This window comes from Catharus ustulatus, chromosome 2 (genome assembly GCF_009819885.2).
Source record: "Catharus ustulatus isolate bCatUst1 chromosome 2, bCatUst1.pri.v2, whole genome shotgun sequence".
NCBI lineage: Eukaryota > Metazoa > Chordata > Aves > Passeriformes > Turdidae > Catharus > Catharus ustulatus.
Genome location: NC_046222.1, coordinates 18,385,168 through 18,457,256, shown reverse-complemented (window position 1 = coordinate 18,457,256; position 72,089 = coordinate 18,385,168).

Below are 72,089 nucleotides of genomic sequence, written 5' to 3'. Positions count from 1 at the left end.
AGTTTTACTGGATTATTTGTGAAGTTCTGTCAGGAGTTTTGTCCTGTTTAAAAAAAAAAAATCAATCAATCAAAACTAACCCTACCTTTACTCCTCTGATTGTTTATCTTTTAATTGTAGCTATTTTCAGCAATCAGAAATTGGGAAAAAAAATTTGCTTTCAGGCTAGATCTAGTACCAAGCAGAAGATTTATGTAACTTGTTTTGGAACTTGTTTTATACCTTGTGGTAAATGACTGGTCTAAAGAGCCTTTGAGTGACTTATGCATTCAGTTAAAATCCCAATGACCTACCTTGAGAAGACTGGTAGAGGAGAAGTTTGCCAAATCATTGTTCACTGTGGCAATTTGTATTGGGTATTTTGGCTATTGACGCTGCAAAAAATAATTAAGATTTAAAAGACATAAAAACTCCAAATAGGCAATTATCTCTAGTCCATTATAAAACCACAAAACCAAGCATGTCCTTGGTGAAAATCTAAAGGGAAAGGATGTTCTTGTTAGCTGATATCCAGTCAGAGTGGCTGAGGTAAGGCTCATTTTGCAGTCAGACAAAATCCTTACACCTTTTTGTACCTGTCTCTTTCACTATATTCTATGCCAGTTATGTTTGCAAAATCTTATCCAAAAGGTATGGCTTGCCTTTCAGGGAACAGCATATGTGATATTAGTGGGAATTGATTGATGCTCCCTGCTAATCTAATAGTTCCTGTTAACACAGGGTAAGGTAATAGGTTACTGAAAGAGAAATTGTGGCCAGCAACCTGTCTTGGTTTCATTATGGTGATGACAAACCCCAGACAACTTGAGGGATGCTTTTCCAGAGCTTCCCTGATTCATATTTGTTATTTCTGTTGCTACAGGTTCAGACATGATAAAGAAAAGCAGGATTTATGCTGGAAATATTCTTAAGGAGAAAACTTAAATAACACAGGATAAAATAAAGCACTTGAGAAGCTCCAGTTCAGGTCATACTGTTATTGAGGGCCTGGGAGCTATTAAAGTTGGGTTAAATTGCAACCAGAGACAAGTTAGTTTGTATAGTTGTGGGTGTCATTGGAGCTCATGAATCTCTCCATCAGCTTGGAGAATTACAGGCAACAGCAGCCAGCATCCTTTTTGAGATGCAGATTTATTCTTTCCAGTTCCAGTCTTGCTTTGAGGGATTTCTCACAGGTGGGATTCACAGCGTTGTATCCTGTATGTGCCCTGCTTTCCCACACTTCCTTAGTTTCTGGGTGTTCCATAGGTCCCTTCTGAAAAGGGAAATAGGAACTGGACTAAGATTATTGTGAGCCACAGAAGCACAGGGTTGGAATCACCCTTTATCCTTCTGTATTTGTGTAGCATTATCATTCTTACCGTGGTTGTCTGCATGCCACTCTGCATTTCTCTAAAGACCATAAGTGAGCTCATGTATCTGTGGCTCAGGTATAGCTGTCTGTAGGTGAAGTATTTTGTTCTGAAGAGAGGTTTTATCTGCTGTCAGATCAAATTATGTTGATTTCTGTGATCAGAAAACGCTCTGGGAGACAAATGGAATTTTTCTTCCATGCGAAGACTGTATTGTAGTTAAGAGTGTCAGGTGCTTCTACACAGTGCTATGCAAGTTAGCCCGGGTTTTTCTTAAACTGTAAAGAGAATAGCTTTGTAGAAAGCCTTGAAAGGTGTCAACTTTCTAATAGTCATTGTGCATTGGAACTGGAGATGTGGAAATCCACCAGTTCTAGGCTTCCTTGCTTCTGCTCCCAGCAGCACATCCTTGTTTTGAGGTGATCGGCTTTTATTAATCCTTGGACAAAAAATAGGTGTCATACTCACACAGATTCACTTGGGTTTACTTTTGGAAATTTTGAAATTTTGGAAATGAACATTTTGGAAAATTCCACTTGCAGAGCCCAGTCCTCCCTTCTGATAAGACAGTGACTATTTAGGAAAAGGATGGTTATGGTGTATGCTCTGATGTCTCAACCGAATATACATGACTTATGTATGAAATTTGGTGAGGACAAAACAGGGAATAGAATTAGGATTCAAACGTTTCCATGTAGTTTAATGTTATGCAAATTCATTCAATATTCATCATTATCCACAGAATATCTCCAAAGAATTTTAAAGCAATGTCATGGCAAATCTATTCAGCTTTTAGGAAAAGACCATGCTCACAGCTGAGCTAATTTATATTAATACCTGGAAAAACAGAAGTTATTTCACAAGATCTTTAGGCATTATGTATACAATTAGTTAAAGAGTACATACTTTATTACCTTATCTCATTTGCTAAAGGTTTGTTCTCATCTATTTGCAAATATTACAGGCTTACAAAGCTTCAAGTTCTATTTCCAAAATAGCACATTGCTAAACTGTGCCCCTACAAAAGATTAATTATTTGAAGGGGATTTTATCATAGAAAACAAGAAAACTTCAATACTGATAGGTTGGGGATTTTTGCTCCTTAAATTTGCATATGTAAATTTCCCTAGGTAACAAAAATTTATTCCAGATTTAAATTCTCAGTGCTAATGCTAACAATAGATACATTCACTACAGTGTGATTGCACTAGATAGGCTTAACAACTAAAAAAACCACTTGGGTCTATTACGCAATTTCATAAATACAAATTACTTGTGATAGAATTTGTCAATGAATTATAGAGTAGATATAACTCCAGTACGGGGACTGTATTGCTTTTCTTGCCTTTGTACATTCCAAATGTCACCATGCTGCGAATCAGAACCTCTGGGTATTTATTTGCTTAAATAAGCTGCATTTATAGAACTGCTCAAATGTTTTGAGTGTTTTGAGTTTACCTGGACAGGTTTTGGTAGTGGTGGGGCTACAGGGGTGGTTCCTGTCAGAAGGTGCCAGAAGATTCCTCCACGTCCAGCAGAGCCAATCCCTGATGGCTCTGAGACAGACGTGCCACTGCCCAGGGCTGGGCCAGATAGAGATGGTGGTAATGCCTCTGTGATAACACGGAGGAAGAAAGAAAAGTTATTGCCCACAAGTGATTGTGACCTGGGAGGAGAGGACAGAGTGAGAACATGTGAGAGGAACAACAGATGCCAAGGCCAGAGCAGAAGGAGGGGCAGGGGATGCTCCAGGCACTGGAGCTGGGATTCCCCTGCAGCCTCTGGTGCAGCCCATGGTGAGGCAGCTGTGCCCCTGCAGCCCATGGGGATCCATGGGGGATGCAGAGATCCACCCACAGCCCATGGGATCCATGGGGGATGCAGAGATCCACCCACAGCCCGTGGGGATCCATGGGGATGCAGAGATCCACCCCAGCCTGTGGAGCAGACCCAGGCCAGAGCAGGTGGATGCCTGGAGGAGGCTCTGACCCTGTGGGAGACCCAGGCTGGAACAGAGTCCTGGCAGGGACCTGCAGGACCTACGGAGAGGAACCCACACTGGAGCAGGTTTCCTGGTAGGACCTGTCACCCAAGCTGGAGCAGGCTGTGCCTGAAGGATTGCACCCCATGGAAGAGTGACCCCTGCAGCAGCAGCCTGGGGAGAGCTGCTGCCCATGGGATGGAATCACGTTGGAGAAGTTCATGGAGAACTGTCTCCCAATGAATGGGAGCAGGGGAAGGACTCCTCTCCCTGAGCAGCAGCAGAAACCTGTGATGGACTGACCATAACTCCCATTCCAGTCTCCCTGTGCTGCTGGGGGTAGGAGGTAGAGCTGGGAAGGAGGGAGGGTGGACGGAAGGTGTTTTTAAGGTCTGTTTTTGCTTCTCACTATCTTGCTCTATTTTGTTAGTAATAAATTCAATTATCTCTAATTTAGGTCTGTTTTCCCCATGACTTTATTTGGTGAGTGATCTCTCTCTGTCTTTATCTCAGCCCATTAACCCTTTGTTACATTTTCTCTGTCCTGTCCAGTTGCAGAGGGGAGTGACAGAGAGGCTTTGTGGGTGCCTGGCATTCAGCTGGGATCAACCCACTACAACAATTTCCCAATATCCTTAAATGCCAAATGTTGGACATTATTTTCATTCAAACGTCCATGAGATGAGATGCTGGACTTAATTTCATCCTCTAGGAAATGGTATAGCAGAGTAATCCTTAGGAAGTGGCTACAAACTAATGAAGTACTGATCAAGGAGAAACTGCATACAGAAAATGAACTCTGCAATAATAAATACTAGGGAATGGGGTTTTTTTTTAAAGGTAGCTTAATCTTTATTTTTCTTGATAAAATAAGTTGTTGACCTCTGGCTAGACGGTTTACAAATTATAGTAGCAACAAATAGTTTGCTATTTGATGTAGGTGACTATCGATTTTATTTAGTTGTTGTAGAAAGAACATCTGGTGAAGATACATTTACTGACAATAAATGATGCTCGTATCAAACCTTATCGGAAGTGATTGCATTCGAGCAATTAAATTAGATTTCCCTGAAGCAGGATAATTGAACTACTATGCAGTGTTTTGCCAAGATTTATGCTCTTCTGTAAATCTGCTTGTGTCAGCTCTTGTGTAGGCATTCAGATGATTCTGAAAGATTTGGGAATCTCCAAAGATATAAGTTCATGTATATTTGTAGCTTAACCCAGAGAGATAGGCAGGTGATACCTGGAAATTTCTTATAATAATTGTTTAATTTGAGAGTGGGGTTTAGTCTGTTGGGTTTTTTTTGGTTTTTTTAACCTTAGATTGTTGCAGGCACTGAAGCACACATATTTTACACTTCTCTGAATTGAAACATTTTTATATAGAGATCCTGGATATTTAGTTCAGCATTATGGTTTCTGGGTACTAAGGTCCTCTTGTGGATGTAGAACCATTTTTTTTCCAGCTGCCTCCTCTAAAGATTTTGTATCTGTCAATAAGAACAGTATTGCTTCCCTATCCTAGACATCCTCACCAAGAGAAGGGGTGAACTGTTAAATGTATTTGACAGGTTTTTAAATGTCTCAGTGAGGACTACAAAAGCAAGAATCTTTGTAGAAAGCAGGGCTGCTTTTCTGTCTGTTTGTGGGGCAGGAAAATGGGGTACTTGAGCTTCATGTTTTAACACAGAATCTTCAGCTTGTCTGAGACGGTAATTTGTGCTTCAGATTTCTGTTTTATACTCCAAAATATTAAATGAAATGTGTCATATCTAAGAGCCAGTTTTTGTATTTGAGATGCCTAAAGAAGAATCTTTATATTTGGTCAAAATACAAGGTACTTTGCAGCATTGCCCTGTGCAGGGACACTGTTCCTTCTGGTTAATTGTGGCAAACATCTCATGGCTGGGACAGCCTGTGTGACGTGATACATGCAGTCATCAAGCCAGCATCACCAAGGAGCTCCTTTGCAGGTTCTGGGTTTGACCCCAGCCACACACAGAGTATCTGAGTGCAACAGAAAAGTATATTAAATTTGCTTCACTAAGTTAACCTTAAGAAGAATATTAGAAGAGTTAAGAATGAAATAGTGCATACAAAGGTGAAAAGTTCAGAGAACAATCCCTTCTTGAGAAACAGCTTCTAAATAGCAGGCAGAGAAGGAAGCACATAAATTACCTATGCACCAAACTACCTGAAAATCATTTGGATACTCACTGAAGCAAAGTATTGTATCCAATGGTTCACTGCTAGGGCAGATCCATCTGCTTTCATTTCTCTTTATTTCTATCCACTGTAAGAAAATCAACATAATTCTGCTACAGTCCATAAAATCAGAACTATCAAAATTCTTTCTGGCTTGAACAGAGGTCTGAACACCTTTTTATTAGAAAATGCTTTATTTTTCATAGAATCATTGATAGTTTATGTTGGAAAGGACCTTAAAGACCATCTAGTTTCCAATTCACCTGCCATGGGCAGGGACACCTTCCACAAGCCCAATCCAACCTGGACTTGGGCACTTGCAGGGATGGGGCATCCACAGCTTCCCTGGACAGGTTGTTACAATGTCTCACCACTCTCACAGTAAAGAATTTCTTTCTAATATCTAATCTAAACTGATTCTCTTTTACTTTAAAGCCATTCTGTCTTGCCCTGTCATTCCATGCCCTTGTAAGAAGTCCCACTCCAACTCTCTTTTAGGTTTGCTTCAGGCACTGGAAGTTGCTTGTAGGTCTCCTCAGAGTCTTCTTTTCTCCAGCCTGAACAACACCAGCTCCCTCAGCCTTCAGAGGAGAGCTGCTCCAGCCCTCTGATCATCTCTGTGGTCTCCTCTACGCCTGGTCCGACAGGTCCGTGTCTTTCTTATGTTGGGACCCCAGAGCTGGATGCAGTGCTCCAGGTAGGGACTCAAGAGCAGAGCAGAGGCTGAGAATCCCCTCCCTTGCCCTGCTGTCCCCTGCTTTGGGTGCAGCCCAGGGTAAATCTGGATTTCTGGGCTGTGAGTGGACATTGCTGGGTCATGCTGAGCTTCTCATCCACCAGAGCACCCCCAAGTCCTTCTCCTAAGGGCTGCTCTCAATGACATTTTTCTGTGAATACTTCACAGGTAAGGAAGGTAGAAATGAGTAGCTCACACTTCGGTTACAAGATCAATCATTGATTTATCTGTCTCAAACCAAAGGGTCATCAGATGCCAGGTTGCAAAGATGGTGAATTCAATTAACTTAACTGTGAGTTTATGGGATATCTGCTATCAGAGCTGGAACTGTAAGGTTTTTAATTCTACCAGAGGCTTTAGCCTAAATGCAGATTTGAAAACTGCTGTCCTTGTACAGCAAATACATATCTGAGTTTTCCAGTGGTGACATGCAGACACAAAACAGAAACGGGAAATGTTTAACAGAAATGGGAAATGTTTTGGGTTTAGAGAGAAGGGTATCAGCAGGTGAGAAAAGCAAAAAAAGACAGATCAATGTATAGAAACAGGCTACAATATATAGAGAAAATCACTGGCTCATTAGACTTTTTCTCACACTATTGAATCAGTGTGTAATGCATGATAAAACTAGTATCCTGTTTACTTTTGTTAATTGCTGATCATATTAGCCTTTTTGCAAGAACAAAGTGATATATAATGGATTTATGGGAATTATCCTGGGAATAGAGCTAAAATAGATTAAGAAGGAGCATCCTTAAAATTTTAAAAGAAAAACAAATGATAAAAAATCACACCAAAATAGCTAAATTGCTGAGCTCCCACTGCAAGGTGAGAACAGGAATTTATGTTTGGATCTGTTGTATCTTGCTAAGAGTTTCAAGTTCCAGGTTGGTGTGTTCTCTTTTCATTACCATGTATTCCATGTGTTATTGCAACCTTTGTCATCAGCTGTCTTTGGCATAGTCTTTGAGCCATAAAGATATTTTAAAGTAACCTAAATAATTGAAAATTATTTTTAAAAAATTGTATTCTCTATTAATCAAAAAAGGAAGTTTTACACAGAAGTGCCCCTTTGGCTTAATTCTGTTCCTTTGAATGGCAAATAGGAGCTGTACCTCTGCTCTCAGCAGGACCAGGGAGAAAATGTCTCACAGTAAGTTTTTTAGACGTGTAGATAGGTGCTGTGCTTTGGCAGATTGCTAAATCCAGCCTTCATGATTTATCCATGGCAATTTTATTCATGGGATTTAAGCTTCAAGCTGCAATAGACACAGCACATGAATCTGAAAATCCCTATCTGCATTGTTTGATGCCTAGATGCCTTTGAAAATATATTCTCTTAAGGCAAAGTGGAAAAAAATCCTGACTACAAGCAGAACAAAGCCTGTTTTGATATGACCTACACAACCTTTTTAATGTGATAGTGTCATGGTGCTACATTTGAATGTTCCCGTATTTTTTTGGTTAGAATTGAGACACAAACACCTTAAATTCAGGATAGTTCCAGGAACCTACTTTTTTAGAATTCATGAAACTTCTGGTTTTGATAAACAATGAATTTTAAGTTCCTGCACTTAAAAGTATTTTGGGGTTTTTTTCTGGAGTAAATATTGTCAAGGTAAGGTAGTTGTTTGGAGGTTAGAGATTTGGAAGAAAGGGGACAATACTTATTGGGCAGGGAGCATTTTGTACAGTTGACAGCTGTCTGAACCACTGAGCCACTGATAATGTTACAGGTGATCTCTGCTGGGAGGGATTACTGAGCATCACATAGCTAAGACGACTGGATTCTCATCACAAATGTAATTTGTCTCACAGCTATTGCCACGTTGCATGTGGCACTGGAGTAGAGAACATTAGGCTTGTCTCTAATTCACTGAGAGTCACAATAGATAAATTGGAGGTCAAAAAGGCCTTTTGGGAGAGCTCTTGCTGAAAAGGGTTATATAAATGTAAAGTAGTATTATTATTATTTATGAGCAGTTTGAGTCAAATGTCATGTTGGATGCATTTCATCAATCTGAGATTAGACTTGGGCCTGTAGCTCAGCAACAGCACGGTGATACAAACAGATAAGGGGATGTTTTACCAGGCTAAACAGAATCTCAAACAAAATAGCAAGTACTTCTCTACAACAGCCCTCCCATTTAGTGATATTTCTGAAGTCTGGCATTTGGAACAGCAGATGGGATGGCACAAAGCTTTTCCACCAGGGCAAGAAATGACATGCAGTCTCCAACCCATTGCAGAAGTGTTTAATTTAGATCCCATTAAGATTTTTGCTGCACAATAGAACTGTGGAAATAGATATCAATATTTTATTAAATGCATGGATTACAGCTGTATAGAAATGTTAGTAACACTGACAAACTCATTGCCAACATATGTAGAATATTCTGTCCTTTCAAAAACCTTTATTATGCAGTGAGCTTTTCTCTCACAGGAAAAGGGAAAAGTCCACTCACCTTCTTCTATCTGCTCACTAGGATTTTGTGTGTGAGTGTAAATATCCTAGGGGAAAAAAAAGAAATTGAACTTTCTCCCACTAAGACTAGGGAGACATACCTCTAGCCCACAGACAGATAGATAGATATGTAAATACACTTGATTTCTGAAATAAAAATTTAATACCATTATCTTTTTGCATTTTCTCTCCACTGGCTTTAATTAAGTTTACTCCAAAAAGCTTATGAGGTAACCTTGTTACATGAAAGAGAAAGATTACACACTATGGGGTGGTTCCTGCTAGCTTGACCATCATTTATAAAGCCAGGATTTAATATCCCTTTAAGCTTTTCTGTTTGCAGACTCATTTTATTTAAACTGCATTTATATAAACGGCTCAGCAGATTAGAGAAGCTGCGCTATAGCCTTAATTTCAGTGTCACTTTCCAGCTGTTTTGGTCAAGCTTCATGCCTGGATTTAATGTATTTGTGCACTAAAATGAAAATACATCTCAATGATAAATCCTCTCCAAAGCAGAATGAAATAGCAGTAAATAACATCTGCTGAAACCAAATGAAAATAAAAACCAAAAGCCCACAGGAAGACCAGATACAGTAGGGAACTTGAAAGCAAACCAAATGTGAATCTCAGGCTTAAAAAGAGTGATTAAAAACCTTAAAATTATCCTTAGATAGGGAATGGGGAATTTGACCTAGCACTTGTGCAGGTTTGTCAGTTCCATGTGCACAGGGGATCAGTTATTAAAAGATGACTATTGCATTGTTGGGACTGATCCAGGCCTCCTTAAATTCATCTCAAGGCTATGTCAGTTCATTACAGATATTCATGACAGTCACTGATTATCCCAGAAATAAATTCGTGCAATGATATATTCTTGAAATTGAGTCAATGGGAAGAGTAAAGAGATCTCCTTTTCAGCCAACTCTTAAAAGAACAAGTCCAGGTATCCCAGCTGTTCCAGCCTCGTCATATTTACAGGTCCAGAGCTAAGCACTTGGATATCTGCTCTCTCTCATGTTTATTTGTTTTATTTCCCAGAGGGTCTGATACCCTTCCATCCAAGATTAAAGACAAGCACAGTCTGAAATCAGCTATAAAATCAGATGTAAATCTTTTTATGCAGCCAGTCATTGTCATCTGTGTTTGAAAAATCTTGAGTTAGCTCGGTGTGTTTCAGACACGAGTTCTGTATAGGCTTGGATCTATGCTCTTCTTCGTCTAATACTTCCTTTTTTTCACAGATAAATGCCAGACATTGCAGCTGTGCCAGTCCCAGTGGACTGTAGTGTATTTGCAATGGGGAAAAAAATGACAGGGAAGGACTTGGCCCTCCCAAGACTCACTTTGATTTTTCTCTCTTATGTAAGAATGTAGATGGGAGGTAGAGGAATGCAATAACTTCCAAAAATATCCACTTGCATTTAAATAGAATTTTACTCTGGCTTTACCTTCAAATTATGAATATATGATTTATCACATTTTCCCTGGGCAAATGAAAGAGACTCTTAAAGCCTGACTTTTCCTGATGTACAATGAACTCTAACATTACTTCCACATTTAAAGTACCGTAAAAGTCACTTCCTTCACTTTTACAGGACTATTTGAGTTTATAGGTATATTCCATAATTCTTGTTTCATTGTGATTTATATGAAGAGGTAGAAGGGCAGAGTAGGTTTGATGGACAGATTCTATGGCATGTTCCATGGGCTTGCATTAACTTGCAGTAGGGGTTTTGCCAGTGCAAACTCAAATCTGATGTAGTTTGTGGATGGGCAAACAGAGACAAGTAATACCTAAGTCAGGCAAGGAGCTAATGCTTACAGCTCAGAAAAAGAATGTGTGCTTTAATGCAGTTTTGGGAAATTACAGAAATGTGAAACAAGTTATGTTACATAAAGTCTGGAGAATATCCACTTCAAAGATGATGCTTCCTTAAAGCAAATAAGGCTTAATCCATAATGAAGGTAGTACATGGTGACTTTGAACATGTTGCAGAAATTTAGTGAACAGTAGTTTCGATTAAACCATGGAAAAATGTATTCCCTAAAATAAATGATTTTCTGTGGAGTTTTGTTGTTTGATTTTTGATTAACCTTTTTATTTTTTTAATAAATAAAATTGTTCCTTCCTTGTTTACACATAGTTACAGGTGGGAGAGAAGAAAAAAAAGAATCAAAAATGCCTGCACTGACCTACCATGTCTGCTAAATCCCAATTTAGTACATGGAAAAAAACCTCAATTGTACTTTACTTTATAATTTCGAGTGTTTTGTTTCAGCAGTTCTATAAGTTGCAAGCAAAGTCATTTCTACCACATCCCCAGGAGACTATTCCACAGTTTAACATACCTCTCTCTAGGATGCTAGATTTTTTTTTCACAATGGTATTTTAATTGATCTTTTATAATAGCAGGTACTATCTCAACTAAACTGAAAAGAATGGCAGAAGTCCCTAAGCAAAAACAAAGCAAGTCCTTGACTGGAGATGTGTCATGCAGACTATAGAGTATGCAGAGGAGAGACAGGAGGAAAGTAATAATCCCTTCATAAATGTCATTCCTAGAGAGGAAAGAAATAGCATGAGATGAATTTGATGCTATTTCCTTTGATATGCTGTTCCTGGTTTCCCTGGGTGCAGTATAAGCTGTCTCCAGGAGTCTTGTGTGGCTCCCACTGGCACAGGAAAGGTATTTGTGGCAAACACCTGCAGCCCTCCTGTGCCTGTTCCGGGAGCTTCAAGGTGCAGCCAGCACAGCAAGCTTGCAGCTTGCTCTGACACGAGGAGCTGGGCCAGCATGGAGCCCATCAGACAGAAATGTTTGTGGCTCATATGTCAAACCCCTTAGAAATGAGTGTGATTGACCTGGGATTAATTCTTCTCTATCTTTCCCCTTGCTTTGCTTTCTCCCCAAAGAACAATTCACATATGAACCACATAAAGGTGACAAACTGCTGTTCTGGGGTGCAGTCACTGCTGGAGAGGAAAAGGTAAAATGAAGTGCACAGTTAACAGGAAAAAATTTCTTCTGAGATCAGTAACTCTTCTTCTTTAATAGTCTGTCAGCCCCAACGAGTATAAGCATCATGAGCAAGGAGCCTTTTAAAGGGATTATAAAATTGTTACTCCACAAAGAAATTACTCAAACACATAATTTCAGCAGTCACTCACAGAAACTATAGAAAATGTCCAAAGCCTCAGGACAAACACAATCCCCAAATCCCAATTGCAATGAAAATGCCTGTATGCCAGTGGTGAAAACTCTTTCCGGATGACCAAGAACAGAAATTATTTTAGTGAGGGCTAAACAGATAGAGCAGCTGAAGAATACTAAAAGTGAATTCCCATTAATATTTATGGATGACATAAATTAACTTATGGGAATCATATTTTCTAATTTTACTGAGAAAACAGTCATGAACCTTGCATTTCTGAAGTTTTGACTTTGCCTAGAATTGCCAGAGAAGGAAAGTTGCAATTAAAATTACATTCTTGATACCACTTTCTGTTCAATAGCAAGTAGAAGACAAACCCAAAGGCTGTCAGTCTTCCAAACTTCTCTAAATGCATTGAATAATAATGACATTACACAATGGTATCATTGCATCATATAAATTGTATTATATAATCCCCTGGAGTCTTCTTGATCTGGTGCACTCCCGACTGAGCCTTTCTGTAATCTGAATGGTGAATCTGAAGACTGATCAAACCAAGCTGGGATCAGAAAGTAGAATTCCAAAGAAGTGCAGATTCTAAGCAGCACTCCTCCCATGCATTTAACTTGACCTGGTTTTAATTGAAAGTGTAAAATATTTTTCATGCCTTTTCTTTAAAGAAAATATTTTTGTTGTGACTGCAACCTTTCCAAGTCTGACAGGTTCCATTTGCAGATCTCACACCTTGCTGTGGCAGGAAGGGCAGCTCTGATTGTCCCTGCCCTCCTCTGGCCCTTGCTTCACCTTGCACAGTGCATGTGTTCATGCCTTGCACAGGGACAGGCAGAAACAGGAATGTGTAAAGGACAAAGAGGGAGAAAGTGTAAATAAAGATCTTAAAGGAATGTATGCATACTAACCTTACCTGGATCCTAGGGATTATACCAGCATGGAAACAAACCAATGTATTGCACATTTCTTAAGGGAGGAAATTGCTCTTCATATGTTTGAGTGCTCTGATATGTCTGTGGATTGAAGGGAAAACCTGGGAGGTGACCAGCTGCCAGTGGAGTCTGTGCCTCTTACTGTCTAACTTCTGCCTCTGTGGAAAGCAGAGCAGATCAGCCCTGAGTGACACATGAGCTTGCATATATCCATCTGTATTCATCTGACTTCCCTGTAACCCCTGGAGGGGTTCCAGACAGACATGGAGCCATATATGTCTCTCTTACTGAAGAGACACAGCGCAAATCTTGTGTGCTGCTCCCTGGTCCTTCTAAGATTTAATCAGGAGATACCTGTTCAGTAAAAATCCATCCATACTGGTCTATAACCTGCCAAGGTTGTTGAAACTCCCAGTGGACTGGTTATCAGGACTCTAAATGCCTGGAAATGATGCAAAATTTGGCTTTCTTCTCAGCTTCTGACAAAGCCAGTGGCACAGCACAACTTCTTATTATATAGGAGAGATGGGAGGCATCTTTCCAGCTGTGTAATGGAGCATGATGGAGGGATCTTGAGCTCAGCCTGAGCAAGCTGAGTATCTGTATGCAAAATGAAGCAGGGCAGAGATTGCTGCTTGGATGCAGGAGCATCACAGCTGGGTTAGCACGGCAAAGTGCCAAGAAGATTAGCCCAACTCCTCAACAGAGATTGCTGTATTTTCCAGTTACAGGAGTTAATTTTCTCAGTATGAATTTTGGGACAGCTTGCCTTATCCACTGGACTCATTAGAAACTCTCCTTGATCAATGATCAGAGGACAGTATGTTTTTATTTCTTCTAAAATTCATTAAATGGTTCTATTTTATTTGAACATTCTCTCAGCTAAGCAGGAAAGTCCATATAGGCAATTCTTCAGGAATCCTAACCTCTACCATGGCTTATGTAATGTGAACCGGCTCCATGTATAATTGTTCTACCTATCAGGAACTAATAATTCTTTTTACATCTTGATCAAAAAAAGTAAATACAACTAACAGCTGTTGGACTTCATGACAGTGATGCTAAGCATAATATCTAACTGTCCTGACAAGCTCTTTTATATAAGTCCAGGCTTCTGGAATTTCTCACAGAAAGCTAACATTAAACATGATAGCACTAAGTCCTTCCAACGTAATTAAAAGTTTTGCATTTCTGACTTGTATCCAAATATTATTAATTTTTTCAATTATTTTTTTAATTGAAATCTTCCTGAATTGCTTTATTGACATATTCAAAGCAGGAAGTTGGGAAGTTCTACTGGCTTCAGCTCCCACTGGCAAGTAAGATGTGCAGATGGCCATAACAGCTAAAGAAGAACGATAAGGAACAGGGAACCTCCTTTTTGCACATTATAGGTACATCTGGCTTGGGCCAAAGGAGAGATTGGTATCTTAGTGATTTGTATTTATAGCATATGTCTGCATTAAGGAAATAAGCATTTGTGCCTTTTAAACACCAGTTTGTACTGATTTTTTCCCCACAGTATCCACAATCCAGTTTTTTTTCCTGATTTTCCCAGGAACACATGTTCTCTAATTCCTTATCTTGAGAACGGAAGGATTTTGAATCGCCTATTCTGATTTTGCCTTACTGAAAAAATTAGTTTGCTGAAGAAAAAAAAAAAAAAGAGAAAGAATCACAAGATAAAAACAAGAATTACACAGAAAAGCAGTCTTGCTAAAAAGTAACATAGGGTGGGTTGGGAAATGTGTAATAGCTTCATGGATTGTTGCTCTTACTGCAGAACAACTTTTTCTATAGCAGAGCTTAAAAAGCCATCTGCCTTGCCAGGGTCTCATCAAGGATTAATTGCTAAATTATGAAGACAATCTTCCTCAAACCAAACTGTTACCACGTGTAACAGGTTAAAGGGCTCCAGAGCCCCAAGTTTCCAGCAAAAGTTGGCTGCCAAACAATTCATTGATCTTTTCCCTCTGTAATCCTATCACACATGCAGTACCCTTTCTGATTGCCTTCTCCAATGCTTGCATTTTATGAATGTCTGCCTTCTTTTTGTCTTCTCCATGGCTACTTTGAAGAAATACAAGACCTTGAAATAGGTTTGTTAATTTTACTTGGGCAAAGTATCCTTCTTAACCTCCTGTCCTTATCTACTGATTAGGGTTGTTGGGAATGATGAAACACTGGCAGCAGTCTGCCTCTGAGCTGGCTGTGCTTCAGGTCTGAGAGAAGTTGCACTCTAATACCTCTCTGAAAGTGAAAATCTCTGGGTAAAGAGGAAAAAAAAAGGGAAGCTATTCCTGTTTAGCCTCCCTTCCTGCCACCTCTTTTGCCATGTGAGAGGATGTGTTTTTGGATGATGGGATGCACACAGGGGAGAACGGGAACAAGGAGAGGTGGATCTGACATGTACTCATAACTCCAGACAATAATCAAAATAAGAAATCGTTGTGAGTGCATATAGTGATAAATCCTTAATACAAAAACTGATACAAACAGCCGAGGAAAGAATAAGACAAGAAAAAGAGATGTAAATATAAAGGGTGTTGGTTGTTTTCCTAATTGCATTTATCTGTTGTTAGAAGAACAGTTTAATACCACAGGAGATGCCCCACTCAGCCAGACCTGTGTCTCATCCTTCCCCTGACTCTGCCTCCAGCAGTGGCAATACAGAGGTAATTTTGGGGAAGGTCAGGGGAACAGGCACTCTATGCAGCCACTCCCCAACCTCGGTATTGCTCCAGACTTTAGGAGTGTTCTGTGAGTTAGAGGGTGCATCCTTGCCCAGACCCTTTTCTCCATCTGTTTCTGGATTTCTGGTCTATTGTTTGTCTAAGCTTTCTCTGAAGCTGCTCCCTATTTCACAGTAAGCATCATCTGCCACACAAAGTAGTATTTTCACTTGTTTTAAGCCAGCCTCTGTATTGCCTTAGTATTCCCTATTCCTAGTATTGCAGGATCCACTACCTGAATTATTTAATAAACTTTAATCTTATTCCCCCTGTTGTCATTTTTAATTTTTAATTCAGATTGAAGAGTTTCTGTCATTTCAGTCTTCCCTTATAAAGCAGATTCTCTGACTCCTCCATTGTTTCAGCTGCCTTTCTTTGTACCTGAAAGAGCATACTATCATCCAGAATCCAAAATATTTTGTGGTTAGTTTTGGTTTTTGAACAAGCAAAAGAATATATTCAGACTTTTGATGTCTCTTCAGATATATTCTGACACATTATCAGACTACTTCTTTTGCTGAATCTTGGCTCTGTTTAAAAGCTAAAGAAAAACTACTGGGTATCATCACGTGTTTTCCAAGTCTGTTTTCCAGTATTAAACCATTGAACAGCACCTGACTATAGTAGTTCACATATATTAGAAACATGTGTCTACTTATTCCTTTTTACAAATGTCACTAAAACTTTGTGATCTGTGTTATTTGTACTTCTCTTATACATCAAAGCATTTAAGAATTGTCATACCTACAGATACACATGGAAACTCTTATTTCTACTCATTCTTATCACTTATAGATAAGGTCCTGAATGCATTTGACTTGCCTGCCATGACTAATATACTTTAAAGTAAAAGTAAGGCCTGATAGCTCACTTAAAAGCGCTTCTTTGGTGTTCTCTCTGGCTCTTTTGAGCATGCCTGTATCCACTATTTGGTGTTTTTCTACTCCTTCACATGGTTGTTAATTTTTTTCTGCAATAGAAATTTCAGCAGCCAGTATGGATATAGACTCTTCCATCCATCCTATTTACAATTCCCATACATCTTTGTATACTTGTTTCCTGTGCAGATGGAGATATACTGACCTGTAAGTCATGGGGATCTATTTGCATTCTTTCTTCAATCACTTAGAGCAAAGCTGGGTTATTTTTTTAAATTTTTTTTTTCTTTCCACAGACTTTTATACTGCACATCAGATTTTTGACATCTATCTGTGTTTGTCTGTTGTTTGTTCCAATCTTAAAATATAATCTGTATTAATTCTAGCATCATTTTTGCCATCAAAAATTTATTCTATCTTGTTTTGAAATATTTCAGACACAAGGTGTGAACCAAAATGTGCTTTGAGTAAACAGTGTCTTAGTGATGGCTGCTCAAAGTCTGCAGACATCAATTATTTTTTGTGGAAAAATAACCTGCTATTTCCCCTCACCTGAGTGCAATGTATCCAGAAGGGGTTCCTTTTCAACTATCCAGTTTCATTACTTGGGACTTGAGCAGTCCCTATGCAGTGTGTCTGTAACACTTATGTGAGTCTTGATGTGACAGAGACAATATTTTTTAAGTGTTTTTCAGGAGAACCCTTCCCTGCCCCCCCCCCCAGCTTTTTTGCTGGCAGAGACCTTCTGCAACATGGTGCAAGGAAAAGATGTACAAACAAAATACAGACTCATTAAAATGCCTTGTGGATAATCCGGCCTGTCTGATGCAGTGTGACATACTGACCCACATAACAACAGACAATCCACCTCCTCCCTGCACAGGCACACCCCTAAAACTGCCTGGATATGGAGAAGGGTATGTAGGAGGGCTGAGGTTAAAAAGAAAAAAAAATCCTGAATAAAATGTAGAAAGCTTCCATTTCTTTCCCTTTCCCAAATATTCCTCAGGCAAAAGTAATACTTTCGGTTTTTTTCTTTTGGTAATTCTCTACCTGGCTGCTTTGTATCTCATAAACCTGGTCCCTGACTGCTTTTATAGAAGCACTCAGAAAAATGTGGCCATTCTTGGTGTTGTAGATAATTGTTAAGCATTTTCTCCTTTGCAGAGATAGTGTTATCAGCACAGGTAGTATTCTCAGGTGTTCTTCCAGCCTTTGGAAAACAGTTTTACTATAATCTGCAGGCAATTTTCCCTCTAATGCCGTAGGCATGTGCTGCTCCTTTTGTGGCTGTTTACCAATTCTCTAACAGATTAATAGGAGAATAGTTCACTCGGTGACAATCTGAAACTTTAAAACACTCTCAAATGCCTCATTATGGACCAAATAAAATAGTTTGTTGTCGGTGAATGATTAGTCCCTCTCATATCTTCCTTGCTCTATTGCTTTCAAAACGCTTATCTCAGGGTGCATTTATTTGCTTGTGCTGGCCTGTTTACAGCTCCTGTATCCCTTTGGTGGGAGTTTACTATATTTTCCTCATTTGCAGTAATCAGTGAATTTCCATGATCTATAATCATAATAAGTCAGTTGAGGCATGTTCCTCAGGAAACTAATTTCAATTTCTATGTCATCTCCACTTCTGTCATTTTATGTAAGATGAAGCAAAAGAAATCATAATGCTGGACAAAGAAGTGCTTGGAAGAACAGGGCTAAAGGGAGAAGGATCTTTTGCATCACTTTTCTGAAGAAAAAGGCTTCTCAGCAGTGCATCTTCATAGTGGTTTACTTGGTTTTCAACATCCAGAGAAAAAAGGGACGGGAGAAGGTGATGTGGGAATGGGTGACAGCTGAGGTGCAGCTAGGAGTTCACACTCCTTCAGATCCCCTGCCTCTGTCAGGGGACTTGCATAGAATTGCCACCTGAATCATGGAGAGGAATTTCCTGATTGGTGGATTGGTGGTTTGGTTTGGTTTGGTTTGGTTTGGGTTGGGTTGGGTTGGGTTGGATTGGTTTGGTTTGGTTTGGTTTGGGTTGGTTTGGTTTGGTTTGGTTTGGTTTGGTTTGGTTTGGTTTGGTTTGGGTTGGGTTGGGTTGGGTTGGTTTGGTTTGGTTTGGTTTGGTTTGGTTTGGTTTGGGTTGGGTTGGGTTGGGTTGGGTTGTTTTGGGTTGGGTTGGTTTGGTTTGGGTTGGGTTGGTTTGGGTTGGTTTGGTTTGGTTTGGTTTGGTTTGGTTTGGTTTGGTTTGGTTTGGTTTGGGTTGGGTTTTTACGCCCTCAGACACAAGGTCTAAAGAGAAAATCCAACATCTTTCCACTGTGGGGAAGAAGGCTCTGGCTAGCTGAAACCCAACAGAAAGAAAAGGTAGGATGGGAAGTACCTGCAATAACAACTGTGTTTTATTTTGGCCAGGGTACCAATATTAAGTCATTTGCACTCCAGAAGCTTTGAGGTGCTCTCTGGTAAGAGGACAGACACAGGCACTATTCTTGGTGCTCCTCCTCCAGTATCAAGAGCTGATCTCTGGCACTGCAGGCTGCTGCTGAAGGAAAAGCAAAGTGCTGCATCTAACCCTGAGGCAGTTTCCCAGCAGTTTTCAGTTCAAGTATTGATCAGTTCTGGTCCTATAACGGAGCATTCCCTTAGGTAGCATGGATATAATTTTTTTAGCTATTTCTGAAAGAAGTAGGAAGAGAATAGATCAAGTCAGCCAATTTTTTACTGATCTCCTAACTAATCCTTAGTTAAGTACAACAGGATGTGGCAGAAAAATGTGTCTATGTGATACAAAAAAAGCACAAATTTAAAATATCTCCACAGCATATGATATAGTTTATATTAGCAACTATTACACAAATTTAGAATCATGAAAAATTTTTGATTCTTAAAGACCTCTGGAGGTCATTTAGTCCAGCCTCCAGCTCAAACTGGGCTCAGTTAGAACAGGATTTTGTTCAATACCTTGACCAATTGAGTTTTGAGTATCTCCAAATTTCAAGCTTCCCAAACTTCTGTAGGAACCTGTCCTGGTGTTTGAACTCCCTTATGGTGAAAAACTGGAGCTTCACACGTCCCAGCATGCTCTTTTCACTACAGGCCTCCAACAAAAGTCTGGCTCTGTTTTCTGTACACTCCCCTGCTAAGCAGAAGACAGAAACTTAAAGACAGGCAAGGGAAAAGACTCGAAAAGAGGTGATAGTGAACCTAGAAATTATAAAATTTTCAAAACTGGCTAGCTTTGTTTTCAAAGTTACTGTGTGTTGACTGACAGAGAGCTTGGAGATACATGATATTAAGATGATCTTTCATATGAAAAATCTTGGTTTGTAGATGTGCTGGGGAAATAAGTATAAATCTATGTTTTGTGTCCATTTCTGTTTATATTGACTCAGTATAGATTTTGGAAGATTAGAGTCTCTGACTCAAGTATTTTTTATATTTTCTCTAAATGAAGAAGAGCGTGTCTGAATTTACTAAGTACTGGATGGTTTGGGTTTTGTAGAAATGTGCAAAAGAAGAAAAGACAGTGTAAAGGTTGGATAAGTAGTTCAGCTGCACACCTGCATTTTTAGAGTGCCAGTATCTCAGGGAACCTTCCAGCCTGATCACATCAGGAGAAGGCAGAGGTGAGCCTTTAAGTGTGTCACTAAACTGTCCCTTTCATTCAGCTTTCAGAGGAAATTAAATATTTCAGTAGAGATTTACAAAAGGTGCTTCAAGTTGTTTTCCTGCCCTGCACCCCTTTCTACCTGCACATCCCTCAAGAATGAGGTCAGGAATTGCTAGCACCAGGCTCTCAGCAGCAGGAGCAGGCACAGTGCTGGGGCTCTGTGCTTTCCACAAGGTAGAAGCAAAACACCACAGGGATAGGTAGTTGTAAGTCATGCAGAGATAAACCCTGTGCTCAAATTGCCATTGCAAAAGGAGGTTTCACAGGATGAAACCAGTACTGCTGTGCCAAGTGCTTTGACTGGAAAGAGCAACCTTTACTATATTTGTGAGGAAAAAGGCTCCATTACTTTACGTTCTTTAGATAAGTAAACTCTCTTCTTTCTTCAATTACCCTTGTTGGTGCTTTGTGTTTTTTCCCCCAGAACTCAGAGCAAGAAGTTAATATAAAACCAAGGTGGTTGAGTTCTGACCTCCATTAAAAAGCTTGCTAACTTGATGGCAGTTCCTTGCTGGTGTTTTGATTTCCCTGGTCACACCCAAAGGTTTCTCTTGTGCAGTTTTTAATCTGTGCCTCAATTTGCTTTAATGCATGATTTCCAAGAAAATCCATTTCCTTTTTCCTTTATTGCTACTTTGTTCTGTGTTTGTTTCCTTCAATTTGCAAGCCAGTAAACATACTGACAAGCAACCTCTGGGGAATTCCTAAGGTCAGTTTAGAGAAGGGTAATTTGTGATGCTGCTAACCCCAACGTAGTGTTAGCACTTTCAAATAAGTCTAACTATACTTTAAGATAAGGGTATTGATGCCATCAATCAGCGCTGATAGCTTCCCATCACAGAACCAAGCCCTTTTCACTTCTCACATGTAATACAGCAGTGTAATCAATTATTATAAATGCACCATTATGTGCAATACAATATTTCTATCAGTTAGTTTGTAATCTTTAAATACCATGTAAGTGAGGTTAACAAACTAAGACGCAGTGCTGAGAAAGAGTAAGCATCATTCAGTCCTTCTTCAGCCTCAATTAATATGAAAAACGGGTTATTCAAAAAAATCTTTGGCTCACAAACCACTGAGAGAAATACTTGAGTTGTTTTCCACTGCATTCTTGCTTGCTGAGAGTCTAAAAGTACCAATGGATTCCTTTTGGAAATCGAAAGGCGGATGAAAATGTATGTGAATACCACCAGTGCCACCTAGTGCTGCTCAGCCAGGAGAGGTGCAGTGGTTCCACGGAAACTCTGCTGCCTTTCACAGCAACACAGCCTCATTTTTCCATCCCTAACAGGGCAGGATAGTGTTACTCCTGTGTCATCCTGTTGGCCAAAGTCTTAAAAAATGAAGGTAAATGCGCCTGAAAATCTGTAAAGTACCATATTACACACTTCTGGGCTTATTTTGCCAGTAGGCTAGATTGGTAAAGGTTTAAGCATCTCTCTGTATTTTCAAGGAACCATTTAGGAATTGGATTGCCAGTGATTGCATATGTGAACAGCATCTGAGCAGGACTGGGACAGTGGCTAGCTGGGTTTTAGCAGGAAAACTGACTGAATGTAAAAATAGCAACTAAAAACCTTTCATCTCTGCTGTGTTTTATATGCCCTCACTCTAAAGCATTCTTTTTATCTATTATATTCTTGTGCATGTTCTCTGAATAAATTTGACTGTCTTATACTGACTTTTCAACCTTGGGCTTGGTCCTTCCTTTTATTCAAGAAAATAAACAGAATACTTACTGTCAAGTTTAGAGAGAAGGTCATGCATGCACAATAAATCAGAAAGAACAGAAGCTGAGAGTTTACATATGAAGTAGTGTCACGGAATGATCATCCCTGCCTGTAAAAATTACTTCAATTCAGTAAAATACATGAGTACTGGTTTTATGAGATGTCAGGGTATTGCTTTACTTTACTATTTCCTCTGTAGAAACATGCTCCTTTTGCACTGCCCTGTTCAGGCTTTAGTTGCTGCTAGGATCTGAGTACTGCAAGGGGGGAATGAGGATACTGAAAGGACCTTACCTTGCTGTGACTTCTCTTGTGATCATGCCATGCTTCAATGCTCATCTCTAAATTCTCCCTACATGGCTCCAAGATGTGTGAAGGTTTGTGTTTGAAGCCTGTCCATCTCCCTGCACATGCTGGACAGTAGCGCAGCAGAGAGAGTGGCAAAGCTTAGAACTAAGGAAGCTTAATGTTCTTTTCTGACGCTGTGTAATTTATCCAGCCCATGGTGGTGTATTTATACCACAAATAGTGTGTGCATGCTGCTGAACACAAGGAGGAATTACTGTCAGTGCCCTCGGACCAAATGGACCACAGCATTACTCTGCAGTGAAGCAGGGCTTGGTGTCCTAAATGCAGGACTCTCTCAATGAGTCTCTCTAGCTTTGGACGCTTGAGGTAGCATTTCTAAACAGCATCACACTGATCTCATAGGCAGGGCTATGCAGCTGATGCTAGGGCTATAACCTCTTCAGAAAACTGTGGAGCTGTCTTTTAGGAAGAAAGCTTTTTGTTCATGGCAACACGAGGCTCAACACAGGCTAATTCACCTGAAGCTAATTTGCTTAACTGAAGTTCATATGAGACATCTTCAGAATTCAGCTCTACTTGATTTAGTACACACTTTTAGCTGTTCAGTCCAAGAGTTCCAACATCACTGTGTTGCTGCCTTTTACTTCTCTTCAAGTCTTCAAGTAAATACTTGGAAATATTAGGTTCAATCTGACTTCTTGGACTTCTGATCTTTAAAGGTCCTTGCAACACAAATCATTCTATGATTCTTAGTTCAGTGATCACAGAACCACATAATGGATATGGTTGGAAGAGACAACATTCAAGTTTGAAGCTGAAGTGTAAAAGACTTCACTATTAACCCCTTCAGCTTCCGTTTCATGCATCTCTGAAGTTCCAGTCTGCAAAAAAGGAGCACACCTATCTTTAGAAATCTCTGAGATGGAGAAAAGCCTCACCTGGAAATCTTCCTTGATATCTTACAGGTTCTGATCTAGAGCTCCAAACCAGCTCATGATTAGCTATGCTGTGCCTTCAGTATCTTGTCAGTTTTCTATGTGTCAGCTGGAGGGAAGATTTGAGACTGTGTCATCTAACCTGAAGCTCTAGTTGCCTGAAGAAAGTTTTTAGACTGACTGTGGCATCTAAATTACAGGTCTAGGACTTCAAAAAAGACCAGCCTGAAGAGCTAGGCAGTTTCTGAAGTACCTTGGAACATACAACTTCTACCCATCTCTGTCTCAGGTGCTATATCCCAGGAGTGCTGTGATGATAAATGTTGGATATCACTGCTCAGGTCCTATGGTAAAGAAGGATACTTCTTTATCTGCCTTAATATACTCAATTTATTAGGGTTTTGGTAAGTCCCTTGTAGCCAAAAACAACCCTGTATGATGTGTGCAGGCCAGTGAAGCTCTCAGGGTTTGTAAAATGAGCACAATAAGAGTCACTTTATCACACATGACTCAGCACCCCTGAATGCAGGAGATGAATTGCTGGATAATCCAGCACTTTTCCAGTTGTTTTGCCCAAGAACAGCCTGTTTTTATTGAAAGTTCTTTACCCTGGATCTCCAGTGGTGCTTATGTGGAGCTAAGAGTTCATAAGAATTGTTTGCCAAACTATACTCAACCCCCTATGGAAATTCTCAGGTGGTTTCTTGGGCCACACCACTTTCTCTGTCCAAACCACTGTTGGTTTCTGCAGTGCTCTGCACAAGGAGACATCCCTAGATGATGTTGCTGATCATGTGTCATATACCTCTTCCCATCAGCTTCTGTATGATCCTATGTGTCATCCCATCCTGTTTTCCAGTTCCACCTTTTGAGTATGAAACTGTGTACATCTCTTTTGCTTTTGACTTTATCCAGTTCACACACTGCTGGCCTTCTTCTTAAGCTGCGTGTCTCTGATTGTTAATGCCAGGTGTTTGCATGAATGGATGGCTCAGCAGTACAATTTTTGATCCAGATTCAGTGTTGAATTTCTGTCACATTGCTGCCAAATTAGCAAGAGCTTATGTGGGCTTTAAGCTTTATGCCAGCTTTATGCTGGCTGTGGAAGGACAGACGATGCCTAATTTGAATAAAGTTAAGCAGGTGAGGACAACCAACAGGTGTCACTTGACTTGTCATAGAGCTTGTTGGTGCAAAATTAACCCACCAAAGAAATTTCTTCAAGAAATGTGAGTAGGCAACTTAATTTCTTGACAGATCAGAATTATAGCTAAAAAGCATTTCTGATGTGGTACATGATGCCCTAAAGCTGCATGTACTGCCTAGATTATGGTCTTATATAAGCATAAGATCTTTCACAAAAAGCCTTGTTTCCACTGTCATTCTATAAACTTGTTGAAATTATTTGCTTTTCCAAGTGTTTAAAATAAAAAACAAACAAACCCCACCGAAGTCTACCAACCGATATCAATATTCTTCTCTGGTGTTGCTCTCTGTGATGCAAAGTTTTGTAACATTATTCATTATATGAGGGTTTAAGACTTTCTGATGCTTGATATTTAGAAAGAACCAAGTGATACTTTGAAGCAACAGACAAAAATCAGATTTCATTGTTCTTTTAAATCAATATTTTTAAAGAGTATTAGAATAATTTTTATGGCACTATTAGTCGTACATGGCATTGAAGTTCTAATTTATATTATAATAACAACAATGGAAAACATCCTTCAGCAAGATGAAATACTAATGATAATGTATCTTCCCATCAGACTTTGGCATTTCTACCAAGAGCTGAAACCACAGAGGCCTGAAAATTAAAGATGCTAAAGACCATCACCTCAGAACAGACCCAGTTTCAAACTGAGGAAAGGATGATCAGAATCAATTTTATTGGCTAGATTAATAAAGATATGTGGCAGAAAACTAAGCCAGTGAAAGGAAAGGTGCCAGTGGAAAGAAACATTGCATTTTTCAGCAAGCACCTTCCTGTGACTTGTTGAGTGTTGCCATGTCCTTTTCTCAAAGACATCTATGTTGCTCAGCTCCTGCTCACCCGGACCATTCCCTGCAACACAACAGATATTGTTACTTTTCCAGAAGCAGCCAAACCCAGAATTTTGTGGGTCCATTCCTTCTTTCATTCTCCCCACAGCTCTGGGTTACTGACTCCTGAGTTCAAACCAACTAAAGCAGCAAAGATGCTTTTGGATAAAATCCTGACCTGCTAAAAGCTCAAACTCCCAAACTATTGCTTAGATGACTCTTTAGCCAAAGCCTCATAAAGTACTTTTAAAATTCGCTTTTTTCAAAGGAACCAAAATTTGGACATCTTGTCTTTCAAAGAAATTCTGGTGAGGGCCCTGTTCTCACATGAGTCTAGAATCACAGGTGTAGAAGACTTGAAAGGCCCCTTGAGAAATATTGTTCTACATACTTCCACAAAGTCAGGACCTTGTTGTGCCATTACCTTCCCTCAGAAGATGTTTGTCCTGTTGATTTATAAGTAAAGATTTATCATTTTATTCAGTAAAAACTGTTTGTCATCTTCCTCTGACAACCAGTTCCTGTCGTCACTCACCTTCCAAATGTTCTCCTTAAGTCTCCCTTAGCTCTTCTCTGGTGGAAACCAAACCACATTGTTCCAATCTTTTAATATAGAGAGCCAGAGCCATTTGTTCACTGAAATGCATATCAGCATTACAAATAGCTGTCTGTGTTTTTTATATATCTCAAATATGTCAATATGAAATGTATAAATTGATTGATTATTTGCAACAGCATCACATATTTGCTTTGTGATCCATAACACTGAAGCTCCTTATTAGCAGCATGGTCAGTTATTCCCAGCTTTCATTCAAGCATTTGGTTACCCTTTCCTAAACACCATGCTCTATTCTTGTCTCTAAGGTGTCTTGCAGATTTCAGATATTTATCCACTATACAAAGACCATTTCACATTCCAGTTCTGTCACCCCTCTAGTCTGATGCCTTCCACAAATAATGTTCTTCATTCTATGAGAATAATGCATAGGGCCAAATTTAGAATTGTATTTGCAAGAATACCCTGAATAGGTCACTCCTAGTCTGCCCCACTTTGACAAAGTTAAGAGAACAATTTTGCTGAGGGTTGGGTTTCAATGTGATTTTTGGTTGTTTTTTCTCAGTATCCACCATCCACACTAGGATCATGCATTCCTCACGTGTTCACAGTAGTGGCACACAGGACTGTGTCAGAAATCCTACTGACAATAGGGTTCATACGTCACAGTTTTTCCCTAAGCTGTTTGGGCAGACATTCTGCTAAGGTAAAATAAAACAAACTAAAAAACAGGAAAAGAAGTAAAGGTCTCACAAAATTTGCTTTAGACCACTCCATTTACAAAAATCATGCTTTGAGTCAAGTATTTAGCCATTTGTTTTGAAATTCTTAAAAAAAAAAAAAAAAAAAAAAAAGTTCTGATTATTTTGTAGTTTTCTTAGGTTTTCCTAAGTATTCATTCTCCTCATTCAGTCCCTCAGGATCTCTCCATCCTTCATGACTTTGACACTGACTGCTTTAAGACTGTTCTTTAAATATCGATGGATCTCATCATACATATCTCATGTAAGTCAAGTGAAAAATATCAAATTCATCTAAATGTTCTTCACCTTTCACCTGAAGATGGAACAAAAGGTAATATCAACCCAGTCTTATTCACAGCAGCTGTTGGTTGCTTTCTTTCCCATTTGGCATAGGGTTTGTACTCTCCTTTGCCTCCCTGTGCTTCTCGCACTCTTTGCCTGTTTAATTCTGTCTTTTGCTAGCTTTCTCTTGTGCAGTACTCTTATGTTTTTATTATTAATTATATCTTTTCATGCTTGGCTGTTTCTTTATATTCAAATACAGCTATATATCTTTTTTCTGCTTTTTTTGTAGCACCTTTTGGATATTCAGATCTGTGGTGATACAGCTGTAATATTCTCTACAGTGCTTCTTATCTTTCACCTGTATTGGGATACTTCATCACTGTGTCTTTACTAAAGTGTCTCTCAGTACTGCCAGCTCTCAACCATACACCTGTATCTTTTGGATTATATTTCTAACAAAAATCTTCCCAACAGTTTTTGAACTAATTTTTGTTTAAGTCCATTGATCCTCACTTTCCTCATTTCATACCATCCTTTACTTAGCAGTTGCATTTGTGATACTTTACACATGTTCAGACTTTTCAGCAAGTCCTCCCAGTGTGAGTGGAGGGAGAAATGAATAGCTATTTCTCCTAGTACTCTATTTCCCCACAGTGTTTTGTTTCCATTTAACTTTGAGCTTCAGTGGAACCCAAAAGCCATTTTAGCCTTATGGTTAAACTAATTTGGCATACACGTTCTTTTTGGCAATTCTGCATATGTTCAGTTTTGCAGCAGGTTGATGTGTTCAGAAAAGCTTCTACTCTTCACTTGGTGTGGGACAGAAGCACCAGGGCTGCTGCTGCCCCACTGTGTGAAGCACTGCTCTGCACTCCAGTTATGTGATTTGGGAACTAGGGCATCCTCAAGTGCAGAATCTGTGTGATGAGCTGCAGATGGCTTCTGCAGAGGTGGGTGACACTAAGTGCCCCTGTACTTGGCAAAGAAGAAAATTGACTACTTGGGGATACAGGTATGTGTATAGAAAGAACCATGCATCCCAGCAAAGGTATGGATTGCTCTTGCTTTACAGTACTATCCTAGAAAATATTATGTGCTAACTTCTGGTTACATGTTCTTATCAATGCATGGCTTTGTATGTTTTATTCTGTTCCAAAAATGGCTGAATCAATTCTCTGCTTCCAGCTAAAAATCTGCAGTATGCTGTTGCTAGCCTCCTCCTTTTCTTTCTTTCCACCTTCAAAAACTTCAGAACTTCTCACAACTCTGACTCCTATGTCCCATGTAACCTTAGAGTGACCATTTGCACATATCTTTTGAAGCCCTTTCTCCCTGTTTTCCTTGCCTGTAATTCTTAGTCATGCCCAGTACTAACCTGCCAGTCCTATAGCTTGGGCTGTCGTGTTCCTGCAGTAGTGACAGTTTCATCCATGTACTATGACTTCAAATTCTTCTCATTTTATTAACCACAGTCCTAATACCTGGGAATAGATGGCTCAACAGGCCACCTTATTGCTCTCTCTGGTTTGCCCTTCACAAGGATGATGGTTTTCTGTTTCATGCTAAGTTTTCCCATCACTACCCTCTTGCAGGATGCTGGTCCATTCCAGTTGGGCCAGTACTCAATACACCCAAGAGTCCTTGAATCTTACATCCTCAGGATCCATGCTTTGGAAATCTACTCCACAAACTCAGTGTCATGCACCAATATGTAATGATAGATGAGATTAAAGCAGTTGTGATCCCAGGGGAAATGGTCTGTCTCAAGCACCATCCATGCTTGTTTGCCATTTATACTGATAATTAAAAACTAATGATAGTTGCATGTCTGCCAAGAAACAAACTCCCTTGGTTGAACGGGTGAGAAGAATTTTGCAAGGCAAGATTAAATCATGCTCCCTTCTCTGCTGAGATCTGAGTGTCAACCTTTTGTTTGTGAACTGAGAAATTAATTGCTCCACAATGGAATAAGATTTTAAATTAGGGAATGATTGTGTTGTCACTTCACTTTCAGTAGCTCAGCTGGCAGAACTATGTCCTTGATTACCTTGACAACAAGTACCCTTCATTGCTTGCTCTTTCCTCACCAATTAAATTTTTCATTCTTACAGAGCATTCTATTCCTATTAAAAACTTGAATGATTTACATATGTCATCAGAGAGAACTGGAGTCTTCAACTCCAAATAGGCCTTGGGTGCCCTCATGTGACGTCCAATTTTCCTGGGGACTGTGATTTTCTGGGCATGGGCAACTCTTCACTTAAAACTTTTCTGAGACAACTGAGTTTACATCAAAATGAACCATCTCAATTTTGGCTACTCTTCCCTTGAACACAATTTCTCTCAGATTTTGAGAGGAGATATCATCTAAGCTGTCAGCTTTATAGCTTCTAAAGCTGCAGAAATAGTACAATATAAAATGTCCACTATATCCATTTATAAAATTATTTCTATTCTGTTTGTTGGTATCCTGTGTGTTGCTCTAATGCTACCCATGATTGGCACCCTCCTGAAAAAAAAAATCTGATTAACTTCTACATTTTTGAGTGAGTGGATTCAGAATAAGTAATACATTTTACCAAGTATTTTATTAAATGTTCTGCAATTGTTTGGACTTGCCAACAACCTTTACTTATCCTGGAATTACCTGAGTGTGACAATCGTTGGTTTTCTTTTCTTGTTCTCATGACCCTTTGCCTACATAGATGGCTCCTCTCTCACCTCTTCTCCTCACTGCAACTCCCTTCAAAGCTGAACTGATGTAAGAGTGGCTGCAGAAAGGGGAGAAGAAAAAAGTAAAGCAGTTTCTATCCTCCTTCCCTTCTTCAAAGCTATTCCCAGTTGCATGACCTCCATGGGTCTTCCCTCTCTAGAAATAAACACAGCAGAATGGAAATGCTCAAGCTTGCTCAGGGCAGCATTCTGAGCTCATGGAAGAGTGGTCCATCTCCAGTGACACAGAGCATATGGATTTTGCATGGATAGAAGAGATGTTCCCATGGGTAACACATTACTTACAATTCTATTCAGAAAAGCCACCATGAGCAAACACCAAGCTCACAGAGACATCTCTGTGCTATGGCATCCCTTGAAACATCAGTGCTGTAACACAGTGCACTGTCTGGCTCTCTTCAATAATCTCCTTTATAACCTGGAAGATTTAGTTACAACTATACAATTATCAGAGATCAAACATTTATACATATAAGAATTTGGAAACCAAAAGAACTTTCAACAATTTGCTTTAATTTTAAAAGATTTAAACTTGGCCCCTATTCCTCGTATGTTCCTTAGCTTGTCACAGGTTTCAGGAGCTCAGAAGCACAAATCCTGAGGGTGCTAGGCAGCCACAGCTGCAATCAGGTCTTTGAAGAGTAAAACTTCTTGCACAAGGCTGAAAAGCAAGGAGAAGAATCTTGCCAATCTGTCTAATGCTTTTAACCTTTAGCAGGTAATTTCGTGGTTTATGGCACAATTACAGGAAAGTTAGTATTTATATAGTTGAATAAGATTGATGATGTTCCTTTTTGCATAGAAGTAGCATATAAACCTGTTCCTCTATTCAGACAGTTAATATACTACAACTGTTGAGTAAAACCAGGCCTACTACTCCCTCTTAGTAGAGATCTCATCTCCCCATTAAAAATGAGATTTACCACTATTTACAAATGCATTTCAGTTCAGCAGTTATCTTTACGTACAGATTATTATTCTGACTTTTAGCCCAGAAACTAGGCCTGCTCTGCTTAACATTGCATAAAGAATGCTTTCAAAAGACTTTCTGGATTACAGAGTATATAACTTCAGACTGGCTTCTGTCCTGATGTTCTCATCAATTCACTCTCATATTCTTATGACAGTACTCATATTCTTCTGACTGTAGTGAACCCATACTGATAATTCCCTTTTTTAATGAGCCAACTTCTCCATCCCTTTACAAGCAGATTCCCAAATATCTCTTTGGGAGAAGAAATAGGGTAACAAATTTGTCAAATGAGATACCTTTCTATTAAATTGTTTCTAAGTCATCCCAGTGCCTCTGTTTTCATGGTAGACTGTGCAAGGAGAAACAGGAGTATGTTCACTAAATATTTAAGGAGAGGGGATTACTTCCTCCTGTCGCACCATAACCCTCATGTCTGTGTGTGACTTTTATGTGGGGACTTTGGGCAAGGCTTGGAGATCTGGAAGCAGGATGATATGCTTGAGAGTCCACCATGATAACAAAGCAAATACCTAACTTTTGCTAATGCTCCCAGTATTGATCTAAGAGGAGCATGCTGTTATGAAGATCATTAATATATTTATCACTCAAGCAATCATGTACAGAGTCTTGGCAGGCCAGGCACTTGTCACATGGGGAAATGTCAGTCTGCAGAGCTCCCTGTAGTGGGATGACCCTTGATCTTGCAGAGCTGACATTTCCTCCTTTGCTTCTCCTATTGGCTTTTTAATCTTGGCATGTCTTTAGGGTTTGTATTTTTTTTTCCTAAATCCCTAGTGCTTGTTCTCCTTTGATTTAAATTCTTTAAATTTGTTTAAAATGAATCTCTTATTGTCTCTACTTTTATTTTTTTCTACTTTTCCCCCTTGCACGGCTATTAAGAACGTAAGTGGCATGATTGCTTTGGCTCACAGTTAAAACTCTTTTGACTGAAATAGGTTGAGATCACAACACCCTAGCATATGTCTATGTATTGGCTCATATGGAAAGGCAAGTGATAGAAAAGCAGTCCTGTGTCTTCTGCAGCCAGAGACTGTAAAGACAGGGCTTCTGAGAGAGAAAAAAAAAAAAAAAGTAAAAGAAAAAAATAAAAGGCAAATAAAAAAAGTTCAGTTCATCAAATTTTTTAACCTGACCAGAGAGATAGTCAGTACAAATAGCTCAAATCAAGGACGTAAAAGGGGAAAGGAGAAAATTTTTGGATCAAAGTTGATTTTAAAATGCACATCCTTTTGACTATCTAAGACCAGGGTGCCCATTTTTCACTTCTATTGTGTTTTGCAACTATAGTTGCAAACCATATTGTAAGAAAATCTCTCTGTAGAGATCCCAGGAAACTTTACTATGAGAGTTTCCTGCCTATTCTCTTCTCTGTTATTTTGGCCAGCTAAGACACTCTTGCAGTCTCCTAAGGGGCACTGCAATGGTTCCAAAGTGTCTGTGGTGTTTTATACTTCCTGTTTTCTGGCCCTGCATATGTTATTGTGCACTTAAGTCAGAGAAACACTATCAGCAAAGCTGCATACATTAAATAGCCTTCTACACGTACAGTGTATTTAGAAAACAATTACTTTGGACTGTATGTTACAAATAAAATTCAGCAACAGATGAACAGAATTGAGGCTCTTAAATCACCACTTTCTATTAAATAATCACATATTTCATTGCTCTATTTGGCTTTCTAAATTGTACATTTCATTTTGGATTTGATGAAACTGGTATATTATCTATTAGTTATGAATCCAAAAACAATCAGCATGTTTTAAGTGAATATGGTTATTAAATAGGAAAGAATTACTGGCTCCTCCTACACAGACCAGAAAACATAAATATATTTTTGCAGTGGAGGCCCATTCAGCTTCCCACAAACCATCTATATGAATCCCCTGCAAAGATTAACATTAAGGTTCTGAGCTCAAAAGGGGACATGTGGGATGACTATAGAAATTTCAAGGTTTTAGAGTTGAAAACTTAACTTCCATTGTCTTATTTTGGTCTGACTTTTCCACAGTTTTAATTCTATACATATACACCTTTAAAAAAACCAGAAAAACCCCATCAACACTGAAACATCTTCTAATTTTCTTGCTTCACTTATCTTTTTCTGGAGACATGTCAGGAGATTGGCAGCTTTCCATGAAAAGCTATTCCCGCTTCTGCTCTTGCAAAATTCCTGATTGTGATGCATAACAATGTTGGGATAAAAAAACTCCCAATATAATTAAAATGTACTTTTCAAGTATTTCCAACAATTTGTAGAATCTCAGTATAGTTCCCAGTGGTCTGACAACCAACAAATCCTTTCGTACTTGTTTCTCCCAAGGAAAGAAAGACATGGGCTTATTTTAAAAATGGATGGAAGATGGATGCTTCAGCTCCATCACAGATCAGAAGGATCAAAGTGCCCATTTCCCTTCAGCACCCTCGGCCTCCATGAAAACTCAGTGTGCACAGAAATTGACTCTCAGACACTATTCAGGGATAACACTGAGGAGGAAGTGTTGAAGGAGGCAGTCCTATCTAAGATCTGTCTCCATATAAAGTAATGAGAGGCTTGAAATCTGTCCCCCAGCTCTGCTAATCTTGCTAGGATCAATTTGTTGGGATGTAAATGGCTGCTGTTCATTGGCTGTTTAATACTGAAGCCCCACAGTCCCTCTCATTAATAAGGACTCTCAAAAGAAAACATGCTGTGCTTTTATTTGTACATCTTCATCTTCTTACTCATTATAAGTAACAGTTTTACTGAGTGTTTCAATGCCTAATCATGTCGTTGTGGCTTTTTTTTTCCCTTCCAATCCATAGTTGTGGTTTAATATACCATTACAATTTAAAGCCCCTGTAAAGAAAAAGTGGTTCTTATCTTCTGCAGAAATGACTTTCATTAAGCATGTTCCGACAGCGGATGGGAGTGTGGAGGTACTCAAAGAAAAGCTGTAAATTGTGGTGCTGTTAACTGCAAGCGCACTAGAAGGCATAGAAGCCTCAACAGCTTTGGGAATAATGAGTCAAAATGATGTTTTCTTGCATTAAAGCTGATTGCAAATAAAGGCAGCAGTGTTTTCAAACTGGCACTTGGCTCCTGCTAAGCTTTGATCAGAGCGTGCAGTCTCAGGGACAAACAAGGAGAGCGTGTCCCAAAGCCAGAAAGACCCATGCAGCATGACACCACACACCTAGCAGACTGCAGCCTGATTTCCTGGGAATATTGTGTAGTTTGTCACCTTCTGTTCCAAGCCAGTTGCTATGGTGTGGAGATCTTGGCCGACTTAGGCTCTTAGAGAAAAAAATCAACAGATTCATGTTTGCTCTCAGTTGTGACGTTCCATTATCACGCTTAGCTGCAATCTAGTGGCTACAGAAGCAGTATAGATTAGGAAGCTACTAGATGCTACAGTGAACAGATAGCATGGTTCCCATTCAGCAAAAGCAAGCTCTCATCCTTTTACTTTTTCACTCTTTTACTCTTTTTTTTCTCTTTTACTTTCCTGTTTTTCTTTCTGCAGAATTGTCCTAAATAGGAGAGAAACACCTCTTCCTGTTAGAAAATTGAAGTGGTATTCAGCCTAAATGTCATGAATTCTCTTCATTGTTTTCCCTTCTGTTTCTAGTTTTGTGAAAAATACAGAGAGAGGGTCATCATTTAGTTATCTTGATAATACACAGTATGATACTCTTAGTCACAAATTACACAGACACAGGAATATAAACCAAGGTAGAATCCAGCTTATTAGCCTTTTTTTCTGCTTTAAACTTTTCTTTGTGGATTCAGCTGTAATAATTTAATTCTGGGGCCTTCTTACTTCATGTGAAACAGTGACTTCCTAAGCAGTTCAAGCAGCACCAAGTCTATAAGGTGACCAGGAAAATTCAAAAATAATTGGTGAGTTGGTCACTTATGACAGGCGAAACCCCTGAATAGCTAAATATCAAACAGAAGATTAAAATAAAGACATGCATACAGACAGATGGGTAGATCAACTCACATAGTGTCTGCAAGGCTCCATGACTAAACATCCTGAGCAGTACTGTACAAGATTATTACCTCTGAGAATTTATTTTCTCTAAATTGAGTGTAAAAGCAGTTTCCTGCTTCCAAAAAGTGCTGGAGACTACAAAATTACCAGCTAGTACTTCAATTCATCTATTCAAGTTGAAGGTGGCATAGGAGTGTGAAGCACTCTTGCTATTTAAGATGTAATCATCAGCAGCTAAAGGAATGCACTCCATGGCCTACAGAGAGAGTGGAATCCCAATGAGGAGCCCATCAAAGAGTTTCTGGTGCTAAGAGGTAGTGGCTGAGGAAGTGGCACACATTCCTGGTGATCTTTGGCTTCAATACCACCGAGGATGTGGGCCATTACTTTCCAAATATTAAGATGCATCAGTTAAAGGAGGACACTGCAGTGACACACATCCAGTCTCAATGATTATTTACAAATCAAATAGGCATGGCAGAGATAAGTAATCACATCTTTTTTTCATAAATATATATGAATAGCTGCATATATATTTGATTAAAGAAAAAGCACCAAGTGCATCAAATTACTGAACAATCTGAGTGACTTTCAGCAGCCAGTGCAAGACATAATTTAGTCGATGACCGTTTGTGACTAAGTCCTCTGCTGTGGGGTTTTACCAGTTGTAAGCACCACCTTCTACATAACAGCACTGGGGGAATTCAGCATAGCTATGTTGCCATGATTCTACCAAAAAAACACAGTAGTCATTAGAGTTATTTTCAAGAAAAGCTCCAGAGGTTAATAAGCATGCAATTATTTTATACCCGTGGGCCTATTAACCTATCGTTTCTTGCAGGATTTATGCACAAAACTCCATGGGAGCTCTCTGAGAAGATTTGCATGTCTAGTTCCCATTAGAGTTAATGGGAGGCGTGCATATCAATGCTTTTTACACAATAGGGAATAACCTTTCTTTGAACACTTTAATGAAAATTTCTTGTTCACTCTTACTCTACCGTATTAAACCCAAAAGACAGTCCAGATATTTGTCCTATCCTTTACCTTTCTGACTAAAATGTTAAGCTCAGAAAACGCTGTTCCCATCTCTTATTTTCTTCTTCCTATTAGCACTGATTCTTCCCTTCATATTCTTCCCCTCCCACGTTTCTCTTTCATCACTAGATGGACACCTTAAAAATCTCCACCAATGTGAGAAACAGCATTGTTCTTTTCACCTCAACAGTGTTATACCCTTTCAAGCCATAGGAAAAGCAAGGAAATGTTCTGTTCAGCTTGGTTCTTAATGCAACAAGTAATAGAGTGGTGCAATTTCTTCCTAAAGAAAGCTTCTTTTACAAGATGGGTGATACAGGGCTTCAAGAGAAGAGCAGATAAGAACTTGAGAGAGAAATCCTTTGAGGGTCATTAGCTAGACAAATCTTACGAGGATCAGGAAATCTCTGAGTATAGCTGATGGCTGGAAAAATACCCAGGAGAAGTATTACACATCATTGACCTTTCTCTCCTTTGGCTGTTTATGGGCCACTGCTGGAGACACGATACTGATCTGAAGCAATCTGCTTGTTTCAGTTGATGTTGGACATTCTGGAATTAATCCATGTCTTTATATCACTGTATGCTGGCCCTCCACATCAGAAGTTTAGTAGATCAAAATCAGGGATGATAAGGAAGGGAAGAAATTGCTTCCTATTGCTTCACCCAGTGCCCAGGTGAGGTGCTGGGCTCTGTACAACAGACCATACACAGCTCTCAGTAACTTTCCCTGCTTATTCTGAAGTTTAAAGGGAAAAAGAGCACGAGGCTGACCCTGGGAAAGGAGGGGAGAGATAAACATATTCTCTGATAGGCTCTCTAGGTGAGGAGGGGCAGGAGAATAGGAGCTGACACAGTAAAAACAACTTTAAAACATTAAGCTGTTAATGTATGTGCTTTTGTTATTTGTCAGAGACTCAGCCCTGAAAACTGCTTCTGACAAAGGAATGCCCAAAGAAAAACAAATATTAGGAGATTGATGGAAAATAGAGGTCTTCCTGTGATGGAGACCTTTGCCCAGATCTCAAATAACATGTCCAGTATGTTGTTGACAATTCCCTAAGCAGCTGGCACAGCTGGAATATACCAGTTCAGTGGCCTTCATTAAGCAAAGATAACTTTTTCCTCAAGGTTTTGGTGAAGTAATCGGTGCTAGGGTTTTCATGATATCTCTTTGACAAAGGCAGGAGAAGACTTCCCAGTAGTTTCAACTGTGGAGGTGAGATTTTTCCTGACTTGGTTGTTTCTGGGAATGGAGCTTCTGTTTTATCTCCTATTGTGGAACTGTTGTGTGAGGTTTCTTTGTGAAGCTGAACAGATGTTGTGTAGCATCCTAAATATACCATATGTTGCAAAGCAGAGGATGTTTATTCTTAAATGTGTAATTTGCAGAGCAATTTTGAAACCTCTTGTGACAAATTATTCAGCTCTTCAGAGCTCTTGATTGGTGTATATCATCTAGGAGGTAGTACTCTAGCTCATATTTGCACTTTTTCTATGCAGTGTTTGTTGTTCTCACTTGACTTGATTTAGTTAGCTTCTTTATCACCTCACAGCACAGTGCATGAATCCTGGAGAAAGGGTTATATAATTTAGAAATACAATGTAGCATAGGTTTTGAGGACATTTCTCTATGCTGGCTTTGTAATAGTGGTCAATAAAAATACCCCATGTTGACTGTAGATCTTAGAGCATAAACCTGCATCTTCCTCTTTCTCCATGAGAACTGTCTCCTTTCTTTTTCTTCAGAATAATATAAAAGAAGCAGATGCTTTGATTTTATTGTTCCCTGATGCAGAGTGTGTCTCTTAAGGCAATCCTTAAGGTTGTATCAGCGATCACAACCTACAAAGGATTGCTACCTAAGAAAGGAAACAGTCTTAAATAAAAACAAAAAAATAACCAAACAAAACCCCACAAAATGCCCCAAACCAAAAAAAAAAAAAACCAAAACCAGAAAAAAAACCCATATCCATCCAAACAACAAAAATGCCCAACAAAACAAGCCCAACTTCTTTCTGTCTTTGGATACCAAAATGGATGTATAATTCATTGCACCTGTAGTCAATTACCCATTCAAAACAATTTCTATCTCACAGTGATTAGCTGATTTGCCAATATGAGAGGCAGCTGTTTTTTCCATGGTCGAGTAGTAAAGCACAATGAAATCTTCTGAGCCCAGATTCTTCTCTTTTTAGAACCACACAAAGAAATAATCCTTCTCCTTCAAAATAAGACTTCATTTTAAAATAAAAACTAGTATTATTGCAGGTTTCATATGGAAAGACAGTAGTATTCAATTTGAAGGTTTTGTATGTGGACAGATGTTCTCAGCAGAGAGTGGTTTTTTGACTCTTTCTAATGGACATTATTAAAACATTTGGGATACTGTGTCCATTGATTCCTGGCTTCTATAACTTTGTCAGTGTTGTCAAGAAAACCCTTATCTGCTCTTGCTGTGCTTTTTAAGCCCTTGGGATTTTTTCTCCCTGCTACCAAGGCTGACTCTTTAGTTGTTGAAATATGAGGAACTGTTGGCCATCTCTTGTGAATAATGTCATAGAATAGTTTGAGATGGAAGGGACCTTTTAAAGGTCATCTAGTTCAAAATCCCTGCAAAGAGCAGGGACATCTTCCACTAGACCAGGTTGCTCAGAGCCCCTTTCAACCTGACCTTGAATGTTACCAAGAGAAGGGCATCTACCACCTTTCTGGACAACTTGTTTAAGTGTTTCACCACCCTCATTTAAAAAAAACCCAAACCTTCCTTCTTGCAGTCTAAATTAACCCTCCTTTATCTTAAAACCATCACCCCTTGTTTCATCACAACAGGACCTGCTCAAAAGTTTATCCCCATTTAAAGTACTGAATGGCTGTGATAAGGTCTCCCAGTAACTTTCTCTTCTCCAGGCTGAACGATCCTAATTCTTTCAGTCTTTGCTCATAGTAGATGTGATCCCTCCCTCTAATGATCTTCATAGCCCTCCTCTGGATTAATTCCAACTGGTCCATGTTGTTCTTGTGCTGGAGCTGAATGCAGTTCTTCAGGTGGGGTTTCACAAGAGCAGAGGGGCAGAATCACCTTCCTCAATCTGCTGGCCACACTGCTTTGGGTGCAGCCCAGAACACAGTTGGCTTTATGGGCAAGTATTTTAGGCATCATAAGACATTTTTGTTGAAAAAACTGGATAAGTTTAAGAAAATAATTTGGTCTTATTTCCACCCTTAGTCATAGTGATATGTAATGGGGTGAACTCCACTAAGTCAATAATATTACACAGGATTTAAAAAGATGAAAATCGTTTAGAAAGGAGAACATTAAAAGGGCAAGCCATAGCATTTGGATATTTCCTTTTATTTTTAAGAGGTGTAGAGTAATTCACTACAGATGAGCATTTGATGGAGTTACAGCTCATAAAAGTGGTTCTCCTTCATCTAGTCCTTCTGAATTCATTCTCTGCATAGGGTCCACTCTTATTAAAGCTGAGCAATGAGGTTGTAAAGGATAGTTAATGGAGGGAAAGCAACTTCTCCCTCTGTTTGCTTTAACATGGTGGTGCACTGTAAGTGTGTACTTTTGATAGATATTTCCAGGAATAGTTACTACTTTCCAGGCACAAGTAAAGCTTTAATTTCTACTGGTTTTTAAGAGTTAGATGATCATCAGATCAGAGGAGCCTGTTGTAATGTAAGGGGTCAACGCCACGGAAACAGCTTCCTGTGCTGCTGGAGCAGCATTCTTAGGATGTTGGGCTTGGAGGAAAAATAATTGTTGTCTGATACTTAGACCTCAATTCAGTTACCTGAGCAGAGGCATCTTGTGCTCAGGCATCATAAGGTTATCAAAAAAGTGCCTGGATAGGACTAACATGTTTGATTAAGAGAAAAAAAACCCAACAAAAACCCCAAAACCAACCCATTGGCTGCCCATATCCTTCTGTAGCAGTAGCAAGAGATCAGTGGGGGTACTCTGGGGTACAAACAGAACACTGAATCAAGCCACGATGTTCTGACCTCTCTCAAATGGATAAACAGTGAAATTGCAGTCAGATAGCTGAGGAAAGATTGCAGCTGACCCAAGCAGGCAAAAACAAGAGCTAATTTATCTTGAGGTATATCTCAGAACTTGTAATCAGTATCGTATCTAGTTTTCTATTTGATTTAATTTGATTGTACTTGATTTAATTCTTCATTGAGGCTTTCTCTCCTACTGTTTTTGAGAATAGAATAGAATAGAATAGAATAGAATAGAATAGAATAGAATAGAATAGAATAGAATAGAATAGAATAGAATAGAATAGAATAGAATAGAATAGCTAGCTACTAGCAGTGGACTGATCTCAAAGACTTCTAAAACTGAAATCAACTTAGATTTTTTTGGATGCTAAAGGGAGCTTTCAAAATTAATCTGGTAGTCTTGCAAGGATAAAATGAGAAAAGGTTCTTCAGGAGGAACTTATTTCCTTCCAGAAGGAAATGTTCTAGGAAACCTACAAGGAACTATTTTAGGAGATCTTTTCTGTGGGATAATTTGGGGTTTTCCTTTGGAGAAATTAGAAGTATAGTGACATTAAAGCATAATAATATAAAAGGTAATGAAGCCTTATTTTAAAAAACACCACAGATCAAATTAAATCATTAGTTAGTTAATTAATTAATTTTCAAATATTTATCAATTCTTAATTAAATTAAATAAATATTTATTTATGTTCAAAATACAAAATTTGTGGTTCAAATTTGGCGTCTTTATTTAGTGCAATATAGCTATTATTCTTAGAAAGAAATGCTCTCTCTATGCAAATCATACAGTAAATAAGCTTTTCATAGAGACAATGTACATTCTTGTCTTAATAAGAAAGATGCAATCCATATTTGAATCTCAGCATGGGAGGGACAGTGGGAGGAAAATGCTTCCTGCCATAGCAAGTACAGGATCCTCAGTACTCAAACAGTTCAAACACCAGGAAGTTGCATGATCTAAACAGTAGAAATCTTTCATCAGTGCTGAGTCCTCACCAGAAAAACTGAAAAGGATGTCTTGCTTTTCCTTTTTTCCTCTTCAACCACCTACTTGTTTCTCTGATCCACATCTGAAAGAAGAGCTTGTTCAAAATCACTACGATATGACAAGAGAGCAGCAGATCTATATCTGAAGCATTATATTTAGTGGATGCACTTTCAGTCTCCTTATAAAGCCAACAAAGGAAAAAATGTTTTGCAGTGATCATAAGACAAAAATTTTCCATTTTCGTGTTCTTTAGCAAAACTGACAAGAACAAGTAAAACCACACATGATACAATAGATGCCACTTTTCTCTCTGAGATGTCCTTTCCACATTTCTACATAAAATTTGAACTATTCAACTTTTGTTGCAGTGTTCAGTGTTAGTATTGTCAATCTCAAGGATTTGTGAACACAAAACACGCTCAAAAATGGTGCTAAGTTAAAATATGCACTCTTCCATATGCTGACCACATTTTAGGAGCACTAAGTAGTAGGGACATAGCAGGGATTTACTTGGTCTTCTCATTTTATAACTTTTAAACCCCTACTCATTTCAGAAGTTTAAGCTTTTCTCATCAAATATGGATGGTACAAATTTTGCTTTAAAATGAAATCAAATCAATATTCTTATGTGATTTTAACCTTAGGACCCAACCTCAATCCAGTAAAAATGTCAAAGAGCTTCCATAAAGTCATGAAGACTTGTACCCTTCTGAGCAAAGCCCATATCTTATTCTTGTAAACTCTAATAACTGCTGATAATAACTCAGTAAAGCTGCATAACTAGAAAAATAGGAGATAATACAAATAAAGTGAATCACCTAGAAGATAGTTTGCTACTTGGATGATGTTTGCAAACATATATATGTACTATCTATCTAGATGTAGATGAGCATGATGTGAAATTTAGACATATATGAAGGAGAAGTAAGGTGTCATATATTGAAGAAGAATTTCCCTGCTGAGAAGAGGAAGTAAGTGTACATTTCCTGGTGTAAGAACTTAATGTCTGGGTATCATAAACAAGAGCTTCTCCATCTCTTGATCAAGGGGAGGTCAAAGTGCCAGAAGATATTAGTTAAGGAGGGTGAAGGACATCCTACGTACACAACCCTTTGAAGTACAGGAGACCTCATTGCCCTGTACAGCTCAGCTCTTGACTTGTGATTGCAGAGCCTCTTGGATTCTACTAGAATGAAAGAAAAATCCTGTTTTGGAAAAAATCCAAACGTATTTGTTCTTCCTTGTATGAAAATTCCTCCATCTATATCCATGCAGCTGGTAACAGGGAAGCACCTGTACCATTTTTGTTTGTTTTCCCTTTGCTGTACCTTTTAGGAATATAAAAGGAGGATTTTGCCTGCATGAGTACCTTGGAAAACTATTCTGTGGATGTCTTTCTCCAATGGTAATCTATGCTTCTGTCTCTGATACTCAGAGCAATTACAGGACAAAATACTGGCTCAAATCATCCTCTCTTCATAGTAGATTACATTTTCTTACTACAATAAGTGAACTTTGACCTCTTATCCTTTTTAAATGCAGCTTATGAGTTCTTCTCTTTTGCCTGTTGCTCTGATTTTCTGAGCATTTTCTTTTTCACTTCTTTTTTCCCTTCCCCCCTCCCATTTCACTCTCTGCTCTACCTTATCCTGCTCCTCACTGTACAATCTGCCTCACCTTGAAGGTCGTTCACACCATTCTCTCCCTCCCTCCTTGTCTAGTCAAGTCTCTTATCTCGGAACATTAATTTAGCTTGACTACAGTGAGTGAAAGTAATAAAAAATAATTGGCTATTTGCAATACTCCTAATCAAGGTTGTATTCATGTTTCTTCCTCTTTAGTGCTATGAGGTAATAAAAACAAGTTGCTTTCTGTGAAATGTTTTGAAATCCATTGCTAGATAAATATTATACAGAAATGGAAGTGTAGAAATGTTGAATTTTAACTATTCTAGAGATAATAGGATGCTCACTTACTAAAGACAAGTTCCAATTTAATTGCTTCCCTCACAGCAGAGTTGTCAGAGCATTTGTGAGTAACGTGGACATTCAACAATATGAATCATAGCATTTCTGTTTAGATTGGTGGAGTCATGACTACTGTGAAACATCCACGTTTTTATTTCCTGTATTTATAACCTTTTAAATTATGATCACAACACAGCAATAGAAATGAAATTCTGTTTAGATGTTGTCTTTCTAGACAAAGACTTCACCGTCCTTCTAGGGCTGAATGATCAAAGTTGTGTCCAACTTGAACACTACAGCTCCTGACCTTCTGCTGAATTATTCCATCTGGAGAAGAAACTGGGGGATCAGCTAGCTGTCTTCAAAACTGATTTTCTGTTCTTTGGAGTAGAGTGTCTTTTTCATTGTCTCTTTTTTAAGTCCACAAATGCATATCTTTAAAATAGGATTTATCCAAACATCCCAAAGACATTTTTTCAGACCACAGAGTCAACTCTCTTAGACAGCAGCCTGGCTTACATTTTCTGCTTTAGACTGGTATCATTAGAGTCTGCTTAGGCTTTCATCTTAGTCTCCTCTTTTTCACTGTTTCTCAATTTTTAGCTCTTCTCACACTTTCCTACACGTGAAAAAATACTCTGAAATGCTCTCCTTAATATCAGTCTTCCTTTTTCCCAGCAGACTTACATTCACCTTTGAAAATAAAAATGTACCTAACTTCTTATCCTAAATAAACACACCAGTTTCAAGTGATTTAAGATGGCTACAATAGTTTGCAATCATAAAAGTCTAGGTGGAAAATAATTGACATTTTCTATTGGTCATAAACTCATTGTTACAATAGTCATATAACTTTATCCTTTTTTTTTGTCCTGCACCACCCTTCAGTAGCTAGGAGATTTCTCAGTTCACAGTAGTCATATAGGAGGGATTACTTTGCAATTTCAGTTGTATCTAAGTAATCTTTTACAGAAAAAAACAAAAAGCACTATTTAAGCAATTGGGAAGTATTTTAGTATCGTATAAATCAAAATAGGTGATGAGATTTTATTCTACCTTACTGAAAAAAACAATCATTCTAGGACTGAGACCAAGTATGAGGAATTCATCTGGAAATATGTTGTTTTTTGGAACAGTAAAATAAAATGAAATATAGAAAGTAGCCTTGAAATAACCTTATCTCAGAACACAGCAAATTAGTGCCTTCCTGACTCTTCTCTGAGCTGTAGTTTTGTTTATGAAGAACAGAACAAGTGGGGAACTTTGGCCTTGTGTTGTGCACAGTCCTCCATTTCTCAGAAGCATAATGTACATTCTTGTTTAATGTCAGCATCAAGCCTCCCATTCACTTCATTGGCAGTAGCCAATACTCTTTGATGAGGTGATTTCGTGGGTTTTGTTATGTTGAAGAGGAGCCAGACTGTGCAAATCTTTCTTACTGCCGCATGCAAGTTTCTTGCTGAGTCCATGAGCATGTGCTAGTGAATAAGTGAGAAATTCATATCATTTGGTCCCATGGTTGGACCAAAGCCCTTCTCAAGATGACAACTACACAAGAAAATTTAATAGCACTGTGGGAAAATTTAGATTCTAAAATTGGGCTAAATAGATGGACTTCAGGATAACATAGTTGATTTTACAAACTGATTTTACACTGCAACCTAACCATGATAAGATAATGAATCATCCTTATTCACTTAAGGATTAACTGATTCTGGTCTGACATCTTGAGAAACGCTGCCTGAGAGTTACCAAAGCCATTTTGTCCTTTGCAGCAAATCCTGCAGGAAAAAGGGACACAAATATATGTCTAAATAATCCCAGGCACAGCAGATGGATCTTGAGCTGTCTTTTCTGCTGTAGATCCATATGTAGAATCATAGAATTGTTTAGACTGGAAAAGACCCTTAAGATCCTTGAGTCCAGCTGCTAACCCAGCACTGCCAAGTCCACCACTAAACCATGTCCCTAAGCACCACATCTACACTTCCTTTGGATCCCTCCAGGGATGATGACTCAATCCCCTCCCTGGGCAACCTGTTCCAGTGCTTGACAACCCCTTCAGTGAAGAAATTTTTCTTAATATCTAATCTAAACCTCCCCTGGCATAACTTGAAACAGGAGAAATTCCTAATACTGCCACTGAAATACTATTTGCACAATATAACATTTTCCTTTTGGTTTAGATATAAAGGATATAAAACTCAAGGCAATGAAAATAACATTTACGGGGTTGCTTGTTTTTTATAAGCCCCAGGGAAAAAGAATATCAGAGTTAAGTTTTCCTTCCTTTTTCTTGAAGCCATATTGTTAGTCATAAGAAAAATATGAGGCCAACTTGTTATCTTTTGTAACTCTTGCTGTAACACCTACAGAGAACAATGTAAAGCAAGGATGCAGTGACATGCCTTAAATTAGATCTCACTTTAGCAGGCTTCAAGAGGATATTTTATAGCAGCACAATTTCAAAAAGCAATACATTCCTTGGACTTTTTTTATAATAAATCACAATTTCCAGGGCTGGCAATTCCCAGTATCCCCCTTGCTATTATTTTAGCAGCAGTACACTCTCGGATAAAGTATAGGCTCCCTGAAAGTGCCAAGATCCTCCCTGCAGTCCAGTCACAGGTCTGTGGGTTACCCCAGGAACCCCTGCATCCCACAGGAATGTTCTCAGCCTCACTCTGCTCTCCTGTGGACTGGCATTGAAGTGGGTTTATACAGCAAACACAGAATGGAGGAGTACAAAGTTTCTCCAATGCAGTTTTGGTACTGATGAACACTCTAAGGTGCTGCCTTCATGCGAACAATATTCACAAACTGTTAATGCAATGAGGAGAAAAACAAAAAGGAAGATGCAAGGCGCATTATTTTGTTAGAGATGGATTTCCCAACCTCTGTTTAGCAAAAGGTGAAAAACGTAATGCAGCAGCACAAGCATTGTATTTCCAAATGTCATCCTTTTTGCTGAGTTTCTCATGAACATTCAGGTCCCAAATGAGAGAAGGGTAACTTCCTGTTACTTTTTATTGGTGGATGCAAATGGCTTGGATTCAGCAAGTTATCTGAGTACACAATTGGCCGTTGAATTAAATGGGACTTACCCACTTAAAGCTAAATGTGCCCTGCAGGATGAACACTATAGCACTGAGATATTAAAAATAAATTAGGGTACAGCAGTACAAAAGTTGAGACCATCCACCATCTGAAGCACAGAAAGAATTGAGAAGCCAAGGAACAAATTCAGCATACTATGTTTAATACCTTTAGGCATGATGAGATAATAAGTAGGTTATTGTTTTCTGAGCCATTAAAGGAATGCATTGGTTTTAAGGATGTTCTTATTTCTAGTGAAATTTTAGTTCTCACAGGAAATACAGACAGGCTCTTCCTATGGCTTGCAATGTGTTTGCTAGAAACAGCCATCTGCTTCTCCTGCTTTCTCCTAAGGGGAATAAATTCCTTACATCTGGCCTGTATAATAGGACTTAGTGCCAGATCCTAGACCCAATGAAGTTAAATGATGTCTTTCCCTTAGTCAGGAAAAAATCAGGATTGTATCGCTTTTATAGCTAACATCTCCTGCTGCTTTTGCTGTTTTTTTGTTTTGAGTCTTATCCTATTCCAGATAATGGGCAGATGTTGCTGCCCATATATCCTTATTTCTAGATTTATGCATAGGAATTCTCTTGCCTTGCTCAGCATAGACGCTCAGTACTACCTGTTTTCCAAAGAGCTTTTAAAACTTTTAATTGTCTGAGTCTTAGAGAAAAAACTGCTTAGAAAATCCAAAAATTTGACAACCAAGAGCTTTTTCATTTTCCAGCTCCTTTTTTATTTTCCATTCAGATAATTATTGGTAATTTCTTTAAGCTTTATTACTGTTATTTGTTTTACTATCTCATTCTCTGTGTTTTATCTACTGTTCAGCTCCGGTATCACAGAAACCTCTCACAGTCATTTATTCAACAAAGAACTTACATTTTCTCTACTGAAGACTTAGACTTTGCAGATAATTTCTGCATGTAGGTCAGAATATTCCATAGGGAGTGAGGCCCCCAGGATTTTCCTTTTTCCTGTAACCGCTTCTGTGGGCAAGAGCAGCTGTATATTTTAGTATAGCAGTAGACCTGAGGAGTTGCTACATTTCTCCTTATTAATATGATAGCAATTGGTGAAAGAGATGTGTGCCTGTCTTAACACAGGAAATATTAATTATTGTGTATCTAAGAAGATTTTTAACCAGCCAGTACTGTTGAGCAAATTGCAGAAGTAGATGGGGAAATAAAATTAACCAAAAAGTTACTGAGGTACAGCATAGTGCAGTATGATGCTGTTGCTATGCAGAACACTGTGAGTTCCTGTTATGAACCTAATTGTATATATTCAAGAATTAGTGGGTTTGGTGAAAACTTGGCTGATTCAACATATATTTTCTATGAAAAGAGGGGTAATAGTAGAATATGGTATCAGCTTGTACATGGTAAAGAAAGGAGAAGTCTCCCTAAAACCCATAAAAACTGAGAGGAGCTGTAGGTGTCTGGGAAAGGAGCAGGAGAGAATGACTGCTTACCCAAGGGAGAGCAAACAGAGCCAGCCTGAGGCAGGTTGAGGCAAAGAGAGAAAGTCCTTCTCACAACATGTTCAGCCATTCTTAGTCTGACCAGCTTCAAGTGGGTTTGTGTTCTTGAATACAATTGATGCTAAAAGTGTTAGTAGATGCCTGAATTTGTGGCTTCCCTGAGGCAGAGTCAGTGCCTTGAATTGGGAAGGAACTATCTCAGCTTTATGCCTGGTGATTTAGTAAAACAGGTAGAAGATGATAATTCAAAGCATTGTTGGGGATTTTAAGAAGTTATAAATGATCAGTGAATAAGGAATGTGTAGTAAAGAAACTAATCCAAAGCACTTGAAATCACAAAATTATTTTTCGAATATATCTAGCTTGTAAAATCAAAATCAGAATTCATAATATAATGCAATACAGTGTTTACTAAGCAGTAAGGATCCTGCATCTGGTGTTAGGATTGGAAATGAGTGCTGCCAGTATATTGTATTGTTAGTACTTGTCACTATTTCACCTTTTTTAGGACCGTCAGATAACTTAGTATGTAATCAGTTCTCATTATCTAATGAAATCACCTGTAAATTGTTTATTGAATTCAGCAAATTCATTCCTTAAATGCTTTGGTGATTCTTCTCAAAGAGACAGTGGTAATTTGTTATCAGTCCAGATCTAATTTAATCTCTGAATGTTCCTTGGGACATTCTGTTCCTTCAAGACAATCTTCGTTGCAATCATTAGCATTTAAATAGTAGTTTGTTATTACTGTAAACAGTAATAAGCATCAGCCTAAGAACATTCATTTCTACCTTACTTTTTTAGGAGATTGGTATCAGCTCTGGTGCTCCAGTTTAGAACATGTACATAACACCATGGAATATGAAAGCAGACATCAGGGACACATCAGTGGTATCTGATGTGAAAGAGTTTTTTGGTGCACAATGATAGCAAATGCACAGGATGTGTTCCAAAATAGCTCCTCTCCTCCATTCAGCTCCTCTTCACACTTTCTTAAATGTGTTCTTGAATTCAAACCAGTCTCTCCATCCTCTGCAGCAATGCAGAACCCTTGCCTTATTCAAATCTCATGCCAAGGTGCTGTGATTTTGAAGAACTCTTAATAATCTCTAAGTAGGGAAAATATGTGGTGAGTAGAACATTCTACATTTTGTAGAGAGTGCCAGTTTGTGGAAGAATTACCCAGTGTCAGAAGCACAGGATGTCTTGCAGTAACCCTTACACCTTGGCCTGCATCTGACTGTTGTTTCTACTTTTACCTCTTTTCTTCTGAAAGCACCAAGGCAATTACCGGTTCCAGAAAATGAAGCTTTTAAATTTCCTCATCTTCAACCAGAACAAGGAGCTTGCTGTGGCAACCAGCACTGCAGGGTACAGCCAGCACCAAACACCTCCAGCTCTGTAACCTCCCTCATGATCTTTAGTGTCCATTTAGTCATCCAGGTTTACCCCACCCTGCCACCCTCCTCCTCACTGTATGAGCTAAGCGACAGATTTCTGCCTTACCTCCTGTCACCCTGGAGAGCCCTTCTGAAAGCACAACACAGGTGCTTCACTCACTGCAAACACTGCTTAGCTGTTTCACATTCATGGTGTAAAACCCTTCTCTCGGGTTTGAGGCTCTGCAGGATCTGGTAATCAAAGAAAGTGAGTAGTCATGGAGCCTTAGCTCCTGGTTGTCCTGCTCAGACCTCCCTGGAACATTCACTTCTCCTTCTGCCCAACTCATCTGTCTCTCTGATTATATCTGAAATTATTTACAGTTAAAGTGGGAGACTCATAACACAAGTTACTAACTTCATACAGTAAATGTAGAAAGTATTAGCAGCAATCAGGTGTTTGAGCCTTCTGTTGAGTATTACTACAAACCAGAACACGTTCTATGGCTATGCTTCTATGTCTTGATACTGTTTCAAAACACTAATTTCTTCCTCCACATCAGACATTTTTATCCCAAGCACCTGCTTTTTGAAATATGTGAAGAAAGGTCTAAACTTTCACTCCTACTGTTCATTTGGATTTTTTTTTCTTAATATATTTATCTTAGCTATTTTATGCCCTTCCAGAAAAACATTTCAGTCTTCCATCCTGAAAAGGTCTTATAAGAAAGCATTTTCCTATAGAAAACATATTGGTGACAATTTTTTTGTGGAGTTGAGTCATCTAACATGAGAGACAGTTTTAAAAAACCCTTTTAAAATTTAAATTACAAAAATGGTACTTGAAAATATACCAGGAGTACAATGAGATGTGAGATATGAAAGTGTGAGGAAGGCAGAGATTTAGGATTATACAAGAAAATCATATTTCTTAAGCTAAAATGGCATTGCTTTTTGTTTTTAGTAACATGTAATAGATATTTGGGGCCATAGAATCACAGGATAGGCTGATTTGGCAGAGACCCATGAGGATCATGTTGTGGGTTGGCGAGGTTTAGAAATTTTTCCCATTATTATGTTAAGCTAGCCGGGATGGCTCTCCTATTAGCCGTTAAGAGCTGGAGATAAAGGACTGCTGAAGCAATGATGGCCCATTAGGGAAAGGTGGAGTCCTGCTTTTGTGTTCCGCAAGTAAGAGGACACGGGGGGGTAGGAGAACTACACAGCTCGCCGGCCGAACTCGAGGAGAGAGGTTCCGTTTCTCCTGTTGGGATCAGGCTTCTTGGATTTGGACTGCTAAAGCTTTCTGCTTCCTCTGAACAACTGGGAACTGGGACGCCCACGGTGAGCAGAGTTTCCTTCCTCTCACCCTTTTCTTCCACCTGGGGTGGTGAGGCCACCTGGCCCCCTCCCCTGCCCCTGCAGCAGCCGCGACTAAGAAGCCGCCCGCCCTGATCCATCGGAGAGCCATCGGTGACTGAAAAAAAAAAGGGACTGGGACTGAATTCCGTTCTGTTCTGTCACTGTTTTTTTTCTTTCGTATAGCTGATGCTGTTTTTGTTTGTCTTATAAATGTTTCAGTAAAGAACTGTTATTCCCAACCTATACCTTTTTTGTGCCTGCGAGTTCCTGAATTCCCTTTTCCTGGTAATACTGTCCCTTTAAACCGGGACAGATCTTGGCGCCCAACGTGGGGCACGAGGTTAAGGAATAACAGTTCTTCGGTTGCCTGAGACTGTTTTTTTTTTTGTGTGTGCTAGCAACATGTGGTCCAGTTTAATCTGGTTTGGGCTGCACGTGTTCATACATGTATATCTCCCATTTGCAAACCCTTACATAAGCATGGGCCCTGTAACTAAGGCTACTGTAACTGTTATCGAACTTGCTTTATGGGTTGATAAGGTGAGGAATTCATGGATTTTTAACTTCCTTTGGACGGCGGGTACATGGATTCAGGGATACCACACACTAAATGCATGTTTTTGGGATTACTTTAATAATGGCACCTACTGTGAGGGAATAACACCAGGGGAAATTTTCTCCCAACCCCTCACCCAAATTTTTGGGTCTACCCCACCAGTTTTTGAAGGGTTCAGATTTCCTCTGAATGCTAATGATATCGTACAGTGGCTGGTGTTACTGATAGGCTTGTCCTATTTAACATTAAGAGATAACGGGGGATTGAGCTGGATGACAACTCTGATGCCTACTCCAGGAAATAGGGATGCTGCCACAGAGCCTGACCCTGCCCCAGAGACTAGGGATGCGGCCACAGAGACTGACCCTGCCCCAGAGACTAGGGATGCTGCCACAGAACCTGACCCTGCCCCAGAGACTAGGGATGCTGCCACAGAGCCTGACCCTGCCCCAGAGACTAGGGATGCTGCCACAGAACCTGACCCTGCCCCAAAGACTAGGGATGCTGCCCCAGAGCCTGACCCTGCCCCACAGCCCATCTCAGAAAGAAACCAGCCGGAGTGGGTGGGGCTTCTAGTGAAGCAGATGAGTGAGATGGGCCAGATGATGAAGGAGTACCTCTCCCCAGCTGGTGACAAGCCCTGCCATAAAGGGGGAGAATCCAGTGATGCTGTAGTGGAACCCATAGGTGTTACATCTGCCCAGGGTCCAGCTGAATTGCAAGGGCACTCACAGCCAGCAGCAGTCGCCCCTGTAGAAACTAGGAAGTCTAAAATGAAAGCAAGGCACCTAGACAAAGAGGACCAGAGAGGAGGGCCCTCACAACCAGCAGGGGAGCCAGAGGTTGAAATCATCACTGAGTCCCTGTCTTATGAAAATCTCCGCAATCTGCGGAAAGATATTGCACGACGGGGCCGGGAGGCTTTGACAACTTGGTTACTTCGGGTCTGGGACCTTATGGGTACAGGTGTGCACTTGGATGGTACAGAGGCAAGGAATTTGGGATCCTTGTCCCAGGACTCAGGTGTGGACCAAATATTCGTAAGGGAGCCAGGCCCACTTCCCCTCTGGGAGCGGCTTTTAATGAGTGTAAGAGAGAGGTTTGTCAACAAAGAAAGAATGCAGGAGTACCATAATAGAATGCATTGGAAAACCGTTGAGGAAGGGATTCAACAGCTGAGAGAGGTGGCGGTACTGGAGGTACTCTTTGGGAGGGATGGACAGCATGACAATGACCCTGACAAGGTCAGGTGCACAGGGCACATGCTGTGGAACCTGGCAAACCGAGGGCCATCTCAATACACCACCTTCATCGCAATGATTAATGCTGATGAGCACCGAGAAACAGTGAGCTCTGTTGCTAACAAACTTAGGGATTTTCACAGTATGATGAATGGCGTAGTGCAGGCCCAGGTTTCTTCCGTGGTCCAAGAGATGAGGGGGATGAGGGAGGAGATCAGGGAGGTGAGGGGGATGAGAGGTGACATAAGTGAGATGAGGGAGGAGATCAGGAAGATCAAAGCAGCACCAGTGCGAGCCTCATACCCCAAGGTTACAGCCCAACGCCCCCCAGCTAGTGGAAGAGGGTACACCCCACGAGCTGACCTATGGTTTTTCCTGCGTGACCATGGGGAAGATATGGGAAAATGGGATGGGAAACCCACTTCTGTCTTGGCAGCACGGGTGCGTCAACTCAGGGAGGGAAATGCTAACCGAGGGAGTTACACTAAAGTGAAGGTAGCCTCAACCTCCCATGACCAAGGTGCTGGGCATTACAGAAGGGAGGATGATCTGTCAGACCCACTTGAAGGAACCTCCACTATGTATGTTCAGGAAAGGAGTAATAGCCAGGGCTAGAGGGGCCCTGCCTCTAGCCAGGGAGAGGCACGGGATAACAGAGTCTATTGGATGGTGTGGGTCCGATGGCCTGGCACATCAGAACCACAAGAATACAGGGTATTAGTTGATACTGGTTCACAATGCACTCTAATACCATCAGAACATGTGGGGGAAGAGCGTGTTTCCATTGTTGGGGTGACGGGGGGATCACAGGAATTGTCTTTGCTGGAAGCTGAGGTGAGCCTGACAGGAGAGGGGTGGCAGAAACATCCGATTGTAACTGGCCCAGAGGCACCGCCCATTCTAGGCATAGATTTTCTCAGGAGTGGCTACTACAAAGACCCAAAGGGATACAGATGGGCTTTTGGAATAGCTGCTGTAGTGGCAGAGGGCATTAAGCAGTTGAACACCTTGCCTGGACTGTCAGAAAACCCATCTGCAGTAGGACTCCTGAAGGTGGAAGAGCAACAAGTGCCAATTGCCACCTCAACAGTGCACCGCCGGCAGTACCGGACGAATCGAGATGCTGTGATCCCCATCCACAAGATGATCCGTGAGCTGGAGAGCCAAGGGGTGGTCAGCAAAACCCACTCACCCTTCAACAGCCCCATCTGGCCCGTGCGCAAGTCTGATGGAGAATGGAGATTGACTGTGGACTATCGTGCGTTGAACGAAGTGACTCCACCACTGAGCGCTGCCGTGCCGGACATGCTGGAGCTCCAGTATGAGCTGGAGTCCAAGGCAGCAAGGTGGTATGCCACCATTGACATTGCCAACGCATTTTTCTCCATTCCTCTGGCAGCAGAGTGCAGGCCTCAGTTTGCCTTTACATGGAGGGGCGTGCAGTACACGTGGAATCGTCTGCCCCAGGGGTGGAAACACAGCCCCACCATCTGTCATGGACTGATCCAGGCTGCACTGGAAAAGGGTGAGGCTCCAGAACACTTGCAATACATCGATGACATCATTGTGTGGGGGAACACGGCAGTGGAGGTATTTGAGAAAGGAGAAAAGATCATACAGATTCTGCTGAGAGCCGGCTTTGCCATTAAAAAGAGCAAAGTCAAAGGACCTGCCCGAGAGATCCAGTTCCTGGGAGTAAAGTGGCAAGATGGACGGCGCCAGATCCCCACTGAGGTCATCAATAAGATCACCGCAATGTGTCCACCAACCAGCAAGAAGGAAACACAAGCTTTCCTAGGTGCCATAGGCTTTTGGAGAATGCACATTCCTGAGTACAGCCAGATTGTGAGCCCTCTCTACCTGGTCACCCGTAAGAAGAACGATTTCCACTGGGGTGCTGAGCAACAGCAAGCCTTTGCCCAGATCAAGCAGGAGATCGCTCATGCAGTGGCCCTTGGCCCAGTCAGGACAGGACCAGAGGTGAAGAATGTGCTTTATTCTGCAGCCGGGAACCATGGCTTGTCCTGGAGCCTTTGGCAGAAGGTGCCTGGGGAGACTCGAGGCCGACCTCTGGGATTCTGGAGCCGGAGCTATAGAGGGTCTGAAGCCAACTACACTCCCACAGAGAAGGAGATCTTGGCTGCCTATGAAGGAGTCCAAGCTGCCTCAGAGGTGATTGGGACGGAAGCACAACTCCTCCTGGCACCCCGACTACCAGTGCTGGGGTGGATGTTCAAAGGAAAGGTTCCCTCTACCCACCACGCCACCGACGCCACATGGAGCAAGTGGATTGCCCTCATCACGCAACGCGCCCGCATCGGAAACCCAAATCGCCCTGGGATTTTGGAGATAATTACGAACTGGCCAGAAGGTGAAAATTTTGGTCTCGCCGATGATGAGGAGCAAGAACAAGTGAGCCGCGCTGAGGAAGCCCCACCGTATAACCAACTGCCAGCAGATGAAACATGCTATGCTGTTTTCACCGACGGCTCCTGCCGCGTCGTGGGAATGAACCGGAAGTGGAAAGCAGCCGTATGGAGCCCCACACGACAGGTTGCACAAGCTACTGAAGGAGAAGGTGGATCAAGTCAATTTGCTGAACTCAAAGCTGTTCAGCTGGCCCTGGACATTGCTGAAAGAGAGAAGTGGCCAAAGCTCTACCTTTATACTGACTCGTGGATGGTAGCCAATGCCCTGTGGGGTTGGCTGGAAAGATGGAAAAAGGCAAACTGGCAACGTAGGGGAAAACCAATCTGGGCTGCCGACGAGTGGAAAGACATTGCCACCCGGGTAGAGAAGCTACCTGTGAAAGTTCGTCACGTGGATGCCCATGTCCCCAAGAGTCGGGCTAATGAGGAACACCAACACAACGAGCAGGTTGATCAGGCCTCAAAGATAGAGGTGTCACAAATAGACCTGGATTGGCAACACAAGGGAGAATTGTTCCTGGCTCGATGGGCCCATGATGCCTCAGGTCATCAGGGCAGAGATGCCACGTATAAGTGGGCACGAGACCGAGGGGTGGATCTAACCATGGACAGTATCTCTCAAGTCATCCATGACTGTGATACGTGCGCTGCCATCAAACAGGCCAAGCGAGTGAAGCCCCTCTGGTATGGTGGGCGTTGGTCCAAATACAAGTATGGGGAGGCCTGGCAGATTGACTACATCACACTGCCTCAGACCCGCCAAGGCAAGCGCTACGTGCTGACCATGGTGGAAGCCACCACCGGATGGTTGGAGACCTACCCTGTGCCTCATGCCACTGCTCGGAACACCATCCTGGGCCTTGAGAAACAGGTCCTTTGGAGGCATGGCACCCCTGAGAGAATTGAGTCAGACAACGGGACTCATTTCAAGAACAGCCTCATAAACAGCTGGGCTAGGGAACACGGCATTGAGTGGGTGTACCACATCCCCTACCATGCACCTGCAGCTGGGAAGGTCGAACGGTGCAATGGCCTGCTTAAAACCACCTTGAAGGCACTGGGTGGGGGGACTTTCAAGAACTGGGAAAGTAATCTACCAAAGGCCACATGGTTAGTGAATACCCGAGGTTCCACTAACCGAGCAGGCCCTGCCCAATCTGAGTTCTTGGGAACACCAGATGGGGATAAGGTTCCAGTGGTACACATGAGAGGTATGCTAGGGAAAACTGTTTGGGTGAACTCTGCCTCCAGCAAAGACAATCCTGTCCGTGGGGTGGTTTTTGCTCAAGGACCAGGTTGTACCTGGTGGGTGATGCAAAAGGATGGAGAAACCCGATGCATACCCCAAGGAGACCTTGTTCTGGGGTGAACTACCTATGATACTGTGTCTGTAACTGCATGTATGTATGTAATTTAAAGGTTCTAATTTAATGTAGTATGTTAGCATGGAAAAAATTTGGGGTGGATAATGTTGTGGGTTGGCGAGGTTTAGAAATTTTTCCCATTATTATGTTAAGCTAGCCGGGATGGCTCTCCTATTAGCCGTTAAGAGCTGGAGATAAAGGACTGCTGAAGCAATGATGGCCCATTAGGGAAAGGTGGAGTCCTGCTTTTGTGTTCCGCAAGTAAGAGGACACGGGGGGTAGGAGAACTACACAGCTCGCCGGCCGAACTCGAGGAGAGAGGTTCCGTTTCTCCTGTTGGGATCAGGCTTCTTGGATTTGGACTGCTAAAGCTTTCTGCTTCCTCTGAACAACTGGGAACTGGGACGCCCACGGTGAGCAGAGTTTCCTTCCTCTCACCCTTTTCTTCCACCTGGGGTGGTGAGGCCACCTGGCCCCCTCCCCTGCCCCTGCAGCAGCCGCGACTAAGAAGCCGCCCGCCCTGATCCATCGGAGAGCCATCGGTGACTGAAAAAAAAAGGGACTGGGACTGAATTCCGTTCTGTTCTGTCACTGGTTTTTTTTCTTTCGTATAGCTGATGCTGTTTTTGTTTGTCTTATAAATGTTTCAGTAAAGAACTGTTATTCCCAACCTATACCTTTTTTGTGCCTGCGAGTTCCTGAATTCCCTTTTCCTGGTAATACTGTCCCTTTAAACCGGGACAGATCATCAAACCTACAAATGCTGTTTCCATACAAGACAACCAAAAAGGTTAAACCTTATATCTGTGTGCACTTTTTGAACACTGGTAGGCTTGGAGCCTTGACCACTTCCCTGGGTAGTTTGTTCCAGTGCTTGACCACCCTTCTCAGTGAAGAACCTTTTCCTAATATCCTAATATCCCATCATCCCCTGAAGCAACTCTAACCTGCTCCCTCGTGTCCTATCACTGGACACCAGAGGAGAGATGGGCACTTCCCTCTCTGCTTGCCCACACAAGGACATTGTAGGCAGCAAGAAGGTCACCCCTGGTCTCCTCTTTCTGTGCTAAGCAAATCTAGTGTCCTTTAGATATTAAGGCCAGATTCATTTGTGCTGAGAGTGAAATAAATTTACATTTATATAACTATTCTCATTGACAAAGGATCTCAAAACAATTTCTTGATAGTCATAGAAATTTCTAATTAGGAGTACTTCTTTTGTTTATGTCTACTTCAATATGTCTTTTCAATCACCAGAACTTGAGGCTAAAGCATACTAACTGTGTCATTTTCCAATCTACAGGCTTAAAAATGATCAACTTCCTACTGTGCTAGCTGAGTCCTTACTGGAATGAGTAATTTTACTGAATTCAATGAAGCTACTCATGCAAGTGTTCAGATGTGTATTAAAATATTGTGCAGCTTAGATCTATTCATATCTGGGGCAATTCCATCTTTTTAAATTTAGTAAACCATTATTTAATCCCCAGAGAACATTAGCTCATTTTTCTTCTGGAGCTAACAGAAACATTACAGTAATTTCAAGATTACAAGCCGCACCTGATTATAAGCCGCACTTCGGGTTTGGACCAAAATGGTTGTCAAAATGGTGCAGCTTATAATCGTGAAATTACTGTAAATCCTGAAAGGAGGAAGATGCTGCTCAGAGCCGCTCAGTCTCATGGTCTGTTGGTTGTTGTTGGAAGTGGCAAAAGTAGTTCTTCTGACTTGCTGTACAGAAACAAGAATGATTTTTCAGACTCACCTGTCTTCAAATAAGGAACCTCAAGTCTGCTGTATACTCTTGATACAAATTTTTATCATCAGGTGTTGAAAATTTTATGTGCATATTGTACATGTAGGTGAAGAAGGAGTTAGACACTCGATTTACTTTTGTGAAAATTTCTCTTTAGGGTTTCTGCACAGATCTAAAGCATGAGAGAGTCAGTTCCACCAGAAATATATGGATGAATTGGCGTCTTCCTTCCCCCCCATCAGGTAGAATTACTACTTGTAAAAATGCAGGGTTATACCCCAAATGGTGTGGAAAAATTGTCACTAGTTCATTAAGACAGAAGCAGGAAATGCTGCTTTTGGCTTTAACGAGTGTTTTAAAACAAAAATTCAAATTTAACTTTGCAATTGAACCAGTATGCATGTTTTAATCTCTCTCTATATAAAGTTGTGGAACGTGTTCAGAAACTAAATGAGTACCTCCCCAGAAAGGCACTGTGTCAGGAAAGAACCGGAACATTTTTGGGCATTGCTGTCACCTTTCAGAGCTGTTAATCACATTTCTCATGGATCTGTCAGTTCTGCATTTTCAGATAGCATTTTCACTTTTACCTCATCCCAGACACTGGAGAGCTGTTATGGAGCCCCTCATGCATAGGGTCACCTTTGTAAGCAGATTGCATTCTGACTTCAAACACCGTGATTTCCGTGCACCTTCCCTATGTGCCATCCCTCCCAGAGCCAATTTAGTCTCTTATTCACATACTTCATGTTTGCTAAATTCAGCAAAACTCTTCTGGATTTGCAATCAGAGCAACATTTCATTCATTTTTTTGCAAGAGAAATTGCTTGAAGTAGGAATGGATTTTACACTGATACTTTTCCACGTGTCCTACAAACCTAATCATTGTTAGGAATGTGCGTTGCTAATGACTACCAAAGGAATTGGCATTGCTGTATGTAGGATCTTGTTTTGGATCAAAATTAGAGAGAATATTTGTGTGAGATGTCTTCCTATGGGAAACACGGATTTGAGAGGCTCTGAGTGATTTTGCAAAGGAGAGACTCTCTTCCAAAGAAATAAAGGAGAGTACTGGTGAAAGAAAAGCTGAAAGAAAATTAATATAGTAAGAATTACTATACACTCAAGCAGCTGACTGACAATACACCTTCTCCATTCGATTGTAACTCATCATCAAATTGAAACATTAGGTTTTACCCTTCCCAAGCCCTAATTAGAGATAGCAAACCCCTTCTTTTCTTCATGTAAATTCCCCTTTTCAATTGCTGCTTCTGTACCACTCCTCTCTCCTGAGGCAGGCTGCAGAAACTGGAAGCCCCTTTATGTCTTTAATATGCAGGTGAGGTGCTATATGGAGGCATCAAATTACCAATGCAGAGTTAAGAACAAGATGATTCATTCATTCTTAGCCTTCCTAGTTCTGCACAACTATCTGATCAAGGTGATATTCAAGGAGGATAGTTTTACAGTGTAACAATAATTTTTATGTAACTTTTTTCAAACATTTTGTATTTTAATGCTGATGCTAATTTTTGCTGGAGAAAGTACATGTACTTTGAAAAATAAGATAGTGAAGTGAATCTTTCACCAAGTCTCCTTCATCTCTCACAAGCATCAGAATAAGTATAGAAGTCCCCAAGGTTGGAAACCAGTTTAATTTCTGGCCTGTGAATCAAGGTATACACAGGGGAAACAAATGGGACATGCTGCAGAGACCCCTGAGCCAGTACCCAAAAATCTGGCTCCAAAACTGGGACCAGACCTCCCCTGATGGGTGTGTGCCTCCATTTGATCATGTGCCTGAATTAGCTCCCCCTTCTGTGAGGCAGTAGTGCTAGGAAAAGGTGGCTGTAGCATTTATGGCTTTTATTTTAGCCTAGTGCCACATTGTGCCTCGTAGTTTTATTGGCTCTTCTGGAGGCAGCTGCAGATGTGGGCATCTAATCCATCATGTCACGGGATACACTCTAAAGGTGTAAAAAGGTCTTTCTTCCACAGAAAACAAGTTTTGCCACAGAGTTTATGGAAACCAAAATCAGACCACTGAAGCTGAGAGATACTCATGGGATGGCAGTATTTAACTAGCATTTTGAAGCTTTAAGAGTTTCTTACTGGAAAGTTTGTTGCATGAGAGTGTGATTAAAAGGACATTGTCTTTCAAGGAAAAGGCAGAGACAAATGAGTCAAAACGAAATGATAGATTACAGAGACAAGGACACGATGCTTTTTCCTGGTGCACTGAGCACTGGAATAAGCCAACCTCAGCAGTTGGGTTTTCTCCTTATTACAGGCACGAGCAAATAAAATGTATCGAGTGTACTTGTAGAAAAATCATGATAGGAGTGTCAGAAGTAAACTTGGATATCACAGTTCCCTGGTGTGTGCTTATTCCATTTTACTGCTTGAATTAAACCTACAGTTCATTTTTTGGCAGTTGTAAAGGTTAATTGATGTGCCAGTTTGGAGATCAGCTATACTGTTTTTATTATGCATGGGAGAAGTTATGATGGAATTAACTCTCATCCAGTGAGTTGGGAGGAGAAGTTGGGTTAAGTATATAATTTCATGTGAGCTGTGCAGCTGCACAAAGCTATACGGCTCAAGCATAATCATTTTTATGGGTTTTAAAAGCAAAAGAGAGAAAGAAATCAGTTTTGAATTGGCTGCGTATCTTCTTAAAGGCCCTTAAATTATTTGATTTATTTGATTTGTATCTGTTGAAGACTAGATAAACAATTTGGGAATTTGGTACCTGTTTTCTCATTTCTACTTCTGATTAAGAAAAGTTTAAATTTAACTGAGTGAGAAGTGCACAGCAGGAGGATTTTGATGTTTCCACAATAGAGAATACCATAGGAATGAGGAACCAATTGTAGAACTACAGTGAACTTTGACTCCAGAACATTTGCTATAGCAGGAGCCGGAAACAAAAATATTCAGACATTTTGAACCTGTATAACCAGATACACCTCTGGGTTATTCCTGACATGGAACATGCAGCTGATTTGGTATACGTTATTAAAATAAAGGCCAGTTACAGGTGTTGAAGAATGTCTCGAGAATAGTTATAGACCAGATCAAAAGTATTCTACAGCATTGGGATGATGGTCAAGATTACTTTTTTAAAATGCTTAGTTTGTCACTAAAAATCAAAAAAATTCTGTTTATGCTTTTAATTTTTTATTAGTCATTAGTTAAAGGCGTTATTTCCTTCAATTTTTCTTAAACTAGTTTCATCTTGTTATACTTAATGGAATTTTAATCCTTTTTACTCCAAGCATTTGTCAGAGAATGCAAGAATTTTCATACTAATAGCCTGTGCAATGCTAAATAATCCATTCCAGGCATAGCACAGTTAATCTTTCCCTGTTTCTGGCAGAATTAATTGTAAGAACCATTTTGCTACAGTTGAGTATAAATTCCTATCTGGGAATATAATTACTGTCTGACAAGATATTAGGCAAATATTGAATACTGCTCTGAGAATGAAGCCCTCTAAACAGCTTCTAAATTTACATAAACCATATTAATTAATTAATTTTCTGCTAAAAATACAACATGCACATCTGTGTTCTGTATAAAATTTTTCAGTAGCATCTTGGAAAGATCATAGTGGAAACTCTCAAAAAACAGCAAACAAATCCAAGACTCTCATCAGTCAACTGCAGCAAACTGGATCAGAGAGCAGGAGCTCTCCCTGCCACTGTGGTCATTCCTGCCAGGCATTTGGCTTTTCAAGCTGAGCCAGCAGAGAGGAGAAACGTGGAGAAATCTTAGAAAATATTTTTTAAATCACCAGGGATTTCTGAGGCTGCAACAGATTTTTAACATTTTGTAGGTGCCTCTTGTTTAACAGTGAGCCCAAGAGTAAGGTTTGCAAACATTTAGCATTCCTGCTGCAGCTGTATGTGTCAGGACCATGAAAGGTGTTAGGCTCCCTTCCTCTCCAGGAAGTCACAGCCCCGCAGGGAAAGCAACACAAGCAGAGCCTCTAAATGTTTTGCTAGGATGTGGTTTTGCAGCTCTCAGTGGTGCTATGGTACAGCAACAGGACTGTGTCCCTACAGCCCATTTCAGAATTTAGGAGCACCTAGGCAGATGATCAAAAGATAAAATGAGCAGAGAAAATGTACTTAGATGCCTTTTTATCCACGAATGTTGCGGTGTATAAGGCAAACAAAGTGTGAAACAGAGACTGGAGATCACTTTATCACAGTGGGTCAAAAATACCTCCCAGCTTTCTTACCTTTCTTACCTTTAAAATATTTCTCTACATGACTTGTGTCCTTGAAACAGACTTTAGCTTTCTGAAAACGCCATGTGACAAGGAGTGAATTCACCATATTATCATTGATGGTTGAAGCCTGATGGCGACCAACAACCTACAGGAGGCACAGCCAAGTGTCACTGCACTGCCAGGTTCGCCTCCTTCTCATTCCTTTGGAGGCTACCCTTGAAAAAAGGAGAGGCATCAGCCAAATCTGCTCTGCTTCAGCGATTCACAGCTTCCCAGACCCCACGGACATTGTTAGGAACATAGCACTAGTTAGATCTGAGGATCTTTGGGCTTCAGCATACACCAAAGGACTCAGGACAGATCTAGCTTTGTTTAGAGCAATTCTTTCTGCTGTAAATGGCATGTGGTAGGAATGGCATAGGGATTTTTCATAGTAATGGACTCCCAACCTAAAATTTTGGAGGTAATATTTGCCCTTCTCAGTCAACAACCACTCTTCTAGATCAGCCTTTGGGCATATATAATTTTTTTTTTTAATGGTCTGAACTATGTAACTTTTTTTCTGAATGACCTTTTAATTATCTGACTTCAGATAACCTGTCAGTGAGGTTTTTCTGTGTGTCAAGATTTATGCTAAGTGAGTTGTGGGCAGAATAGACATGTTTTCCTTGGCTTTGGTTGCATCTGATTGAGTTTAAAAAATATAGTTCGTTCTCATGCTGCTAACATTATGCACCTCATTCTCCATCTGAAATCTGGATTGCCTATGGTTTTGTTTTTTTTTTTTTTTCATTAACTAATATATTGGTGTGCATTAAAACTGGTTGACAGGCTGGAGGATTCAGTTCAGAAGATAAATTGCAGTTACTGATGACACTCTTAGAACTGGCTCTTTTTTGCATTCTTGAATTTCTAGGAGGACAATAACCCAACAAGAAAATAAAACAACTTCCTTTTAATGGCAAACTCTATGATCTGGAATGGCTTCTGAGAAAGAGGAAGGAGACAAAGCCACCCAACTTGGTATGTGATCATTGCATTCAGAGATCTGTCTGTAGGGTGGGGTGAAGGAGTAGAGTCAATTCTACACAGGAGGTACAGGCATCAAACGGGGTTCTTCAAATAGACTCTTCTCCTCAAACAACTTAATTGAGCCCAAAATCAAAAACCTGACAATTTTGTGCTTACACAAGTGCATGTTGCCTTTACTTGTAATTATATTGAACTTCTCCCTGGAGCTGTTTTTGGGGGTGGGATGAGTTGTGGGATTTTTTTTTCTTGGTTGTTTGTTGGGTTTTTGGTTTGGTTTGGGTTTTTTTTGGGTTTTTTTGCAGGGGCAGGGTGGGACTTGATTTGAGATTTAGGTGAGGTTTTTTTCATTATATACTGGAGCATTGAGAATTTTGCAACTGTGTGCATTCACATTGATGTAATGCAAATAGAGAGATATCAGACTATAAAATTACCAGTTGTTTGGTTGATTGAAAAGGGAAAAAAAAAAAGAACAAACAAGTGTCAGGATGTCTATTACAGTTCCTTGAGTGAGGTTCCAATTTGGGCTTGTCTGCTGTAAAGAGGGATTCAAACTTATTGAAAGCTAATAAGCCAGCCTGATGTCAGTTTTGGATGAGACTTGAGCAAAGTTTCAAGTTGGATGGGAAGACCCTGAGGATGAAGAAAATCAAATAATAAGGTAATTGATGTCTGTGATCTGGTATCATCTTGGCAGCACAATATTTTTAGAGTGTTAGCTGTGGAAATTCTCTGGAAAAGATTTTTTATTGTCATCTCACTTCAGGTGATAGGGTCTACAGATGGATAGGTGGAACAATACTTCCTTCTCACATGGCATATGTTTAGCTGGAAGTAGCAGTGACTGCCATTTCCTACAGGGACTGTGGTGACACTCCATCCTCCTGTTAAACAGCTACTTTCATTTTTTCACTAGGATGGAAGGGTTAGATGGGTGGCTGGAAACATCTGTAAGAAAGGATAAACCCATTAAAAACATTGAGTTGGCCTAAGTTCATGTCATCTGGAGAGTTGGAAAAGAAGAAAAGGGCTTGCCATGATAGCATTTCAATATAATATTAAAGCTCAACAACATATTTCGAAAGAGGTATGTCAAACAGAGTTAGTATGAAAATTTTAAAAATATTGGAGGGAAAAGTGTTCCCTCTAGTCTCTCTTTGAAATTTATTTGGTAATGTCTGATGAAACACTGAAGCATAGATGCAGCAAAACCATTTTTCTATTTTTAAAACTTTTCAGAGACTTCTTTATTAGCCTTATAATGGCATGGTCTTCACTTCCCCTGCTCTTCTTTCCTTGTCTTGCCTCATAACATTGATGTATCTTCCCTCTTACATTTGGGCAGACTCTGGTACAAACTTTGGAGATGAAAAATATACCTGCTAGAAAGTTTTCTGTGCGAAAAGATGAACTTCAAGATTTTCAGTGAAACTAATGGGAAGAAGTAGGTCAACAGAATCGCATCACTCCAGACAGCAGATCAATGAGACACAGGGAAAATCAAGGTGTGTTGGGATGTGCCTAATCCTTGTCAGACTGTAAAGGGATTCAAAAGAGAGCTGGAAGGGAAGGGTGTGAGGAACTTTGAGTTACAGCTGCCATGAGGCCACAGGAGACCCTACACTATCATGGAAAGCATTGAGGACCCAACTCTAAATGTACCTTTACGATATTTTTCTTTCAGTGGACACAGTTCATAATATTTTATTCTCAGAAAGGCATTATTTGCTCTTTCTATCTTATTCACTCCAAGAACTAAAGATGAAATAGACTTTTTGAAGACAAAAGGTCTGTTTTTCTGCAATCTACAATCCTGATGCCACAGTCTCATAATTATTTATTTTCTGGGCTCCTGACTCATTTGGTACAAATGAGCAGCAGTGGATGAAACAGGATAATCTTCTGAATGGCTGCCATTCTCTGAAATATGGAATTGAGAACCATTTGCAGAAATCAACATTATTTATGATCACCTGTAGAAACCCATTTTGTTTTTTTCTAATGAATTTGATCTATTTTTCTCTATGATCATTTCTTTACTGGTAGAACTGACAGTTTTAAACAATTTTAAATGAACAGATCAAGAAATAGGTAGAATAAATAGAATGTCCTGTGTACAAATGCTGATCCTGCTCCTTTTACTAAAGCAAAAGACCTTCATAATTCATTCATGCCTTTGCAGCCATGACTTATGGAGCTTTTATACTCATGAGAGAAACATAATACTCACCCTTCATGGGTGAAATATTCTGTATGGGCTGGGGATTTATTCTCTGCTGGTGTCTCTCTTAAAGTTCTGATGAGAAGTGTTTCTCAAGGGTTAGATTTCTTAGCAGAAATTAGATCACTCCAGATCAATGACAAAATGTAACCAGTTTCACTGTTCCAGATTATCCTGATTTTACAGCTTTATTCAATTTTTTTTTTCATGCTCACATTGCACATGAAATACCAAGACATATTTTTATGGTAGTTAGCTGAGGACACTGTACACAACAGTTTCTGGACACAGGTTACTGGGTACAGTTTATACAGGAAGAAATGAATTGAGAGCTGATCTCCAGGCACTCTGAGGAAGGGATTCTCATTAATAGTTTGGGCCAGCATGTTGGTGTCAGCACCTTGAGCCAGGTTCCACCAAGCTGAGCTGTCTGCTCCATGTGTCTGTTATAAAATATTCAGAAAAGCTTTTGAGTGAACTATTTCAGATTGGTGATTTTGCTAGAATAAAGCCAAGTAAAGCAATCAGATGTCTCATCAAGGACTCATGAATAGTACCAGTACAATTTATTTATATGTCATTGGAATGGTTTAACCCCAGGCAACAAGCAAGCCCCACACAGCCCTTCCCTCCCTCCCCAGCAGTGGGATTGAGGTGAGAAGTAGAATAGTAAAAACCAGAAAACTCGTAGGTTAAATTAAGGGTAGTTTAATACTGCAAAAGCCACACACAAAGCAAAACCAGGAAATAATAACCATAATCATAATAATTCCCTGCTTTCCATGGCAGCCCAGTCTCATCCATCTTCACGACAGCAGGGCCCCATCACATGCAGTGGTTACTTGGGAAGATAAACACCATCACTGCAAACATTCCCCCTTCCTCCTTCTTCACCCCACTTTTTATACATAGCATGATGTCTCATGGTCTGGAATATCCCTGTGGTCACTGGGGGTCACCTGTCCTGGCTGTGTCTCATCCCAAATTCCCATTCACCCCCAGCCCTCTGAGCAGTGGCAGTACCAGAGCAGAAAAGGCTCTGTGCAAGCCCTGCTCAGCAATAACAAAAACATCTCTCTGTTATCAGCCCTGTGTGCAGCACAAACACAGAACACAGCCCCACAGCAGCCACTGGGAAGAAAATGAACGCTGCCTGCCCCAGCCAGAGCAAGCACAATGGTGTAGTCCATTGCCATCTGGCAGGATGCATGAGTGGATGCTGTTCAGGGCTGTGCAGGAGGGAGCAGGGCACCAGGACAGCTATGGGATACAGTTTACAGCCCACAGCTCAAATCCAGGACTCTCACTGAAACTCCAGCCCTGACAACACAGTCACCTGCACACTGTGAAATTATGTTCATGCATTTTTAGGTATTCATATGTGCGTTTAGAAAAAATCAGTCTAAGGAACAAATGCACAGAATTGTGTAGGGACATGAAGATGCAAATACGTGAAGTGTGGATGTAAAGCCAAAATACTGATTTTTGCCATGTATGACTTATAAAAGCAATAGATGCTCTTCAAAAATTGAAGATTTTGGGCAACTTCTTTGTCCCTTTGTGTCTTTGTGTTTACACTTACATATCCTGATACAATAATTGTATTTCCAGGCATATTTTGCTGCTCACGTAATGTTCTTATCATTTTCAGAGCAGTTCTGGTGAACTTACATGTACAAATTGTGGGACAAATACATCAGAAGTGTTGCCTAAAATGTTTGAGTCTAAAATAGTGATTGGACATTGCCATTATTCTGATAATGCAGAGTTGAAACTTTTTGGAGAAAGTTTATTTTATCTGCTTTAGTTCTGTTTCTCACTTTACTGCTGGTGAAAATGTATTGTGTAACACCTCATTAGATAATTACTTGATTACAATTTAATATCTTCTGCAGAATCCTCCAGCAGTAATACACTTAGAGTCCAAAATTTTATGTGGCTGGCATTATTAAGTTACTGTATTTTAAACAGATTGCATGGATATGATTATTTCATTAAACTATCAATTGTTCTTGTGTGTATGTGTGCTGGCAAGGAAATAATCAGATAATGGATACTAAGGCCACCCTCTGAATTGCACTCTATTCCTCAGCTATCTAACCTGTAATTTTAATGCAACATTTTCTCCTTCACTAACACACTCTAAAGTTACATTGGAATTATAGCTAAATTGTGCAAAAGTCAGAAAATTCTGAAATGAAGCGTTAGGTAAAACTGGCATCTCTTTCCATGTGTATAATTAAAATAAATTTTTACTATTGGAGGAGTGTTCCAAAGAAGAGGAAAAAGGTGAGAAAGAGCGAGTTGAGCTCTTGATTCTTCTTGTGCATCATTAGCAAGCAGACTTACTAATTTCTTTGTAGTGACACTTGTCTGGTGTCACCATTAACTGGTAAGGTGCTACAAATGTTGAAAAGTCATAAATCTGAAAACCTAGAGTTTCATGGGTGGGAATGGACTCAGTCTCTGGAGAATTTATTTTCAAAATAGATTTTTTGGGTGAGTCCTTGGTCCTTGTGTAGGGGTTTGTGGCTGATTTTGATGCAGTTTTAGGGCAGACTGAGTGCTGAAGTGTGAAGAGGAACGTGGTGTTTTCGTGTTTCTCATGGTGCACTGTAGGAAGAGGAGCAGAGCTGGGATTCAGTGTAGCTGCAGAGCAGTGAGAAAGGGATGTGTAGATGATACAAATCCTCCAAAGCTGTGTGCCCCGGGCCCCTGACAAGTAGTTTAATAGATAAGGTCTCCTAGATACCAAGCCTGAACTGAATTTCTTAAGAATTCAGTCACTCTCCTATCACTTTGGGAGATAATTGGTTAGAAATTAGTTTGTGTAATTGGACAGTTCACCTTTAGAACTTCTGACTTAGATTGGATGCTGTCCTTTGTATAACTTTCTGTTGGTTGTAATTTCAATCCTCCTTGAACCTATAAATACGACTGTCTCCCCTTTGTCTCTGGGGACCCCTGCTCGACCACCCTTTGCATGAAATAAAATTCTTGTTGAACACATCGTGTAAAGGGCGTCTGATCCTTCTCTGCTGGTTAAATGTAAGCTGCTGAGAGTCTGCTGATCGATATCAGCACTCTCCAGTCCTGGTAAAAGATCTACCAGAGACAAGAAAACAGTTCACAGGGATGTGCCTTGGGGAGGACAGTCCTTCTTTCTTCTCCACAGGCTTACAGTGTGGCAAAGTGGAGAAGACTGGAATGTTCCAGGCACACCACTTTATTCAGACAGGAGTAGGAGGAAGAAATTATAAAAGAAAGAGTAGAAAGAAACGGGAAAAAATTAATGGGGCGGAATATGTGTCCTCAAAGTGTAAAATACAACACCAGAACAGCTTTTCTTTGTTCCCTTCACAGTTTTAAAATGTCTTTAACCTTACTTAGAAAAGGCCATGAAAAAGTATGACATGGAGAAAGCATTATAAATAATGTACAGGACAAACACTGACAACAATGAAGGCTGGCCTTCATCTAGAAAGTTTCATGGAAAGGCTAAAAAGGGCGATAAATAAAATGCACTTATGTAGCAAGAATAGAAATATCATCTGAAAATAAAATAAAATAATAAATTTTCCTGCTCTCCTGCTTGTCTGTGAAACATTTGTTTAACAGCAGGGACAACTGAAGTAGAATCAGATTTTTTGTTAATAGCTAAGGTTTTTTTTGTTAACCAAAGGTGTTTTGGCTCAGAAGCCAGGATTTAAGCAGAGGTAGAGACTGAGCACCACTCCCACCATTCATATGACAGTCAAAGCAAATTAGTGAAGTGTAAGGAGGAACAGGGATTTAGAATGATGAAGCAGGGCTGACACCTCTGTTCTCTCTCTTTTATCTTTGTTTTATACCGGTTCCTGTGTCAGTAGCCTCTAGATATATTGAGCATATTTTTATGCAATCTATAATTTAACAGTAAACACTTTTTCTTAAAAAAAGAAACAAGAGCAGCCTATGAAATAATTGCATCTGAGTTTTCTTCCAACCTGATTTTTTTCCTTTAAAAATTGAAATCAGTTTTTGCTGGAAGCAGGGAATGAAGAAAACATGACCAGGTGACAGCTGGTTACACTTTGGTTCACATAAAGTGCTCTTAATCCTTGCAACAGCACTGAGAAGTACACATCAAAGAAATGGACTGCATCATATGTAGGACTAGTAGGCAGGACTGTAGCTGAGATTTCTCAGCACTCCCTTTTATTACAAGAATAGCTTTGATTTCCCTAATTGCCTATAACTTTGCTCAAATGTAGTCCTGTGGATTGACACTCAACATTGTCATGTTAAGCACAAATGTCAGCTGGAATCACTGAGAATAAATTTCTAGCAGCAACAATTCAGGCAGTTCCAAGAAGAGGAGGAATTTTTTTCAGTGCTGTTTTAAAGTTTTATGGGAGTTCCTTTTCAAAATGAGCATATACACAGAGAGGAATCCAGCTGAGGCTGCCCTTGCAACCCTTTTTTTGGCTATTTACAGCTGCTGAGCATTTGACTTTCAACCTTAACGCTGTTGTCTAGTACTTCATGTTTGAGATGCTGTGTAATTTCACAGTGAGTTCCTGCAAAAACATTGATCTGATCTGAATGTACAGTACACAAATCACAGAGCAACTAAACCATCCAGTGCTTTTAAAGGGAACCTTGGTTTATTTCTGCAGCTCTCCTGATTTCCTTCTAATAAACATGAATTTATCTCTCAATACATCTATCTTTGCATTAAAATCTGCTTATTTTCATTACAGCATAGGGCCTGAGCAACTGTTCCTGCTGTTTCTTGTCCCAGTTTTGGCTGACATCTGTATATTAGATCACTGGGGAAAGAGCAAAATAAATTGACTTCAGATGCTTTTTAAAGTATTAGGTTATCTCTGGGAAGTGGTTTTCTCTTCACTTATCACTCCTGCCTATCTCTTCCCTGATTTTGCTAATAATTTTGTTTCTTTTTAAAATTGTAGTGTTTCCTCAGCCATCTTCCCTTGGCAAAGCAAATGGTATAGAATCTAAACACTAATTTTTCTGTGTTTTGTGCCAAGAATACTGGAAAACCATTCCAGATCTACCTCCTGGAAGTCATACAAAATATCAGATTAAATTACCAAACCTTCACTGGCCATGGAAGTTTTGCTTGATCCAAGATTGTGTCTTGGCTCTGACTTCAGAAAAACATTCTTTCTCCAGCTACAGGATGGAAAGTGTATATCTTTTATCAAGGCAGAGGTCAGAGTCTAATTTCTACATCTGCTGACTACTGGTATTGTAAGACATTTTTTAAAATACTGTGCAGATAGTATTAACAAATTATATGTATAAATACAATAATTTCGTAGTCACATTGATTAAATATGTGCAAAGTTTGGCTGATCAGGCTCTTCCTAAGATTGGTCTTATTGATTTAAAAATATTTATTTTTCCTTCTTCAGATAAAAATGAGGCAGAACTGTTGTGAACACTTAGGAGTGAAGGAATGTAGAGTGAAAACCCCTCAGATCATCCAAGTTCTCTGCCATTAGCTTTGACTCCCTAATCTGATTATTTTTTCCTGTATAAAAGGCTGAGACACAAGTTTTTGAAACAGTCATATTTCACACACTCCACGAGAAACTTTGGCAAAAATATTACTTATAATCCCTTGCTTCTCTTTGCCAACTAATGTATTGCGAAACACAGAATAGAGACCAAAGTATCAGAAAGTTATAAATCCTTGGAAAGATGAAGTGCAAGAAAGACATTTTCAAGCATTGATTTTAAACTCAGGTCTCCAAAAGTCATGAATAATAAGCAATCATCTTTGAACAGAGCACATGTGTGTATCGGGAGTAGAAGAACCAGTGGATTTTCTCTAAAGCTTTATTTTTGCAAAAATGCTCAGGAAGAAAGAGGTCATCAAGCCTCTTTCCAGAGTTTGTATGATCAGACTGTAAAGTCAACACTAGATCTACTAGAATCAGCAATGACAGAATTGCCCTTGGGATTTCATCATTAACATTTATTCCCCTCTTAAGATTTTGTTTTCAGGAAGGGAGCAGTAGTGTATTTTATGGAAGGAAATTGTGAAAACAGGAGTTCCAGATATGCTCTCTACACAAGCTGTAGCAGTGAGGTACTAAAGTAACCACAGAAGGGAACAAAAGTCTAGAGGCAAAATGACATAAAAGCAGAACCAAAAAAAGAGGTAATAAAATGAAGGGGGTATAGTTCTGGATTTGAGCATTTCTTTGTTCTGTCCTTCTTGCTAAACACTTAATTACCAATCTTACAGAATGAGCTGTGTTAATCAAAAAGAGGTGGTGGTTAGTAGCAGCTCAGCAGTTGTGGGTAGAGTTTTAGATATTAAATGACAATTAAAGTCTGTTAAAAAGTAAATTACCAAGTGATGAACCAAGCCTCATGAGGGCTAGAAAGAAAGTCATAAAGCTGAATTCAGCCACAAACCACTAACTACAAACAAACTACTGGCAGCATGTCTGCTCCTTAAAATACCTTATTAACACCCTGTCATTAACTCTTTTAAAAGTCATAGAAGAAATTCACTAAGAGCTACAACAAAATGTTGAAACCTCTCTCTCAACTTCTGAAACCAGCAAATCTGGAAAATGCTTTCCATTTTAATATGAAAATAGCAATCAAAAAATTGGATTATTAATTTAAATTTCCTCACTACCTTATAAGCTTAAGCATAAACTTCACCTGAGCAGTCTTGATAATTTTTGGGTCATCCTCTTGTAAAAGCCCAGCCTAAAATGTAGCTGATGATGAGTGATCAGGATGAGAGGGAAGTAACCCTGCCAGAACAGCTAAGCCCAAAGGAGTGCCCTGGATGTCTCAGAGCAACTAAGGACTTTGCTTTGATGGTGTGAAGCTTGTGGCATTTTCTCACTCATCTTGCTCGGTTTTTTGGGCTGAGGGTGGCCATGGCAGGTTCCTAATGGGGATCCCTCAACTAGGGGAGCCTGTGGGAATGCTTGTGCCTGTGGGAATGTCCCACAGCCATGCAGCTCAGTCTATTCTCCCCAGAGACACAAGGGGCAGGGGAAGCCATGGTTCTCTGACGAGGAAATGATGTCTCAGGTCCTGGAGTCATCCTGGAGTCATCACCACTGCATAACTGGACTTTCTATATTGAAAATTTTATTGCCAGGAGAGATTTGGGGGAAAGAGCGACAGTGTTAGGAATTACACATCCCGTCCATGGACAGGAGGAAGTCTAGAGTGTGTGGGACCATGAATGAAATATTTCTGCTTAGGTGAAACAAATCCAGATTTGCTAGTTGAGAGCCCTCTAACCAGGAACCAGGCTCTGCACACATTTCTCTTTGCCTGCATAAAAGGGCAGAATTAAGTATTTAAGGTACAGTATCATGTCTTAAACCATTTTGATAAGTATTCCACAATGGCTTTTTTTCAAAGGCCCTCATTATCATCAAGCATGGCTCTGCTACCCACTGCAGCTTCCCTTAGATCCAAAATCACAGAGCATTACATTAAAAAAAG